Raw genomic sequence first — 72,089 nt, forward strand, 5'->3', positions numbered from 1 at the left:
AGGGAGGGGACCACAAAGGAGCCTGTGAGGGAAGCATCTTAAAGTCACTCTGCCTGAGGGGATCATAGTGACCACGGCAGGAGAGACAACACACAGTTCCTAGGGCTTCTCAGGAACACTTGGTTGAGGAGCTTACTAAAAGCCTGGACTTCCCACTATCGTGGAGAGAGGGATTTACACTGCTTATACTTCAGTATTAAAGGGAGAATGATCCCTCACGACTGGGAAGTCTGGTATAGGTGGTTTAACACAGGGCTTGCTACATGGTAACCTTTCAGTAATGGCAGCGTTTTATATTATATTTCTAAATTTTGCTAAAGACTAAAGTCTGCATTTGATGCTATATCCACCTTCTTCAAGCTATATCTGACCTGATGTATGATGGCCATAACTGCCTATTCACTGCAATGTTCCTAGTACAGCTGTTATGTCAGTAAGATGATTGTCAGGTTGAGTGAGCCTCAGAGATCAGATAGGGTAGCAGTGATCTTAGACTTTCTACCAGTTCTTCTCAATAGCATAACCTTGTATTAGTATCTTGAAATTTCAAAGAATCATTTTCTGTCTCTGTGAAATGGGAGATTAGTACTATAGTATCTACCACCTGTTTGGGCTTAAGAGCACATCTTGACATTAAATTAAAAGAGAGAGAAAATGAATAAATTAAAATGGGTAATACACCCTGAAATCTTGATCTGAAAGTCACTATTAATGGTAAAACCATTACAGTATTATCTTTCTCCAACATTTCTAGCAGATGCTTGGCTAAGGAAAAAAATGTCAATTTTCAGCATATTCTCAGAATATGGTTATAATTTATTATTTTTCACCATTCACACATTAATGTGTTGAAAAAACAGATCTAAGTTCAAAAGGAGGTTATTTCCCAAAATTAATATACACAGTAAATGAATAGAACACACATTCATACATACATACTTGTGTCAATTATTCATTTTAGCTAATTATTTTTTTGTTTCAGTGTTGTTGAACATTAGTCTGGACTTAGCATGGGTAGTGAAAAAGCAAATTAAATAAAGACTCAATTATAGTTACCAGAGGAGGAATATGGATCCTAAAGCCAGGAAGCTTGTTTGAGGAAGATTCAGGAAAGCCCCTGTGACATCAAACCCAAACATGGAGCTCTCCAGACAAAAGATTCGAATCTACCTCCTATTTTAATAATGAAACAGCTGCCAGGGTCGAGGACCCTCTAGGGGTCCTCATTTGTGATGGATAACTGAGTGGTGTTTGTTTTGTTTGGGAGAATAAATATTTGAAGGGAGTAATAGAAGAAGGTTATGCTGCTGTTATGATGTTATTGATACACAGGCTGACGCTATTATGGCAGACGCTATCAGGCTACATTATCTTTATGCCTTCAAGGTAACCTGAAGCAACTGTCTTTTTACTTGGCACTACCTTACACTGAAGCGTCTGCCCTGCTGAGGGACTGTAACCCAAGCCAACACATGCCTCACAGACAGCTTTCTTTAGCCACTGACAGCATCAAGGAAGGAAGAGCGTGAAATCGCCCCGCGACAGACGCTTCCCGAAGGGGAGTTGGCTGCTAAATGACTCCAAGGGAGGGTGGCACTGCCATCTCCTAATCTTCTATTTAGGAGTAACCACTAGAAAGCCCTTCTCTTCAGGCAAGGAAATAGTTACTATAAGGAAAGTGGAGGTGATGTGAACCCCTGGAAAGTTTTCCTGCTTTGAATTTTGCAATGTTTCCCTGCAGGTCATGTCCACATGGAAAGCAAGGCTCACCAAAAGACTGAAATCTCCATCTAGGAGGATGCATCCCTTTCCATGCTCAGCTCTGCTTGCTTGTTTTGGGAACACAAGGGAGAATGCACCCTTTGATCAGCCCAGCACAGCTGATACTCATTCCACCATCTATATTCAGCCCATGGCCAAAGCGAGCAGACATGCAAGTCACTCAAAAGGGGAAGAAGGAATTCCCGAGAAAAGGCGAGATTCTGGCATCCGTTCAGAGAAAAATGGCAGCACAAATCTGAATTCAAGTAACCACACTGTCAACCAGCCTGCTGAGACCCCTGAAGATTCTCCTGGGAACCCAGAAGATAAGTTGGACTGTGAGGCAGTTACTTTCCAGACTTCCATCCCCAGACCATCAATTATTGAAATGCCAGCGGTGAGTTTTCCCAATGCTATTATAGAAGGAACGGTGTTGGAGGAGTGTTCTTATCATTTGGTGGATGCCTTCAGGAAACAAACTTGTTTAATGTTAGTGAATAATATGTTGAGGGGAACTCTTATTGGTGAGAGGAAGCGTGTAAAGCCTTTTAAATTATCATAAGGACCTCAAAGGATGTAAAGGGAGGCAATGACAATAAGCACTGGGGCCTTAGCAATGGCCAAAACTGGCCTTTAATTAACTGCCCATGGTGCTTCGGAGTCAACAGTGTCTCAACAGGAGATTAGGGGTAAGGTAGTCTGGGAAAGCTTTTTTGTTTTGTTTTTCTTTTTTTTTAACTGGTACATGAGTTTATTTATATGAATATCTACAATATAAAAGATTTAATTATAGAATTAAGGAATTTCCCCTACTTAAAATGGTACCAAGGCAGTTTGGGAAAATTTGGAAATGATGATCATTGCATATATAGTAGTAAAGAAAGGAACCAACCTGTAAAACTATTCGTAATATGGGTGTTCCTGCAATAGTTTCCCAACTCAGGCACGAGAATGAAGCTATTAAAAAAAAAAAAAAAAGTGCTGCTCTCCAAAGGCATCATGTTGAGATATTTATTTATCTGTCTTCTTGTTGGGGACAATACCGAATTTTAATTGTTGACTATTCTGATTGGATTGAGCTATAGAGCCATGCTGAAGTTCTTGGTAATCTCAAGAGACAGGGTTTCTTGAATGCTGTTTTCCAGAGATACCTCTTGAGCATTTTTCGGTCATATTCCTGGCCAAGTAGCTTAGGACCAGACTTAAAAAACTGAGAAGTCTTTGTGGATCCATTACTAAGATACTCCAATTTTCAAAATTCACTGTTTTCCATCTAGTTTAACAAATCATATTTTGTCTGACTTGCTGACCAAGAGGCCTCATTAGTATTGAAAACTGCTAAACAGTGAAGATAAGGTTAACACATGTTTTTAAAACTAATTTCATTTGATATTCTACAGGCTTATCTTATATTACTGAAGCTTATCCCTATTGTCTAAATCTTTCTATTTTGAGATTGGACAGAGGATTTCACTCTGTTATAGCAAGAACTGTAGTGGTTTGGGGACACCTGGCTCTGTGGTTGAGCGAATACCCCTGGCTCAGGGCATGATCCTGCGGCCTCAGGATCAAGTCCCACATCAGGATCCTTGCCTGGAGCCTGCTTCTCCCTCTGCCTACATCTCTGCCTTTCTCTCTCTGTGTCTTTCATGAATAAATAAATAAAATCTTAAAAAAAAGCACTGTAGTGGTTTGGTTCTCCTCCCCACCCAGCATCACTAAATCAAAACCCAAAACAAGCAAACAAACAAAAGCAAAAACATGTATTATTCAATTTTCAGTTTGTATCCACGTCCAGATGAAGATATTGTTAGCGGTGTCATAGTAGGCTGAGTGGACATCCTGGCCGAGTTTTTATTTATTGCATCTTAAAAGACCCAATGATGTACTGGTTTAATGAGCTGGAAGGTTCTGTTGGGTAGAGATTCGAACATCCCAGGACCCACCCTATATTGCTAAATATAGCAGTGAATACAAAGGGTTGATTTGATTTTATCTTCCTATCTTAGTGGCATATGTGACACAGGGACTCAAAATAAATATGCATATTCAAATATAACCAATTAAACACAGTGAAGTAGCATCCATATTTATTGTCCACTAGTATGAGCAAGTCAGAGGTGACACAGGCCTTATGATGGAACCGACCCCAATGTAAGGTTAAATACAAGTGTCTCAAGACACACATAAGATAGGTCGAAGGAGGTTGGAAAAGTACACTGTAGTGGAGGTGGAATTTGAGATTGATTTAGAAGGAGGGTTAGGATTTTTATGGCAGTGATGAATGGGAGGACACTGCAATAAAAAAAAAATTGTATGAACAAAACCATGGATGTGGGGGAATGTAGCTTAGGGATATGTACATCAGATTGGCTAAATTGAAGAGATACCTGGAAGGGCAGATTGAAGCCAAAAGTGAGATGTCTTGAATGCTATGGTCAGAAGTGAACTTAGTAGGCAGTGTGGAAGCTTTGAGAATTTTGGGCAGAGAAGTGTCATGCTTAGGATTTCATAAGTACGATGGGTTAGAGTTGAGAAGACTTGGAGTTGAGGTCATTGTAATGATCTAGGCTTGAGGATACTGTAAAAAAGAACAGCAGGGAGGTGAAGTGGGAGGACCAAAGAAGAAAGGACCACAAGGGATAACAAATGCAGTAGTTGTATGGGTTTCAGACCGCGTGAGGAGGGAAGTGAGACCAAACTGGGAGTGATGAAATGAAAACATTATAAAACTAATGCCAGGCTGTATGGGAAAAGTGGGTCCTGTGGGGGTGGTATATGGGCATCCTATTATAGTTCAAATGGAGAAAGCGAATATTTACAGAGCATTTGCCATATGTCAGCCATTCTTCTAAGTGCTTTATAGGGAGCATCCCGTGGACCTTGGTTACAGTGAGGTGCATATTCTTATGATTTCCTGACACTTAGAGAAGGTAAGACACTTGCCTAAGGTCACAGAGGGAGGAAGTGGTAGAGCCAGGATTGAAACTCAGCTCCTTATTATTGCTTGTATGGTGTTTGAGGATTTACAATCAAATATTCACACATGATCTCACTTCATATGCAATCAAATTAAATTTGTGTGTGTATGTGTATGTATTTATATGTAAATGTATCTGTGTATATAACCATCATCATTATTATTTGCTTTTTATTAATTTGCTTAACCTCTTAAAAATCTTAGACTAATGGTATTAACATTATGGAAAGGGACATTTTCCACTTCGCATCCTGCTGATGACAAGACTTGTTGATGACATGGTGGGGTTGTTTTGAGATACTCTGATTAAAAGTGTCATGGGACTGCCCAGAATTTTCATTATCTATAATTTTGGTAGTGATGTGTTTCCCCTCCACAGATGAATGAGCTTCTTTTATTACAGCCTTGCCTGGAGGCAAAAATATTTCCCCGTTAATGCACTGATCCTCATTATTTAAACTGGCTTGGTAGAGACAACAAATAATACTCTTTTTTAGAACTCAGCCTTACAATATAACCATAGCTAAGAAATGGGGACAAGTCCTCCTCTCTATTTTTAGTTACCTAGTTCAGACAAGAGGGTGATTCTTTAAAATCTGAAGCAACATCTGGTCTGAGAGGAAAAGCTCAAGATAGAGAGGCCAAGTGAAATAGTTAAAAAAAGGTTTTTGTTTGTATAAATGTATGTGCACATATCTGTATTTACGAAGTGATACCAATTAGTCTTCAACCTTTTTGTGGCCATCTCTTCCTTGTTCCAGGCCTGAAATCAAGGTGATAATAACCCTAACACTGGAATGTTTTACAACTCCTGCTATCTTCTGATTGTACTTTTTTTTTTTAATTAGTGGTCTTGCAATTGAAGTGTCTAATAATTACTGGGATTGTAGAGTCAATGAAACACAGCAGTGTGCTATTTATTTTTCTGGCTAAGAGTTATTGTGTTCTTATGTGCCAGGACAGCCCTAGCCCTAAGGAAAAAGACTGAAGATACAGTTTGTGACGTTGCTTCCATTCCAGTGAGAGAGAGTAAACTGTTGGTGTCAATGCAATATGAGAATCATTATGTCTCAACAATGGACATCCAGAAGAGCACATGGAAGAAGCTCCTATCTTAGCCTTGGGAAGACTAGAATATATGGAGGCGAAGGGTTTCTACCTTATTCTTTTAAAATTGGCTTCTTAGTTGAATGGTGCTATTTTTCGCACTCTTCCTTCACAATGTTGGCAGCGTAAGAAAGACATGGTTTCCACATGAACTAGCTTCAGAGGAGTTTGGTAGTTTCAGAGACTTTCTACAGCAGTGGTTAATTTTTTATCCAGTTCTTACTCTATAAAGTTGCCTGCCTGACACAGGAAGAGAAAGTAACTGTGGGTTGGGAAATCATTCCTGGGTATTTTTTTTAAGATTTATTTATTTGAGAGAGAGAGAGAGAGACTGCACATGCACAGGTGCGAACTGAGGGGGGAGCAAGGGGAGAAGGAGAGAGAGAATCTCATGCAGACTCCTCGCTAAGCACAGAGCCTGACGCAGGACTCCATCCCTGAAATCATGACCTGAGTCAAAACCAAGAGCTGGACGCTCAAGTGACTGAGCCACCCAGGTGGCCCATTCCTGGGTATTTTTGACTAAAAGTTCGTTTTCTAAAAAGGAAGGGAAAACAAGGCCTATCTTGCAGTTGACAACTGCATTGCTTTTTATAATAGGCCATTTTTTGCTATTAGACAGAGAAGTGGTAACCAAGACTTCCCTAGAGTCTACGCTTGACTGTCACTGCTTTTTAGGGTCTGAGTAGTACCAGTTTTGTCAGTCATCCTTCTGTAAGATGTAGTTCCTTGATACTCATACTTACAAGAGCCTGATGTATAAATCAGAACAACTGTTTAGTTGTCAGCCTTGAAATTGTCAGGGTAGGGCTTACTAAGCCACGTATTTTTGTCACAGGAAAATTATACATAAAGAGAAATGATAACCAGAAAACTGGTTGGAGAGTAAAGATTCAGATGGGGTACTTGGGTGGCTAAGCAGCAAAGTGTCTGCCTTCAGATCAGGCTGTGATCGCAGGGTCTTAGGTTGAGTCCTGCATTGGGCTCCCTGCTCAGTGGGGAGCCTGCTTCTCCCTCTGCCCTTCTCTCTCTCTGTCTCACATGAATAAATAAAATCTTAAAATATGATTCAGAGGAAGGAGGGAGGCTACATTTTTAATTGTAGTAAAATATATAACATAGAATGTATAATTTTAGTTATTTAAAAATATACAGTTCTGTGGCATTAGGTATGTCCATAATAATGTGCACCTGTCACTATCATCCATCTCCAGAACTCTTCATCTTCTGCAACTCAGACTCTATATTCATAAAACAGTAACTCCCTATTCACTATTCACCCTTCTCCTAATCCCCTGGCAACCACCATTCTACTTTCTGTCTCTATAAATTTAATGATTCTCAGTACCTTGTATAAGTGGAATCACACTTTTGCATCCAGCTTAAATCACTCAGCATAATGTCCTCAAGGTTCATCCATGTGGAAACATGTATCAGCATATCCTTCCTTGTTAAAGCTGAATAATATTCCATCATATGTATATGCCACATTTTGTTTACACATTCATCTGTCAATGGGGTTTATGTCATTTCCACCTTCTGGCAACTGAGAATAATGCTATTATGAACATGGGTTTACAAATATCTCTTCAAGACTCTGTTTTCAATATACCCAGAAATGGAGTTGCCCTATCATATGGTAATTCTGTCTTTAATTTTTCAAGGAACTGACATACAGTGTTTTACAGTGGTTGTACCACATATTCCTACCAGCAATGCGTAAGGGCTCCAAGTTCTCCACATTCATGCCACGACTTGTTTCTAAAGCTTTTGTTCATTTGTTTTGATAATAGTTATTGCAATGAGAATAAGGTGATATCTTATTGTGGTTTTGATTTTCATTTCCCTAATGATTAGTGATGTTGAGCATCTTTTCATGTGTTTATTGGCTGTTTATGATCTTTGGAGAAATGCCTATTCAAGGCCTTTGCCTATTTTTAAAATGGAGTTATTTTTTGTTGTTGAATTAGTGTCCTTTGATGTACAAAAATTTTGACAAAATCCAATTTATCTATGTTTTCTTTTGTTTCCTGTGCTTTTGTTGTCACATTCAAGAAATCACTGCCAAATCTAATACCATCAAGTTTTTTCTCTATGTATTCCTCTAAGAGTTTAATAGTTTTAGCACTTATGTTCAGGTCTTAATTCATTATGAGTTAATTTTTGTATGTGATGCAAAGTAAAGGTCCAAATGCATTCTTTTGCATGTGGATGTCTGATATTTCCAACACCATTTGTTGAAAAGACTGTCCTTTCCACAGTGAATGGCCTTGGTACCCTTGTGAAAAATCATTTCACCATATATGTGATGGTTTATTTCTGGGCTCTTTTATTACATTTCATTGGTTTATTTGTTTGTTTTAATGCCAGTAGCACACTGTTTTGATTTCTGTAGCTTTGTAGTAGGTTTTGAAACTAGTAAGCATGAGACATCCAAGTTTGTTCTTCTTTTTCAAGATTGTTTTGGCTATTTGGGGTCCCTTGAATTCCATATGAATTTCAAGATGGATTTTTTTTCTATTTCTCCAAAAAAAATTGTTTGCATTATGTTAGGATTTGCAGTGAATCTTTAGATTTCTTTGGATAGTATTGACATTTTAACAATATTAGGTCTTCTAATCCATGAATACAGTTTATCTTCCTACTTATTTGTGACTTCTTTAATTACTTCCAGCAATGTTTTATAGTTTTCAGTATAAAAGTTCTTTGTTTCAGGCTGTTTATCTCCAATTTTGATTCTATTGTAAATAAAATTGTTTTCTTAATTTCCTTTTCAGATTGTTCACTGTTGGTGTATAGAAATGCAAATGATTTTTGTCCATGTGTTTTGTGTCTTGCAATTTTGTTGAATTTATTTATTACTTATAATGGTGTGCGTGTGTGTGTCTGTGTGTGATCTTTATGGCTTTTACATATAAGAATATATTATCTGTGAACATGGATAATTTTACTTCTTCCTTTCCAATTTGGATGCCTTTATTTCTATTTCTTCTCTAATTGCTTTGGCTGGAACCTCCAATGCTATTCAACAATACTTAGTTGGATAGAAAGGCAAAAGTTAACATTCTTGTCTTGTACCTGATCTTAGAGGATAAACTTTCAGTCTTTCACCATGGTATATGGTGCTACCTTTGAGTACAGTGTGAGGTGGTTTTTTTTTGTTTTGTTTTGTTTTTTTCAGTGTGAGTTTTTTATATATGGACTTTATTGTGTTGAAGTACTTTCCTTCTCTTCCTACTCTATTGTGTATTTTTATCATGAAAGAATGTTAAATTTGGTCAGTGCTTTTTCTGCATCAATAGATCTAATCATTTTTTCCTTTACTCTGTTAATTTGATGTGTTATGGTGATTGATAGTTTGTGTATTGAACTATCCTCACATTCCAGGAATAAATCCCACTTGGTCATCATGTAATCTTAACATGTGGTGGCATTCTGCTTTCTAGGATTTTGTTGAGTTTTGCATCAATAGTCCTCAGGGATATTGGTCTCTAGTTTTCCTGTTACATCTTTGTCTAACTTGGGTGTCAGAGTAATGCTGGCCACTCAGAATGATTTAGGAAGTGTTCCCATTTGTTTTGGAAGAGTTTGAGAAGGATTAGTATTAATTCTTTACATGTTTAGTAGAATTCACTAGTGAAGCCATCTGGTCCAAGGCTTTTCTTTGTTGGGAGGTTTTGGTTACTGATTTAATCTCATTACTAGTTATAGGTCTATTCAGATTTTCTATTTCCTCACGATTTATTCTTGATGAAGAAGAGCTACTTTGACAGCTTTACTGAAGTATAGTATTTATAATCATGATTATTCATTATTGAGCACTATTAATGCACTAGGCATGGTGCTAAGTGCCTTACTTGGATTAGCTAATTTGGTCCTTCTATCCTTTTACAATGTTAGTTCCTGATAATCTCAATCACCCCTCTGCTCAAAACCTTTCAATGGCTCCCCAGTTTCCTAATCTTAAAAGTCAGGTCTTCACAGGGGCCCGTCAGTCCTATACAAAGTATCCCCCATGACTTCTCAGAACTTATCTCTTACTGTTCTTACTGATGGGGAAACTAGGACACAGTGGAGGTAAGCATCTGAGTAATTTCCACTCTAAGGGTAATCCTTTCAGCAGACCAGGAAGTTCACTTCAACCAGTCAAAGCATGACTTCCTTGGGCAGTGTAGAACTCATGCTACCAATAACCTAATAGCTACTTATTCTGCTGTCCTTGTCTAGACTCCATACCCATCCTTCCTCTTTTCATGGCACAGTCTTTGTTGAGACCTGGGGTGGTTTAATTAATTGGATTTCAGCTTCCTTTGTTAGAATCAGATTCCAGCCATGTTCTGTCAGGGCTACATCAAGGCTGTGCTAATTGGAATTTGGTGTTGGAGAGACTCCCGGGTACATACTAACAGAAAAGCTCTTGGAGGTATTTGCCTCTATAGGCAACTGATTTCATTCAACAAATTTATTTTTATTTTCAGTATCTTAAAGTTGTCTTGAAGTTGAGCCTTGAGAGTACTATCTGTGGAGGGCAGTACTACTTAGGAGCATATTGTAAACTTGTGTGTAAACATCTATCACCCCTCATCTCACTCTTAACTCTGCCTCCTCCCTTGTATAAGCATCATGGAGAGCAATGCTGCTAGGCTGCATTTCCATTTTCTGATACAAACCAGTTTGCCTGAATTTATTTAGAATGACATCTTTCCTTCCTTTTCTTATGGGCCTAAATAGAAGAGAACAGAATTTCAGGCTACCTATAAAAACAAATATCCTATTAAGGAAGCTTTCTGCTAGATAGGTGGTTTGATATAAAGATTTTTTAATAAAGATTTTGTTTATTTATTTTAAAGAGAGACAAGAGACCGAGAGAGCACAGTGTGAGGGAGAGGGAGAAACAGGCTCCCCACTGAGCAGGGAGCCCAACACGGGGCCTGATCCCAGGACCCTGGGATCACAACCCAAGCCAAAGGCAGAGGCTCAACCAACTGAGCCACCCAGACACCCCTTGATATAAAGATGTTTTTAAGGAAAAAAAACCCTTATAAATCCATGAAAATATTAGTTTTCTAGTCCCCTTTCATGCTCCCTATTTCTGAACAAGGGGATATGAACTGGGGGGAATCCCATCCCATTCCTCTTAAGTCCTAATAACTTCTTATGTTAGGTTTATACTTTCAAAAGATGTTAAATATAGTGGCATGAGACTGCATGATATACCCAGTGTACTTAGGAATTTTCCAATCCAGATATTCAGTTGCATCCCAACTGGAAAAGAGATCGCTTTCTGGCTTCTCTTGGAATGAAATGAATTAATTATCCTCATAAAACCAAGAAAATTTACATTGTACAGATTTGACTATTGGAGACTGTCCATAAAAGACTATAGAGGATGGTAAAAAATGTAAAATTTTCAGAAAATTTAGAGTGGAAGGGCATATATATTCCAAGCTAAGAAATAAAAATTGAGTGTATAATTTCATGAAATGTTAAAGCATCATTTTCAAGTGAGGTTACTCTAGCATTTACAATTTAGATAAGAATAATAAATATTATCTAAGTAGGTGTTGATATGTTGGAGAGAGAGAGAAGTACAAAAGGAAGAGGTCAGCCCATTTTTGAGCAGCCTCTATTTCTAGCTCATCAGAGAGAATCTGGCAATCTGCCCATGACCTAGTTGATCCTTTGCCCTCATTTTCACAGGTGGTTAATGAAAGAGCAAGGTTTACTTTGTTTGTAATCAGTGGCCTGGAGTGTCTAACCAAACAGTCACCAAGAAGATTCCAATTCATTGACTGGACCCATTTTTCTCCAAATACTTGCATCTGTAGAGTTGGAATTTCCATTCTCTTGATTACATAACATGCAGTTTTACTTCAGTTAAAAAAAAAATTCCACTATTCTACTCACTGGGTATGCTGGAAACTAAAATTTCTTATGCTCCAAGACCCACAGGGGCTGGCTGAATGAATATGCTATATTAATCATGGTAAGTTAGAGGGTTGTTGTTTTTTTTCCTCAGCCAAGGACATGTGTTAACCTGATCTGAACTGCCTTTAGTTTTACACTCACAGTTCCTCATTTCCAAAAAGGCACAGGACTGCTATGGGAAGTGTTTACGATTTTGTTATGGGAAGCTAGTCTGTGGGTATCTCATGTTCAGTTAAACAGAAAATGACAACTCAGGCAACTGTCAGAACCTAAATACATAGGCATGATTTGGTTGTCCACAGAAAATGAGAAACTTCCCCTCAAATAAGCCACCTCCATGAAGAGAATCCGTTTCTGTAACTTTAAGGCATTGAATCTCAAAAAGATGTACCATACATTATTTATTACTAATGGTAATTAATGTACTGCAATCTGCAGATTGTAAACTAACTTTAAATATTTCGTTTTTTACATAGAACAATGCATAGTCTTCTAAAAATTCAAATGTGATATACATACACTTGTAATTAGAGCTAATTCAAAGTTGTATCATTTAAAAAAAAATCACTCATATGTGTTCAAGTAATCTTCACCAAAGACAGCAAGAATACATAATGGGTAAAATGCTCTCTCTCTCTTTTTTTCTTTTTTTGTATATTTTTTTTATTGGGAGTTCGATTTGCCAACATATAGCATAACATCCAGTGCTCATCCTATCAAGTGCCCCCCCCTCAGTGCCTGTCACCCAGTCACCACATCCCCCCGCCCACCTCCCTTTCCACTACCCTAGTTCGTTTCCCAGAGTTAGGAGTCTCCCATGTTCTGTCACCCTCACTGATATTTCCCACTCATTTTCTCTCCTTTCCCCTTTATTCCCTTTCACTATTTTTTATATTCCCCATATGAATGAGACCATATAATGTTTGTCTTCTCCAGTTGACTTACTTCACTCAGCATTATACCCTCCAGTTCCATCCACGTTGAAGCAAATGGTGGGTATTTGTCATTTCTGATGGCTGAGTAATATTCCATTGTATACATAGACCACATCTACTTTATCCATTCATCTGTTGATGGACACCGAGGCTCCTTCCACAGTTTGGCTATTGTGGACATTGCTGCTAGAAACATTGGGGAGCAGATGTCTTGGTTTTTCACTGCATCTGTATCTTTGGGGTAAATCCCCAGCAGTGCAATTGCTGGGTCATAGGGTAGCTCTATTTTTAACTCTTTGAGGAACCTCCACACAGTTTTCCAGAGTGGCTGCACCAGTTCACATTCCCACCAACAGTACAAGAGGGTTCCCCTTTCTCCGCATCCTCTCCAATATTTGTTGTTTCCTGTCTTGTTAATTTTCCCCATTCTCACTGGTGTGAGGTGTTATCTCATTGTGGTTTTGATTTGTATTTCCCTGATGGCAAGTGATGCGGAGCATTTTCTCATGTGCTTGTTGGCCATGTCTATGTCTTCTTTGGTGAAATTTCTGTTCATGTCTCTTGCCCATTTCAGGATTGGATTGTTTATTTTTCTGCTGTTGAGTTTTAATAAGTTCTTTATAGATCTTGGATACTAGCCCTTTATCTGATATGTCATTTGCAAATATCTTCTCCCATTCTGTAGGTTGTCTTTTAGTTTTGTTGACTGTTTCTTTTGCTGTGCAGAAGCTTTTTATCTTGATTAAGTCCTAAGAGTTCATTTTTGCTTTTGTTTCCCTTGCCTTCATAGATGTATCTTGCAAGAAGTTGCTGTGGCCAAATTCAAAAAGGGTGTTGCCTGTGTTTTCCTCTAGGATTTTGATGGATTCTTGTCTCACATTTAGATCTTTCATCCATTTTGAGTTTCTCTTTGTGTATGGTGTAAGAGAATGGTCTAGTTTCTTTTTTTTTTCTTTTTAAGATTTTATGCATTTATTCATGAGACACACACACACACACACACACACACAGACAGAGAGAGAGAGAGAGAGAGAGGCAGAGACACAGGCAGAGGGATAAGCAGGCTCCATGCAGGGAGCCTGATCCCAGGACCCCAGGATCACCACCTGAGCCAATGGCAGACGCTCAACCGCTGAGCCACCCAGGTGTCTCTGGTTGGGTTACATTCTTCTGCATGTGGTTGTCCAATTTTCCCAGCACCATTTATTGAAGAGACTGTCCTTTTTCCAGTGGATAAAATCTTCCCTCTTTATCGAATATTAGTTGACCATGGAATTGAGGGCCCATTTCTGGGTTCTCTATTCTGTTCCATTATCTATGTGTCTGTTTTTGTGCCAGTACCATACTGTCTCGATAATCACAGCTTTGTGGTACAACTTGAAATCCGGCATTGTGATGACTCCGGCTCTGGTCTTCTCTTTCAGTATTCCCCTGGCTAGTCAGGGTCTTGTCTGATTCCACACAAATCTTAAGATTATTTGTTCCAACTCTCTGAAGAAAGTCCATGGTATTTTGACAGGGATTGCATTAAATAGCCAATGGGTATATGAAAAGATGTTCAGTACTACAAATCATCCAGGAAATGCAAATCAGAAGCACAATGACACATCACTTCACATGTTAGGATGGCTATTATAAAAATGTGAGAAGGTAAGTGTTGGCAAGGATGTAGAGAAAAGGTAACACTTAAAACTTACACACTGTTGATGGGAATGTCAATTAGTACAGCCATTAAGGAAAACAGTATGGTGGTTTCTCAGAAAATCAAAAATAGAAGAACCGTATAATCCATATAGTCTTACTTCTAGTCTACATAACCAAAGGAAATAAAATCACTTTCTTGAAGAGACATTTTATACTCTCATGGTCATTGTGGCCCTATTCATAGTAGACAAGACATGGAAACACTCTAAGTGTTTGTCAGTGGATGAATGAATAAATAAAATGTGATTATACACACACACACAGTGGAATAGAACACAATGGAATCCTGTCGTTTGTGACAGCATGGGTAAACCTGGAGGACATATGTTAAGTGAAATAAGCCAGACACAGAAAAACAAATACTGTATGATCTCACTAATATGTGAAAGCCAAAAATGTTGCCCTTATAGTAACACAGTGATTGTTGCCAAGGGCCGGGGATGGTGGCAGGAAAAGGGTGCAAACTTCCAGTTATAGGGGAATAAATTCTGGAGACCTAATGTACAGTATGATGATTACTAATAGTAGTCATATTGTCAATAACAACATATTGTATGCCTGAAATTTGCTGACAGTAGATCTCAAGTGTTCTTACCACAAAAAGAGGTAATGATATGAGATAAAGGATATGTTAATTAACTAGGTAATCATTTCACAATGTATACCTATATCAAAACTTCACATTTTATGCCTGAAACATACACAATTTTTATTTGTCAATCATTCTTCAATACAGCTGGAAAACATCACTCTCACTGATCTGCTTTCTGGCATAGTAATTCAAGGGGGATGTTAGAGAACCTCAGGGTGCTGATTGTGAATAGTGGGTGTGAGAAAGTCATGCAGTAGAAGCCGAATAAAGGGAGGGTGGGATGCTATTTAAGGAAGCCTTGAATGGGAGCAGCCATGTATATACCCTGAACCAGTTAAGAAGTCCTCTTCTAATCTGGGAACTCTTTTCCTTTTTGACTGAGCTGGGTGTTGCAGCAGAGACACACATGAGGCAGTGATGGAAGAAAAAGACCAACTGATTAGACTCTGGTACGGAGTAAGGCAGTGGCTTGCCCAGAAGGCTCTCATTCTTGGTCCCTATCCTAGGATTCTGGGAGATCTGTCTACAGGAAAGATTGTTCTTTTGACTGAGTTTCTGCCAGGACTCATCTGACCTGAATGCATTAACACTTGAGTCTCTGCAGGGAGAAGTAACTTGGTGTAGTGGTGTTGTTGTTGCAAGTTATCCAGTAAACATTGGTGTCCTCCAACTATACGAGGCAGGTAGGGGCTGAATGCATACCCACTCACAACTTGATCCCCAGTGAGACATTGCAATAAAGAAAGCCTCACATGAATTCTTTCACAGGTACAAGTGTTGGCAAGCGGGCCAAAAAGGGCATATTCCCTGACCCTATATGCTGGAAGAGGTTCCCCAGCCTCTAGTCTTTGACACAGTGGCCCCTTGCATGACTAAAATGATGTATAGGAATGCAACAACATTCTATTGGCAAAACCAACAAACCATCTATTCAGACAGGGGATGAAGGTGCCCTCTGCTCATGAGAATCCAGGGCAAAGTGGAGTTCAAGATCCAGGATGCTAGTATAAAGGAGTTGGATTTCTGATCTCACCACATTCTTAAACATTTCATTTTGCAAAGACAGAAATGCAGATCAGTTACTACTTTGAATACCAATCACTTCACAAGTGAAAAATGATTTCTAAAATCTCTTACCCTGTTTAGTGGATCCTGTTGTTGAGATTTAGCTAAACCTCATTTGAAGCACTTGGTATAGGTGCCTATGGATACAGACTCCTGATTAGAGTCTTTCAAAAACTAACCACCTCTAAGCGTCAGCTCTAAAACTTGGTTTGCTTTCAAGAAAGAACAAGGAAAAATGTGCTCAAACTTGGCCTTTGGATGTTGCTGGGTGTGGATGGGATGCTTGATATTGCTATAACCATCTTGTGAGCAGGAGAGGACAAAGCTATAAATAAAAGCAAATCATCTAGAGATGGCAAAGCAGGAAGGCAAGAAAGCACCTGGGTTGAGGATGCCATGGAGCTACTTCAAGTGCATATATACTATGCATATACTACAGATACTATAGTAAGGGTATAGATACTCAAAGTATGTATGCTAAGGCTATTTTAAAATAATAGCAAACTGTTCAGCAAGGGTAATTGGACCTACCTATCCTTGGGAAATCTCCAGGTGGACTGACAACCATCTCAAATTCAATGTTTGCAAGAAAGAACTATCTTCCCCCCTTAACCTCCTCCACATATTGCTCAGGACACTTTTAGCTGCAAGAGACAAAAACCCTACTTAAATTTAACAACATGGAAGTGTATTATTTCATTTAAAAACAAGCCTCAGGGTGGGGTGACTTCAGAGTTGACTGATTCAGCAGTTCAATGAAGCCACTGAGCGTCTAGATTCTTCTGTCTCTCTGCTCAGTCATCCATAACACTGGTTTCACCCTACAAGTGCTTCCCTTTGTGGTGATACAATAACTACCATATTATACAGCTGGGCCACGTGCTTCCTCCCTCCCCCATTATCCTCCATACACTTTGGATATATCCTGCTCATTCTCCTACTGCTCTTCCCTTCTCTGTCCCCACTTTCTGACACCATCCCCAACACTCTGTTCCCGGTTGGTGCTCTGTCCTGGGCTAGCCTGGCACTTGGTGTTTACCTCAATTAAAGCACTTATTAAACTGTACCAAGTTTATGTGTCTGACTCTCCACTAGGCTGTGAAGAACTTTAGGGCAGGCGCTGTATCCTCTTTTCTTTTTATCTATTATACATAGCACCTATAACAGTACTTGGCACATAGAAGATGAATCAATAAAATCAAAATTAGAGGAGAGTTTTATGTTACATGAGCCTTCACATATTTTTATCATGAGAACCTTGTTTAGTGTGGCCTGTATATTTGTGACACATTTGTCATTTTAAAAATTGGTGGAAATAATTTTAAGACTACACCAGGGAGTAGGGCCTAAGAGAATGTATCTCTCTGAAGAGTGAGCTGTTTATTACTCAGGTTAGAGACAACAGACCCAGACAAATTTATTTTGAAGTGAACTCGGCCAGAAGTCTCCTTTCAACTGTCCTTATACTCTATTTTTGGGACCACGTTATGCAAAGAATGGGCCACTTTATGCTTGTTTTCCTATTTGCACAATGAGGATAATGAGAGCTTTTATAATTCCAGTACCAGATTGGAAAGAATGACTATTTATACAGAACTTTAAGCATTACAGAAGGAAATATAGGATATTAATAACACAAGTAATGATACCATTAAAATGGGAGCAGAAGAGAACAAAGGGATACATTCACCTCACTACTCTGTGTGACTTTAATAGCATGTGGAGAAGTATAGAAATAATACTGTTCACATTAATAAGACACCAAGCTGTACAAAAGACATTGCTAAGAATGGCCTAATTTTTTTTTCTATTCTGGCTTTACAATGCTTTTGGCTAAAAAAAAAAAAAAAAATATATATATATATATATATATATATATATATATATTTAATTATATTTTTTATTATATATATTATATTATATTATATAAATATATAATATATATATATATATTTTAAACCTTATTAGTTAAACTGGTTTAAGTATCAAGCACAGGATTTTGTACTTAATGGTTAAGTTTCTAAATCTGAAATAAAAGCTCATGATTTACATGTTACTGTTAGAGAGTATTAAAGGAGAAAAGAAGTAATTCGATTTAACAAGGAACAAATAATTTCAAATAAAATGTTCAACAGGTTATTTCTTCCGTGCTTTCAGTAATCAGGGTGAGAGCTAACTTTGAAGCTTTAAAGTCTTTATTCGATCCTCAATTCAACAGATCTTAATGAGGACCTGACACACATCGTGTTAGGTGCTAGGCATGACATGAAGATCCAAGTGCTTGGCTTGCCTTTGTGTTGCTTGCTATTAGCACAGGAGTCAGGCAAATCCACAGCTATGGAATGAGGTGATAAATGCCAAAATGGCATTAATATTTATTTCTATGGCTTATTGGTAAAAGCATTTATACAGTTAGACACACTTTTTTCTTTCCCATCCAATGGAATTTCCATAAACCTTAATTTGATCATATATCAGTTTCTCATAATTACAGTCTCTTATTTTTCCCATTTTGCTCTCTCCTCACTCCCTGTTCCACACTGTCCTTTATTATTCTTGTTTCCTTTTCTCTTGACTCATAATTACATTTCAGCATTTCTGCTGTCACAGAGAATCTCTATCTCTAAGGTCACGTATTCGTTCATTCATTCACATTTGTTGTGCCAGGGACTCTTTCAATTCTGGGGGGGAAATGAGTAACTTATTTCCTTCTCTTAAGGGGCTTACTGTCTGGCTGACAGAGATAGAAATAACCCCTAAGAGCAGAGGTGCCATGATAGAAATCTGGAGCATTAAGAAGGTAGGCAGTGACTCAATGCGACAAGAGCAGGGTCTCAAAGCTGAGAAGGTATTCACCAGGTGAAAAAGACAGAGGCATTTTCAGCAGCAGGTGACCAAGAACCTGATTCCGATTGGCTTAAACAGAAGGATATGTCTTATTCCATAGAAGTAGATGTCCAGAGGTCAGCTGCCTTCATAGTTGCTGAAAGAAGTAAAGGGGGATGCCTGGGTGGGTTGGCCTTGGCTCAGGGAGTGATCCCAGGTCTGGGGATTGAATCCCACACCAGGCTCCCTGTGAGGAGCCTGCTTCTCCCTTTGTCTGTGTCTCTGCCTCTCTCTCAGTGTCTCTCATGAATTAAAAAAAATAAGAAGAAATGAAGGGACAGAATGGTGTAAAGACAGTGTATCCTGATGCCACAAGCTGACTCTTAAGCAGACCCTCTCTAACTGTCACAGCCCAGTTAATACTCTGGGGCATATTAATCTATCGCAAAATAGATAGATTTTTTTCCAGTGAAACTTGTATTTAAAAGTTAAGGGAGACAGGAATCCATCAAGATCCTAGAGGAAAACACAGGCAGCAGCCTCTTTTATCTCCGCTGTAGCAACTTCTTGCTAGACATGTCTTCAGAGGCAAGAGAAACAAAAGCAAAAACGAATTACTGGGACTTCATCAGGATAAAAATCATTTGCACAGCAAAGGAAACAATCAATAAAACTAAAAGGCAACCTATGGAATGGGCGAAGATATTTGCAAATGATATATCAGATAAAAGGCAAGTATCCAAAATCTATAAAGAACTTATCAAACTCAACACCCAAAAAACAAAAAATACAGTCAAGAAACAGGCAGAAGACATGAACAGACATTTCTCCAAAGAAGACACACAAATGGCCAACAGACATGAGAAAAAATGCTCAACATCACTTGGCATCAGGGAAACACAAATCTAAACCACAATGAGATACCATTTCACACCAGGCAGAATGATGAATTAACAATTCAGGAAACAAAAGATGTTGGCTATGATGTAGAGAAAGGTTAACCCTCTTGCACTATTGGTGGGAATGCAAACTGGTGCAGTCACTCTGGAAAACAATACGGAGGTTCCTCAAAAATTAAAAATGAAACTACCCTTTGACCCAGCAATTGCACTACTAGGTACTTACCCAAAGGATACAAAAATAATGGTTTGTAGGGGCACCTTTACCCCAATGTTTATAGCAGCAATATCCACAATAGCTAAAATATGGAAAGAATCCAGATGTCTATTAACAGATGAATGGGTAAAGAAGATATGGTATACACACACATACACATAACCACAATGGAGTATTACTGAGCCATCAAAAAGGATGAAATCTTGCCATTTGCAACACATGGATGGAACTAGAGAGTATTAAGCTAATAAGTCAGAGAAAGACAAATACTATATGATTTCACTCATATGTGGAATTTAAGAAACAAAACAGATGAACAGAGGGGAAGGGAAGGAAAAATAAGTTGAAAATAGAGAGGGAGGAAAGCCATAAGAGACTCCTAACTATAAGAAACAAACTGTGAGTGTTAGAGGGGAGGTGGGTGGTGGGATGGGGTAGTTGGGTGATGGGCATTAAGGAGGGCATTTGTAATGAGCACTGGGTATTATATGCAACTGATGAATCACTAAACTCTACCCCCAAAACTAATAATACACTATCTGTTAATTAAATTGGATTTAAATTAAAAATTTTAAACATTTTAAAAAAGAAGTTAAGGGAAATGAGACAAATACAGAGAATGTTGAACTGAATGAGCACAGATTTTCTTTTTTAATCCATTTGCTGGCACTATTTGTTGTTTTTCTCCAACTAACCTGAGAATGCATGTTAGCAGCTGCAGCATCCCAGCCCAGACTTCTGGCTTCAAATGAAAGTTTTTGCATCGGTCAATTCCTCAGGGATCAGCCTGCTAACATATCCTACAGATGGGGACCCCAAATTCAGCACCTAGGGCAAACTGTGTGTCACTCCACTCCTACTCCTTGCAGACACTCTAAGAGAGGCACAATCACTAACCTATCTCCTAAATGCCTGCTCAGCTTCTGGCCTCTGAAACAAGATATCTTGTCCCAGGTTAGTTTTAAATCCATGTTTGCTTGAGATATTCACTATCTAGTCATTCTGGCCAGTTCTTCAACTTAAGAGTTTCTGTACGTTTCATGCTTTTGGGTGGTACCACCTCTCTTGCTTGATCATCTGAATTATATTCATTTTCTCCAGAGGCCAAAAGTGAAACCCTTCTTCTCAAGTTTCTGAGGCTCCTTGTTGAATGACCTCCTAGGTTATTTATTCCTAAGGGATCTTCCAATGTGTGGCTCACTTTCAGGACACAGATGGTGACAAGTCCCAAATTAAGGTTGACAGCTCGCCCAAGCACAGCATTAGCATTGTTACCACTCTGTTTTTCTATTGTTTTATATAGATAGTTCCCAAACCAGACATAATTCCCATCCATTCACTTCTTTTCCTAGCAAATAGTTAAGCACATAAAATGTGATTAGGCACTGTAATTTTCAGCTAAAAGCATCATTTCTGATCCAGAAAGATGCACTGTTTCCATTTTGCAGACAGAATGCTATGGCTAAACTGGGTTAAATAACTCTGGGTTAAATCACAGAGAATTTTTAAAAATATTTTTATTTATTTATTTGACAGAGAGAGTGAGAGAGCACAAGCAGGGGGAACAGCAGAGGAAGAGGAGAAGCAGACTCCCTGCTGAGCAGGGAGCCCGATGTGGGGCTAGATCCCAGGACCCTGGGATCATGACCTGAGCTGAAGGCAGATGCTTAACCTACTGAGCCACCCAGGCACCCTGCGAATTTTGTTTTAATGCCAAAGAATCTTACATCTTTACTAGTGATGTGTACATGTCTTCTTTATGAAATCTTCTTTGAGAATTTGAGCCCTTTATAATCATCTTTATCAAAATCCAATGGTAGATAGCATCTTCTTTATATCTGCTAGCATTCAGTTCTACACTGAGTCATATTATTCATTTTGCTTTTCAAAGGTTCATCTTTGTCCCTGACTAGAAAATAAGCTCTTTGAAGACAAGCCCATAGCTCCTATGGCCTGGCATAGCATGGGGTACACAACAAATGCTTAATATAGACAACAAAAAGTGATGGACACATGACTTGAGTTTGGACTGTACTGACACATTAATCAACTGATTTTATAGGGATAATATAAGTAATTTAAAACTCTCTGTGCAATCTTTTTCCCTCTTAAGGGAGCCTCCCATAAATTCATGCTCTATGTGATTAATAATAAAATTATAACAACAACGAAGGAACCAGATGGTTTTGTGTACAGAATAAGGAAAAGAAGGATGGGTGAGCTTTATCCTTCCTTCTATGTAACTAGTTCCAAATTATTTCAACTAGAGAGCTTGTTGTTTTTCCTTTATCTATGGACATTATCAGGAAAAAGGCTGCCTGTTTTAAGAAAGTCTCAATGGTAAAATATTTTCTCTGGTTGTGGAAAATTTTCTCTGTGGTTTCCACTCTATCACACGGCATTTTTGAGGTCTTATTTATACATCACTGTCTCCCTCAGTCACTGAATAGTGGTTTCTTACATCCCAAGGATTCTCTCTCAATTTCTTGATCTTCAACAGGGCAATGTTAGGTTTGTCCTATCTGGCTTATTGAATAATGTATATAATTCAGGGCTCTCCAGAGAAACAGAACCAAGATATATGTGTGTGTGTGTGTGTGTGTGTGTGTGCATGCACATGTACATGCATGAGCACAAATACATATATGTTGGGTATATTTATGTATTTATATCTAAATACCTATCTACTCATCTATGTATGTTATCTATTTATGTATCACTCTTTCTCATGTGTCCATTGATCATCTATACATAGAGAAAAATTTTAAGAAATCAGCTCACAAAGGTGTGGGAACCTACAAGTCTAAAACCCACAGGACAGGGGATCCCTGGGTGGCTCAGTGGTTTAGCACATGCCTTTGGCCCAGGGTGTGATCCTGGAGTCCCAGGACAGAGTCCCACATCAGGCTCCCTGCATGGGGCCTGCTTCTCCCTCTGCCTGTGTCTCTGCCTCTCTCTCTGTGTGTCTCTCATGAATAAATAAATAAAATCTTTTTAAAAAATTAATTAAAAAATAATAATAATAAAAAAATAAAATCCACAGGACAGACCAGCAGGCTAGAAACAGGCAGGACTTGCTGCAGGCTTGAGGCAGAATGTCCTTTTCTTCCAGGAAACCTCAGTCTTTGCTCTTAAGGCCTTTAAGTAATTGGAAGAGGCCTGCTCACCCTACCAAGGGTAATCTCCTTTACTTAAAGTCAGCTGATTGTAGATATCAAGGGTATCTACAAAATATCTATGCAGCAATACCTGGATTAGTGTTTGATTAAAGGCCTAGGTACAGTCTTAATCAAGATGACACATAAGACTATCACAAAGAGTTTGATAAGGAGAAAAACATCATGGTGGCGCCTGGTTGGCTCAGTCAGTAAAAGTCGGCCTTCCACTCAGGTCATGATGCCAAGATCCGGGGATGGAGCCCGCATTCGGCTTCCTGCTCAGGGGGGAGTCTGCTTCTCTCTTTGCCCTCCATCTTTCTCCCCACCTCCTGCTCTGTATCTCTTTCAAATAAATAAATTTAAAAAAGAAAGAAAGAGAAAGAAAGAAAGAAAGAAAGAAAGAAAGAAAGAAAGAAAGAAAGAAAGAGAAAGAAAGAAAACTTCATGGAATGGATGGAAAAGAAATCGATGGAATCCTTTCTGGAGAAAGCAGGAATTGATACCACCTCACACCAGTGATACCACCTCACACCAGTGAGAATGGGGAAAATTAACAAGGCAGGAAACAACAAATGTTGGAGAGGATGCGGAGAAAAGGGAACCCTCTTACACTGTTGGTGGGAATGTGAACTGGTGCAGCCACTCTGGAAAACTGTGTGGAGGTTCCTCAAAGAGTTAAAAATAGACCTGCCCTACGACCCAGCAATTGCACTGTTGGGGATTTACCCCAAAGATTCAGATGCAATGAAACGTCGGGACACCTGCACCCCGATGTTTCTAGCAGCAATGGCCACAATAGCCAAACTGTGGAAGGAGCCTCGGTGTCCATCGAAAGATGAATGGATAAAGAAGATGTGGTTTATGTATACAATGGAATATTACTCAGCAATTAGAAACGACAAATACCCACCATTTGCTTCAACGTGGATGGAACTGGAGGGTATTATGCTGAGCGAAATAAGTCAATCGGAGAAGGACAAACAGTGTATGTTCTCATTCATTTGGGGAATATGAATAATAGTGAAAGGGAATATAAAGGAAGGGAAAATAAATGTTGGGAAATATCAGGAAGGGAGACAGAACATAAAGACTCCTAACTCGGGGAAACGAACTAGGGGTGGTGGAAGGGGAGGAGGGCGGGTGTTGGAGGGGAATGGGTGACGGGCACTGAGGTGGACACTTGATGGGATGAGCACTGGGTGCTTTTCTGTATGTTGGTAAATTGAACACCAATAAAAATTAATTAAAAAAAAAAAAAAAAAGAAAGCAGGAATTGATTGGTCATATTTCCATTGAGGAAAATGCTGTAGTGCTGTGACTACAGAGCCTTTGCTTTGGGGATCTTGAATTTCTTTTAATTCCACTGCTGGTAATTTTACTCTCCTAGACTCGACAATGGCCTTTTAACTAGTGTCACCTGTTCTTGCTCAAAAGAGATTTCTCTGGGACCGCTAAATCATTTTATGCTTACTTTAGACCATGGTTGGTGTTAAATGCTCTTTAGAAGTGTCAGGTCAAATGCTCCTTAGAAGTGTCAGGTTGTCAAACCTATATATTTGCTGACTTTGTTCAGATGGTCAGTTTCCAAGTTTCTATCCCTCTGAAATATGCTTTCCCCTGACAGTGAAAAGGTTGACTGATAAATTAAAATATCATAAAACAGGTCTTAACTCAAGACCTGGCCCTGGCAAGCACGGGTGACCTCAGGCTTGTTTACTTACTACATTGTGTCATTAGGAATTTTTTTTTTAAGATTTTATTTATTCATAGAGATGCAGAGAGAGAGAGAGAGAGAGGCAGAGACACAGGCAGAGGGAGAAGCAGGCTCCATGCAGAGAGCCCGACGTGGGACTCGATCCAGGGTCTCCAGATCACGCCCTGGGGTGCAGGCGGCACTAAACCGCTGCACCACCGGGGCTGCCCTGTCATTAGGAATTTAATCCAACCTTTGGTGTTAAGAAATATTTTCCATTTTTTTCCAGATCTGCATTTCATCTTTGACTGAATACCTTTCAAAGGAAAGAAGTTCATAATTTTCAGTATATGATGGATTTCTATAAGGAAAATAAAATAACCCACATGGTTGAAGACACGTAGATGTGCTGTATCTGGCATGGTACATTTGCATCTTAGTGGAAGAAATCCCAACTCAAATGACTAAAGAAAGTACAGCTTTTATTACTGAAAAGCCTGGAGTCAGGGCAGGCTTTGCTCAAAGGTGTACCAAAGACCAACTCTTTGTGTGTCACCTCTCTGCTTTTCACAGTGTCATTTTGTTTTAAAGGCTAGCTCCCCCAGTCACCACATGGCCACCAGGGCTTCAAGCTTTCCCATCCTCATTTAGCTGGAGGAGAGAGAGAGGCAGAGAGGAAACAGTATTTCTTTTCCATCAGAACAAGTCTTGGACTTTTGTTACCATGATATACAAAGAAGGAGATGGAACTACTCTACTTGGCTTGACAAGTTAGATCCTACCTCTGGGGCTGGATGTGAGGCCATCCTATTCACAACATATTGCTGTTTATCAGTGCAGGGGCACAATGAATTCAGGGGAGGCTCAATGTCTAAAACATATACATTTCAGAAATTACTTGGATTCACTTTCCCTTTAAAATATTTGATATGAAAAAATTTATTAGTTGAATTCAAGGTACCTGAAATTTTATATGGGTGAGGAGAATGTTGAACATTTGGAAAACAGCTAACAAAATACTTTCTTTGTTATCAAAATGGAAAAGTTGAATGTACTTTTTTCTTGTTTGAGAAGCAATAAAATGTTCTCCTTATCACTGAAGAGTATATGTGAAGTAAAAAAATTGGAATAAACTAAAAAGTCAGTCATTTAAATACTTAACCTTATCCCTTCATCCCGTTGCTTTCCTCTGATTTTTCTTCCATCCATCCACACAATAACTATAACATGGATGTGAGGAAACTAAAAAAGCATTCTATTTTACCTTTAGTAAGTACTGAATAATTACAATGGCTCTCTATGATAAATGCATAAGTTCCTTCTATGTGTTGTGAATCTTCCTAAGCATCAACAAGTCTGAGGAAGATCTGCCCACAGTTAAGGTGTGGGCATCAGGAGGAAGAACTTACATTGTAATGGGATTTTATTTTATTTTAAAAATTTTTATTTATTTATTCATGAGAGACACAGAGAGAAGGCATAGAGAAAAGTAGGCTCCCTGCGGGAAGCCTGATGCAGGACTGGATCCCGGAACCCCAGGATCATGCCCTGAGCCAAAGGCAGACACCCAACCGTTGAGCCACCCAGGTGTCCCTGTAATGGGATTTTAAACTCCCATTCCCAACTTCTAGTTTCTGTCACCATCCTCAATTGTAGCAAATAGCAGAACTTGATTGTTGTCCGTGTGCATGTGTTTGTGTATGTGTGTATGTATTTGTGTGCATGCATGCAGACATCTATTACCATTCTTTTCATTGCTACCCTTTCGATAATGTCATAAGTAGGTTTTGAATAAGAGTCAGCTTTGTACTTTGGAAGCACTCATACTTTATTAAAATTATACTTGGACTGATAAAAATTGCCTGCTCTTAAAATTTTCTTTTATATTATATTGTTTGAATGGCTAAGTTTTCATAAGCCTTATCCATCCCATCTTAGAATCGTCAACAGACGATTGTACTGTCACACACAAGGAGGTACCCCAACACATGATGAGGTTATACAATATGGCACAAATCTAGTTCCACTGGAGTTAGATGTTTATCTCCTATATCAAACTCTTATTACTAACAATGCAAGGTTTACTAGATGCTATGTGTCTCAGGATCTGCACTTGTCCCTGGAGAGGAGGTAAAACTCATCTCTGAAATTTTTGTAAGTGGAATGGGACAGGGAAATCTTGGAGTGTAAAGCTGGGTCTATTCCAGGCTCTCTGTTCCTTCCAGGGACACAGGGTCAGGGTGGTTTAGAGGGCCACCTTTGAAGAGACGAGTGAGGAGCCAAAGGAAAGAAACTCTGACGTCATGGAGATTTGATGAGCAGTAAGTTCAGTCCCTTTTTCCAGGCATCACTTTCCAGGCTGCAGCAAAAACAGGAAGGAAGGATGCCCTCTCAGACCAGAGTGAATGGGTCTGTGTCTGCAGGAGTCAACTGCATTAGCAGATGGGATATCGGGAAACCTGCAGCCTGGGAATGACATCAACCTGAAATGGAAAAACCCACCATGGCCCTGTAAATATTAAAATAGGAAGACTGGTGGGTATTTAAAAAAAAAAAAACATTTGGAACCCAGAGCTAGAGATGAGGTGGATTAAATCTCTCTTCTAATTCCTTTCACTGTTTTTGTAACCTCTTTCTCTTACCAACCACTGGGGAAAAGCTTCTGGTCTTAGTAACAAGTCTTTACCTTCTTTGGAGGTGGAGGTAGGAGCATAGGGCAGGTAGACTTCAGTCTAAATATGTTATAAACTTCTCTGAAGAACCTGACCCTTCCTTGCCCTCTTGTCCCTGCAGCTCTCAGAGCCAAAGGCTAGGGCATATGGATACCCAGAGACAACTCTGGGGGGTAATTGGGAATGGTCTATAGAACTATCAATGTTCTAGGACTTTCCATATTTTCAAAGGGTTAGCATATCAGGTCACTCCACTTGGTTTTCTTCCCTTAAGAACTACTCAATGCTTAATATCCCAGTCTTGCAGACTTTCTTTTTCACTAGTGGTTTCTCAGTCTTGACTGGTAAGCTCAAAAAGAGATGCAGAAGACAAATTGTCAAAAAGAGATGCAGAAGACAAATTGCTCAGCCCCTTGCAGGACAAGGGCCATGTATCAGAAATTACATAAAAACTGAATGGTTTCCCATAATGTCCTCTAGTTTTAATTGCAAAGAGTTTCTTTAAAAATCCTCATTTATGGATTTGCTTTGGAACATTCTCTTGGGAAGACTTGGGGGTGGAGGAGTCTCTGTGTTTAGATTCAACCTTTCCCCAGAGATCATAATGAGGAAGTAAGGGAGCAGATGTGCACATCCCATCTGCCCAGCTGAGGCCTGTCATCTTCCTCATTCTCATTACCTAGCGGATGTCCAACAGTTTGGGGCCCATCCCTTAGCAGATGTGCTGACACAGAAATAATGCATTAGGCAGATTTGTTCCTAATATTTGCAGGACTGGAGTAAAAATAAAAACAAGTCTGAGGCCAAGTTCCCTTTTTGTGCCACTCCTGATTCTGTCTTGTACCTTCAGGGGTCACTATCACATGCATTTGTACTTCTCAGCCTGCAGGTTCCAATGCTGTCCCATCCTTCCCCCAAAGAGTTACCCTCTGAACCCTCTTCCTGACTGGAAATACACACATCTGCTATTTGGTCCTTCAGTACTACAGACTTGAGGAAGAAAGTTTTCCACCTAGGATGGTCTAGTCAGGGAATTCCTGGGTCCCAAGAACCTGCAGCATGATCTAGAAGGGGAGAGGTGCTAAGTGGGCACATCTCTTGGCCTAGGACTCCTTGAGTAGAATTCTCTAGAGCAAAGTGCTACTGGCAGAGACCCTGGATGCCTGGGTCTAAGGGCTGGATTCAGGGTCCTCTGCATGCAATGATTCCTCCCGTAACACATTCAGTTTCATGATATCCCTGGGACAATAACAGCAAAAGTCATATTCTGTGTTTGTACTTTTCTTAGACTTGAGTGTTGTCATCTTTGATAGTTTTAGAGTGCTTTAAAAGTGCTCTTCCAGGGAATTCTATTTTTTATGGAATTTTAAATTTTTTATGCTTTTCCATTCTGATTCAGTTCCCTTGGTTTGCACTGTTGGTTCACAGCCTTGGGAGCTCCCCAAACGACATCCAAAACTGGTCTCCATACATGGAGGGCAAGGAGAGACTAAAGAAAGAAGCAGACCTCTCCAGATTGGCAGTTGGCCATTTTAATAAGCAAAGGAGCTTATGTACATGGCTTGTCTTGATGGCCACAAGAAGAATAAATCTCCCACCCATGAACTAGCACCTTTAGAGTTTATATAAAGGCCTTAATTGGGGTTCAGTTGCATATACAGTCAAGATAATCTAAATAACACATTGCTCATTGCTCTCTCAAGGTTGTATCCTTGAAGTGGCTCCTAGTGCAGCAACAGTGCGAAGAATGCACATTCCAAAGATAGGGGAGGGTTGAGGAGCCTCTGATTGCCCACGTCCAGTTCTTAGGTCAGCTTATGGTCATATCCTCTTGATGATCTCCTCCAACATCTCAGATGTCCTATATTCCAAGATGTGGCTCAGGGGAGTAGTTTTCAGGGGAGGATGCATTTAGAAGACATTTGTGAATGAGAACCATTTAAATTCCATAAGAAAGGCCTTGGAGATGCTACCAATGGATTTTCATATTAGCTTTGCCTTCAAATTGTTCTCCTGGCCCCCGGTGGCTTTTCCTAGATTGTTCTCCTTATTTGAGCTATTGACTCATCTTTCTTTCTGAGTTCCCAAGTACCTTGGCTCTTCAGGATGATCACTGTGGTGCCTCACCCATAACTGGCTTCCATGACTGGCTTCCATAATGGGATTAGACTTTTCTTTTTCCAAGCTGTCTTCTTCCTTATCTTAGATTTAATTCCCTAAAGGTCTACTACTGTGGATGTGTCAGTGGCTGTTAATGATTCCTCCCACAACACATGGGGCATTGTCATACGTAGTTTTGGAACTACGCATTGTTTCAAAGACATTACTGCTACTGATTTTAGGCACTGCAGTGTATTGATACAGAGTATATTACTGGAGAGGGTGGGCCCTTGGTACCTCTGCTCCCTGGGATGTTAGAAGCCCATGGTGAGGGATCCCTGGGTGGCTCAGTGGTTTAGCACCTGCCTTTGGCCTAGGGCGGGATCCTGGGGTCCCAGGATCAGGTACCGCGTTGGGCTCCCGGCATGAAGCCTGCTTCTCCCTCCTCCTGTGTCTCTGCCTCTCTCACTCTCTCTCATAAATAAATAAATAAATAAATAAATAAATAAATAAATACTTAAAAAAAAAAGCCCATGGTGATAAATTACCCAGATAAATATTGGTATATTGTAACTGCTATCCTTCTGACTCATTTCACATCTCTATAAAGACCTCACTAAGACTAGGATATGAACTTTGGTCATGCCTCAGTTCTAATAAGGCCACTACATTATTCATTTTTCCAGGGAGTGAGGGTGCTAGTGCCAGGGAAAATTATTGTATGATGAAGTATGTTTTTTACTTACTTAACAGACTAGCTCACAATCTAGTTTTGATCGACAGAGTAGATTTTAACCAGGAAGAAATGAGGCACTAGTATCTCAGAAGTCAGGTTGATTGAAGGGGGAAGAGGGGATTGGCAGAGGAATGTCAAAACACAAGGATCTCATTGAGATGTGCTGAGTAAACAGTGCATTAGATCATGTGAGCAGGGAAAGACTTCACTCACCAGCCACACTGAAGTGTCACTCAGGTGACAAGTCCTCAGACAAACTGGCTTCCAAGAGGCTGACAGATCACATGGTCTGTCTGGGCTTTTGTTTCTTCTTAAATGGCATTGTTCCCTGGCTCACAAATATAGCCATTCTACCTCAGCGATTCATTCTTCCCAGAAAGGCTGGCTGGAACCAAACTCCAGCTCTCTTGTAGCCTTTAACAGGTCTCATCTGGCCCTAAACTCTAGGCATGCCACGGAATACACAGGCTCTGACTCTACAACAAGCATTCAGGATTTTTTTCTTTTTTAAAGAAAGGTTACTCCAGATCCCAAAGGTATAATCAGATCTATTCTTAACCTTGCTTTGAGGAAGGACAGGGGTAAAATTCAGGCCAGCTGGCACTTGAGCAAGCAGGTTATGCAGTCCCACTTGGTCCTGCTAAGACTTTGATGCCCCTGGAATTTTACCTGGTCTTCTTTTGCATTGTATCTTGGTTAAATGCTACTCTACCTTTGAAACCTGTGGGATCAGACTCTAGATGTTACTACTTGCACCACTGCTGTTGTAGCCCTGGAATGCAAATTTTGCCTAATGGCCACCGTTTTCAGTTCCATCTATCTAAAGTGCAAGCTTCCCATTCAAAGTCTTGGAGAAGACGGTCCATTTCATTGCAGGAAGTCAGACTAGAGCCTTTGCCACAGCTACAAGAGATGGATAGTGAGTTGCTGGTATCTTCAGCATCAAGAGTGTGAGGTAGGCTCTGCCTCCCACTAAGAGTCAGAAATTCTCCAGACATGGGAGGAAGGTTCAGATACTGGGTGGCCAAAAAGAATAACAGATGTCCACTACCCTTTGTCAGATCTTGTCTTGACCCCCATGTACTTATTCCCAGCTTGAAGACATTCATTCATCCAACATACATTTATCAAGCACTTGTTAGGAAGCAGGCACTGTATCTACTTTTTATGGGTAGGGATGGGGAATATATAGGTAAATGAGAATGATGTTCTTCTCAAGTAGCCCCCTATCTAGTTGGGAAGGCAGACAAAACTGAAAATAAGAAAAGAACAATAGGTGTTTGATATAAGTAAGCACTGGGGTACCTAATCAGAGGATCTGACACATAAATGAAATCTTGAAAGACAGGTGGAACTGCCAGGGCAAAGGTGGGTGAGGGTGTTTCAGAAAAAAAAAATTTCACTACAGCTGCATATGGTGACATGGAGGAGCCTGGTGGGGCATAGGGGTGGAGTGACAGGCAGAACAGATCATGAAGCTTTGCATGCCTTACTGAGGAGTTTGCATTTTAGACTGAAGATCATAGAGAATTACTGGGGAATTTTAAGGAAACATCACTTTATCATGGGAAATTAGTTGCCAGTTAAGGAGACCACTTAGGAAGTTCCTATAAAAACTGAGGGAATAAATAATGATAGATTCATGAATGATATAATTAAGGAGATGCTTTGGAGAGAGAATTGATAGGACTTGATAACTGATTAAATGTGGTATTTATAAGAGAAGGAGAAGTTATAGATGATTTGCAGCTTAATGGGCTGGGCAATTGTGGGGAAAGTGATGTTACAGATTTGGGAGGGAGAGGATGTGTCTGAATTTGGACATGTTGAGTTTGAGGTGCCTATGAGGCACTAGAGTAAAGATGGCTAAGGAGGCAAAGGAATGTGTAGATCTAAACTTTAGGAGGGTAGGTTAAACCAGAGATAGAGTTTGGAAACTGTTATTGTCTTGGGCATTGTTGAAGTCATAGAGCAGCTGGATCAGTAGGGAGAATCTGAGCAGATGGATGAAGGAGGTCCAAGGATACCACATGGGCATGGACCACAGCATTTCAAGAACAGAGTAAAGAGACCCTGTGAAGAACTGGAGAGGGGTCAAACTAACAGAGGAAGAAAGAAAACCAGAAGAGTATGAAAGCCAAAGGAAGAGACACTTTTAAGTGGGAGGGAGTAGAAAGGTCAAGAGACAGAGGACTAAAAACTGTACAATTGGTTTCGGTAAAAGACATCTTTAGTGACCTTCAAGAAAGTTGTTTCACTGCAAGAACTACAATGAATGTAGGAGAGGAGGATGATTAAACAGTGGAGATGAGAAATGTAGACTATTCTCCAGTAAATTTGATTATGAAAGAGAAAGAGATAGAGATTGAGAGAGAGAGAATGCAGGAGCTAAGGAGTTATATAAAATCCAGGGAGGAATTGCTAAAATTTGGCCAATGAACCAATCCAGCATTATATTACCTGGCCAAATGCTCATCTCTGAATGCATGTAGTATACTGTTCCTCTTCATTTTCTCTCTCATGATTCAGCCAAGGGTGAAAGGAGAAACAACACATCCAGCATTTTAAAAATATTTAGTGAGCACCTACCATATTCCAGGCACTGTTTTAGGTTCAGCAATGAACAAAATCGATAGTAGCTGCTATTTTCATTAAATCAAGGTGGTCTCAGGGGGAGTGTAATAAGTAAGTAAATTATATAGTATGTTAGTGATAAAGTGCTAAGGAATAAAAGAAAAATCAGGTAAGGGTGACTGGGAGTACCTATTGGGCAACATGCGTTTGACATGTTATACAGTCTGGTCAGAGTAGGCTTCACTGAGAAGTGACATTTGAGCAAAACCCTGAAAGTGAGTCAAGTCCAGGAAAACTTCTTAACTGTCCCTGGACAGGTAGCAGAAATCAAAGAATGGAAGATCACAGTGCCAGTGGTTCTACTGACTCAAGAAGACCACCACTGACACAGGTGCTCCTTTTCATTCCCAAGTCTCAGCAGCAATGTATCTTTATTCAACTAATATGTTTTGGGCAGTGATTTTTATGTCTTTAAATTTTTGTTTTTAAGGGAAATTAGTGAAATATCCTTTTCAATGGAAATTTTATTTGAAACACCAATACATAAAATATACAAAAACAGCCATTCTGGGATTCAAAGCTCCCCTTGTTGCCCAATCAGTCTCCCTGGGAAACTGCATCACAGTGCTAGGTCTCTAAATCTGAGGAGCTTCTATTCAGGTCAAGCCTCTCCTTGTTGATTAAACTATGTCTTTATTCAAAGACACCCTTCCCACGTTACTCAATCCTTATGGTGCATATATCTTTGTATTTCATGGACTCAGTTCTTTTTTTGGGGGGAAAGAGAAGAGCTCTTGGTGGGCTTTTTAACCTATCTCTCTAAACATAAACATCAGTTTATTAAACTAAAGTCATTAACAAAAAAGAAGAGATCATTTTGGTTGCCTACAGGGAGAGTTCTTAATTACAACCAAGATCAATAATGTACTTTATTAGCATTACCTGATGTCAAAACACACATTGAGCCTGGTGCTGAAATCCAGGTTCTTTTCATTGTCCAAGCTTCTTTGGAGAAACAGTTAAAACATTGCTCATAGATGATTCTGTAGCACCTGTTAGGTCATACAAAACTTATTCAGAAAGTTGGGCAGTTACGTGTGGAAAGAAGAAGGGAGGAAGAATAATATCAACTTGTCATAAGAAAAGAACTAACAGTGCTGGGATCTGGGTTTAAAGAAACTAGTGGGCTTTCAGGAATTATATTTAAAGGGGACTCTTCTCATGGAGTCTGTGTTTGGAGGCAGAGGGTACCCCCTGGTTTTTCTGGAGATAAAGAGATTGACATCTTTCTCCATTTCAGTTTGCTTTTCCTAACAGACTTTTTTTTGTCTGTTGTAGGCTAGTGTGGCAATCAAACTGGATGCTGTCTTGCCTAAAACACAGAGCTCCTCTCCTCCTTTGTTCCCTCCTGCCCTCTAGGGGTGGGGCAGACAATCGTCTCTTACAAGCTCACTCTCCTTCCACCTCCAGATCAGGGCCTGGTGGAGGCATCACTACTCTGACACTGTAAGCCTCCTCCATTTCTTGATATCTGGCTTTTGCCTTGTTCCTTGGGACTGTCTTGACAGTTTCTTCAATACTTTGGCTCCCATCTTGCTCTTTCCATTCTCCATTCTCTAGTTCAGAGTCTCACCCCTGACTGGGCACCCTGGTTCTGGCTGGCATATTGTCTGCATTTCTCTAATCACCAAAGTCATGGGGAAACTGACCATAGTGCTGCCTGTTGTTGGGAAATCGTCACATCCCATGCTGCCTGCTGTTGGGGTACAATTGAGTCTTGTCACAGTTTTCTCATGTCATTTCCCGGCCACTAAACCAGATTCATCTCAAGACCTCTTAGAATTTTTTTTCTTTAGAGAGAGAAAGAAAGAGCAAGCCAGGGTGGGGAGGGGGAGAGGGAGAGAATCTTAAACAGGCTCCAAGCTCAGTATAAAGCCCAACGCAGAGCCTGACATGGGACTCCCATCTCATGACTCTGAGATCATGACCTGAGCCAAAGTCAAGAGCCAGACATTTAATCAAGTGAACCACCCAGGCACCCCTTAGAGCTTTTTAAAATCACAAGTGACAGAAAACTAACCTAAGCTTGCTTAAGCTAAAAAGAAGATGTATTGACTTGTAGCTTATTTTTTACAGCAATTTTAGGTTTTCAAAGCAGAAAGTAAAGAGTCTCCATATACCATCTCTTACACCATCTATCCCCTGAGTAGTTTTCTCTATTATTAATATCTTATATTAGTATGGTACATTTATAACAACTGATGAGCCAATATTGATACAATAACTAAGTCCATAGTTTATCTTAGGGTTCATTCTCTGTACAGTATATTCTGTGGGTTTTGACAAATATACAATGGGACATATCCACCAATATAATGTCACACAGAATATTTTCACTGCACTAAAAATGCCCTGTGCTACACCTATTCATACCTTCCTTTCTCCCCCCGACTTGAGCCCTTTTATAGTTTTGCCCTTTCCAAAATGTGATATAGTTGGAATAATACAGGATATAAGCTTTTAGCCGATTCATATTAGCTTCTTTCAATTAACAATATGCACTTAAGTTTCCTCCATGACTTTTTGTGACTCCATGGCTTATTTATTTTATATCTGAAAAATAGTCCATTGAATAGATGTACCATAGTTCATTTATCCATTTATCTATTAAAGAAAATTTTGTTTGTTTCCAATTTGGGGCAATTATGAATAAAACTGCCATAGACATTCATGTGCAGGTTTTTGTGTGAACATTTTTTTAACTCATTTGGGTAAATGAACAAAATTACTAGATTGAACAGTAAGATTACGTTCAGCTTTTTAAGAAACAACCAAATTGTCCTACAAGATGGCTAGCTGTACCAGTTTGCATTCCCAGCAATGAGTGTGTTTTTGTTGCTCCTCATCTTTGTCAGCATTTGCTGGTGTCAGTGTTTTGGATTTTGGCTAGTTAGTTGAATAGTCTAAAAGACAGACTAACTTTAGGCCTAGCTGGATGTCAAACAATGTTATCAAGACTCTGCCTTTTTCTTTTCATCTCTCAGCTTTCCTTTCCACTAGGCCAGTCCTATTTTCTTGCAGGGATTTACCTTGTGGTATCTCTCAATAACTTTGCATTACATACTTAAGATTCCAAGTCCAGCATAAGGAGGATAGTTCTTTCCTAGTCATTCTAGAAAAAGTCCTATAACTTGAATCATGTATCCCTGAAATAATCCCTGTGGCCAGAAGAATGCAATCTTTTTCTTTTATTCATTCATATTGAGCACCTACTATGTGGCAGGCACTGTTCTAAGCACTGAAGATGTTTGATCAGGTCCAAGTCACATATTTCAGGATTAAAATCTATCCTTTATCCAAATCATATGAGTTAGGAGCTGAGGAGGTCAGGTTGCCCAAGGTGCTATTGCCAGAAGAAAGCTGGCTGGATCATGAATGCTAGGCAGGCAAACTGCTAAGTATACCATTCCCAGTGGGTGATTATAGTTCTTTGCCCTGACTCATTCCACTTTCTCCAAATCTGATAGTTACGTGGCTCCTTTCTGGCCAAATCCTGAGGTAGGTAGGACACTATGGCAGATTGATACTTTTGCCATTGAAAGGGGGAAGCTGTTTCCCCTCCCCCCCTTTTAAATATTTTATTTATTTATTTATTTATTTATTTATTTATTCATTCATTCATTCATTCATTCATTCATTCATTCAGGAGAGACAGAGAGAAGCAGAGACACAGGCAGAGGGAAAAGCAGATTCCCTGTGGGAGCCCAATGTGGGACTTGATCCCAGGACCCTGGGATCATGACCTGAGCCAAAGGCAGATGCTCCACGCACTGGGCCACTCAGGTGCCCCTTCCTCTCCCTTTGAATCTGGATTCCTCTGTGATTACTTTAATAGGTATAATAGTAACATTCTACTTTAGGGTATGGCTTCTAAGAGTACTAGCAGGTTTGTCTTGGTCTTTTGGAAGCTACCTGCCATGTTAGAAGTACAAATAATGACACCACCATGCTGGAGGAAGTCTAAGCCATACAAAGGGGCCCAAGTAGATGAGAAGCTATACGGAGAGAGACTCCAGACATATGGGTAAGAAGGCCATTTTGGAAGGGTATCCACTAGCCCCAGTCACCCCCAGCTGATGCATGTGGGTCAGGGCTAAAGAGCCCATTCTAAGCCCTTTCCAAATTTGTGACTCCACAATTGTGAGCAAAATAAATAGTTGCTTTAAGCCATGAGCTTTGGGGTTGCTTGTTACACAGCAATAATATCCAGAATAGACAGCAACTAGTATAACAATACGATCAACTGAAACTTAGCACACCAACCCATTCAGTCCCAAACATTTGCTAGTTTTAATGTTCGGACAGTCAGCAGTCACTAGTCCTACAGGCAGTCCTTTGGGTGCTACTGACCTAATTTTGTATTTTTGTATCTAACCTCCTTTTTTCAAATGGTGTGTGACATGCTTCAGGCTACCCAGAAATAGGCTACCACTGGGAATCCTAAGGGAATGTTTTGAAGCTGAAAGGGTCCTGAGAGACCATCTCATTTTATAGATAAGATCTGAGCAGACTAAGGAGGTTAAGGGGTGTGGCTGTGGTCAAGAGAAATAGCCTAGCCTGGAATCCAAGAAAACCATCACATCACTTTCTAGTTAACAATCAATTCTCTGTACAAATGCATGAGCTCAGTGGTAGTGTGGATAACTTTGTCTTTCCCTAACTCTGCCTCCCAACAAACTCACTATTCTCACTGTTTTATCTCATCTAATTTAAGACTGTTTTCAAACAACGTGGGCTCTGGAGTCAGATGTAGATTCAGGTCCAGATTCAGCCACTTATTACCTCTGTAATAAGTTAATTACATTTCCTGTGTTTCTGCTTCTTCAGCTGCAGAATGGGGAAAACTTCTTCCCTGTCATTCTATATTTGTATGTGTAAATATTATTAATTTCCAGTGAGGTTTTATGTGTAAACTGTTTCTCATAATACTAGCACATGATAAATGTTCCACAGTGGTGGCACTAGCTGCTGCTGAATGTCAGGAGAATTAAGCTTCCAGAGATAAAGCTTTTGTCCATGAACAAGTCATGTTCCAAGACGTTAGGCAAGTTTTACAACATCACTATCAATCCATGGTGTAAATTACATTTTCAGATGGAGAAAAAAGATAAGCTAAGGCAATGAACTGGTACCTAGTCTAAGTAAAGCCAATGAGCTAGTTGGAGAGAGCAGAAATCCACAGGGATGGACTGGCCTACTGGCCTGGGGAGCATTTCCAGAGAAGTCTCTTGGTTGGGGAAGATAAATTTATCTTAGAACATTTCCCTGTGGAAATAAAATACTTTCTTTTCTGATGAAAGGAAGTGCTTTCCTTCATTCTCATGTCCTCTTTCCTCTCTCTCCTATTTTCCTCAGATCATCCTGACTCCAACTCTGTAATATACGAAAAAAGAAACCAACCATAGGAGCCAAACAAAAGGGCCTACTGTAAAGCAGAGATGAATGGAGTCTCTCTGTTTTTTCTCAAGAGTTCTGACAAGATCTCTGGCTCCATCGTGCTCTGGGAACTCCTCGGGAATTGCTTTACTGCCTCCTTTATTTCTCCTTTCCTTATTCCTTTGTCCTACTGTGAGTTCAAAGAACTTTATTCTCTTCACTCTCTCTCAGGAAGTGACATCTTTCCCAGGCTGTCAGCAAAGCTACCTGGTGCTGCCTTCCTATTTGAGGGCTGGGGGATGACATTATCAAGGCTCCGATGGATTCCTCTGCAGACTTAAGTTACAACATTCACCCTGTATTCTACTGCCAACATTTCCTATTGCATTCATTTAAAATCTATTTTTAGTTTATCATTTCAACATTACAGCATTAACTACCCTGAAATAATACTGCATGCCGGCGAGTGAAAATAAATCCCAGAAAGAGTTACTCCTGGCTGGAGTTAAAATAAATTTTTGGAAATTATCAGTTAATGATTTATGATGCTTGTACTTAGTAAGGTTTTTAGTATATCTTGGACTTAGAAAATAGCACTGATTTATAGAGCCAGTGAAGGAGAACTGAGTGATAATTGGGCTTGGGGTTTTTATTTTACAGCCAACTTACTGTACTTATATAAAGTATTGTTCAGTTTAGTGGAATAGGAAGAATATACAAATGGATAGTCTTAATCGTGAGTCTATAGGAAAGCTCTCCCAAACAGTTTGGCTTGTCCCTTAGACTGAGTGGGAGTGGGGAGTGGGACTACTCATATCACTGGAGAGCTGAAAATAGGTTGACAAATTTATGGCAAGAAATTATTTCTTTTAATTTCCAGAAGCAACACAGTAGAACATGAATTTTGTACTCTATCATTCATTCATTTAACTATTACCATCTCTTTGCCGTTTCTTTATCCTTCCATTAATTTATCAAACTATTCAACAAATATTTATTGACTAGCGCCAAGTACTGACCACATAAAATACGTTTTTATAGGAAGATTCAATCATGCTACTGAACCACTAGCAGAGCAAGAAAGTCCCAATACTTACTTCTTCAGCTATTTTGGCCTCTATTTCTGATTCAGATGTCAATATAATCTGGATATAAATATTCTTTGGCTGTGTCAAGATTCCACCCCCCTCCCAGTCTCCTCTAAATCATATTTTCTTCCCACATAGCTTCTTCCTTTTACTTTCCAGCCTGGATTCTGGGGTATAACATATCTGGCATTCTCCTGCCAACACCCTCAACATCTTCATTTCCTGCCATCTACCTGGCAGACCCACAACTTGAATTATCCATTTTCTCCAGCTCTACATGTTTCTTTTTTTTTTTTAAGATTTTATTTATTCATGAGAGACACACAGAGAGAGAGAGCGGCAGAGACACAGGCAGAGGGAGAAGCAGGCTCCCTTCCAGGAGCCCCATGTGGGACTTGATCCAGGGACTCCAGGACCATGTCCTGGGCCGAAGGCAGGTGCTAAACCACTGAGCCACCCAGGGATCCACAGGGATGTGAGTTTCTAAGAACCGCTGAAGGAAGTGACAATTGGACCATAACTGTCAATGAAGTAACACATTCATTCTATAAAGCACTAGCATGTAATAAATAAGGCAGATGAATTCCTTGTTCCTGTGGAGCACACATTCTTATGGAGAGACAAACAATAAAAAACAGAATAAAAATAGGATAGCCATAATTTCCCTACAGAGAACTATATTACATTACTGTAAAATCTAGTGACCAAATGGCTATACCAAATTCAGGGTTCAGAGAAGGCCTCTCAGATGTAGTGACTTTTGGGTTGAAATCTGAATGAACAGAAGGAGTCAATCATGCAAAGATCAGAGGACTAGTACTCTTAGCTATGGAATAGAATTGATACCAATGCCCTGGGAATGAGCTTTGTGTACTCAAAAAGAAAGTTCAGAGGCAGCTGGAACACCATGCACAAGAGATAAAGTTTCAGAGGTAGGTAGTGGCCAGATGAAAAAACAGGGGTGTGTAACTCAGGAAAAGAGTTTATAGACTTTATTGGAAATTTGGGGGAAAAAAGGTTTTAGGCAAATGAATGATATGATCTGACTTTTCTAAAACCTTAGCTGCTATGCAGAGAAGGAATTAAGGACAAAAGTAATGGGGTAAAAGGTAAGATAAGAGTTGTATCTGGAGCTTGAACAATTAGATAGGTAGCGGTAGTATTTATGATATGGGGAAATTCAAGAAAGATAACTTTTAAGGGGAAATATCAAGGATCTCTTATGACAGCAGTTCTACTTCTATGAAAATATCCAATAGAAATGAATGCTTATAGCTACTAAGAGACATATGAGAATGTTCACAGCAGCTTTATTAATAATAATCCAAATGGTAGTTAAACTAAATGGCCATCAACAGGAGTATGTATAAATATATTGTGATATATTCAAACATAGAATGCACAATAAAAACAGCAATGAAAAAGATTATACAACTTATATATATATACAACAACCTGAAAGAATCCCATAGACATGTTGAGTGAAAGAAGCCAGACCCAATTTATAAGAAGTTCAAGAACAGGCAAATTTAATCAATGCTTATAGGAATCATAAAAGTGATTACTTCTGGAGAGGTAGAAAGAGGTACTGACTAGGGAGAAGTGTGAAGGAATATTCTGGTCTGATGGAAATATCTGAATCCAGGTAGTGGCTCTACAGGGGCATAATTCATCAAGTTACACACTTGATTTGTATAACTATATAAACTACACTTCATTTTAAAACATACTCTTTTTGGGCCATGTTAAGTTTAAGATACTCATTAGGCATCCAAAGATGTCAAGTAATCAACTGGATGTAGAAGTCTGTATTCCAGTAAGATGGCAGGGTTGGAAACAGAGATTCCAGTAAAGTTAACTTTAATGAGGTATAATTTATATATGGTAAGAGTCACCCATTTTAAGTGTACAATTTAATGATTTATTTTAATATTTTTAAATTTAAATTCAATTTGCCACCACCCAGTGCTCATCCCATCAAGTGCCCTCCTCAAGTGCCTGTCACCCAGTTACCCCATTCCCCCACTTACCCTCCCCATCTGCAACACTTTGTTTTGCAGTTATGAGTCTCTAATGGTTTGTCTTTCTCTCTAAAGTTTACCCAAGTTGCATAACCGCAGTCCAGTTTTAGAACACTTCCATAACCATAGTAAGATCCCTCATGCCCATTTACATTAACCTATGTTCCCACTGTTAGCCTCAGGCAACCACTAATCTATTTATGTATTTGTCTTTTCTGGACATTTCCATATAATATGTGGTCTTCTGTGTCTGGCATCTTTCACTTAGCATGATATTTTTGAAGTTCACTAATGTAACATATAACAATAATATCAATACTTAATTCTTTTTTTATTGTTGAATAGTATTCCATTGCATTGAAATGCCACATTGTTTATCCATTCAACAGTTTATAGACATTTGTTTCTACTTTTTGGCTCTTATGAATAATGCTGCTATGAACATTCACATACAAATCTTTATATGAATGTATGTTTTCATTTCTTTTGGGTTGATGATACCTATGAGTGGAATTGCTGGATAAAATAAACTTACATTTAACTTTTCAGGAAACTGTCAAGCTGTTTTTCAAAGTAGTTGCACCATTTTTTATTCACACCAGTAATGTATGAGCATTCCAACTTCTTCCAATGCCAATACTTGTTAATGTACATCTTTTTTTTTTATTACAGTTATCCTTCCTAATGGGTATAGGCTGGTATCTCATTGTGGTTTTAATTTGTACTTTCATAATGATCAGTGATATATTGCACATGTCTTCACAGAAAATAAAGATTTGAGGATTGTGAGCACAGAAATATTATTAAATATTAAAAATGTTAAGATACTAAAAATCACAGAGCTGAATGAGATCACCCAAGAAGTGTGTAACTAGAGAAGAGAAAGTGGCAAGGACAGAGCAATGAATTCCCCAACATGTTAAGGGTCAGGTAGAGGAGAATACCAAAAGTCACTGAAAAGGAATGACTGAAGAATCTAGAGGACAATTTCCTTAGCCTTCTAAAAGGTCTCCAGTCTTTCAGTGCATTCTTCCTACACCACTGAATTATTCCTTGTGAAATATAAATCTGACCATATCTGTCTCTCCTTAAAAATCAACATCAAATTCCTTAGTATGGCAATGTAAGGTTTCCCACCATCTGGTCACACATCTACAGCTCTATCTCTTGCTACACACACACACAAACATTCTAGGCTACAGTACCAACCACTAAACCACACCCAAGAGTATTTTGCTCCTTTGTGCTTTTTTGGTTTTGCACATATACGTCCTTCTGGTGGGGCCTATCCTGTTCATTGTCATCTTGTTCCATTCCTCACACTTAACATAGTTACTGGCAAATGGTTTGCACTCAGAAATATTTAATAACTAGTTTAACAGACTTAACATTGAATAAAAATAGTGAATGTGGGTACAGGACTTGCATTCTAATTTTAAAATTTTCTTGGATTTTAAAAAATTTTACTATCAGTAAAATTTTTCCTACTTCTTTGTTCTTTAAAACTAACACTTAAAAAAAACTAACACTTAAAATGATGCATACAGTATTTTTCATTTAGAAAGTAAGTTAAAATGATTTCTTGGTCATTTATGATCAGTTTAATTTTATTTATTTATTTTTAAAGAGTATTTATTTATTTATTTATTTATTTATTTATTCATGACAGACTCAGAGAGAGAGAGAGAGAGAGAGGCAGAGACACAGGCAGAGGGAGAAGCAGGCTGCATGCAGGGAGCCCGACGTGGGACTTGATTCCGGGTCTCCAGGATCACACCCTGGGCCGAAGGCAGCACTAAACCGCTAGGCCTAGGCCACCGGGGCTGCCCTACGATCAGTTTTAAACTCATATTTCTGGTAAGAATGAGGATGAAACCGAAAGATATGAGGATCATAAAGTAGACTGTGGACAAGTGGAAAGAGCAGAGGGTTTGGGAGTTATGAGACCTGCATTTTTGTTCCATTATGCCTCTCTCCTGACATGTGAACGTGGCCTGATCACTTTCCTTTTATGGGCTCATTTTCTTCATTTGAAAGCTGGAGAATGAACTTGATATCTCAGGTCTCTTTCAGTTGTCCATTTTAAGGCTGGCTATCATAATATACTTTAGAGGAACACATGTGCTTTGCCAAGGAGACGTTTTTGAGGACTTCCATCTTGGGTCTCTGCTCCCTCTCCATACTGCTCCACCTCTGGGCATAACTAAAACCTCTTGAGGTATATTTTATTACATTTAAACTATAATCATGCCTATTTTTCTCCTAGCCTTCCTATAACAATAAAATATGGTAATATGTATAATAGTACTTTGGGAAATTATAGAGTAATATGCAAATAGATGTTAGCATTACTACATTTCTAAGGAAGGAATTCTAGAATCCTATTAAGCTAGATATTCACAGATCTGTGGAAGTTGAATATGAATGGCATTTCAGTCCATGCCCTGGTTCAGAGAAGCTTGGCAGATCATTAGACACCCTTTTGCTTTAAATCCTTTGTAAAGAAGTCTTCCCAATCTTCTTTCCCTGAATAATGTACTACAGTGTCTTACTCCCTTGCAATTGGGGGAATTCCTCCTATAATCATTCATAGGCACATGGTCTTTTGCCCAAAATTTTCTTGCTAATTTTTTAATGCTTCATTTCTCTTAAATGGATTAAGAATTCAAGTTATTTCTTCTTTACTGAGTGGACAGACATCCTGAGGAGCCATCTAACCAGTTATCACCCTGCTTGTAGTCAAGGCCACTCCTACATAGCTCCAAGAGATGGGTATCTGGCCCCATCATGGAAGGTCACTGGATTTGGGGGGATAAGAATTCCACTTATTTTTCCAGGCAGCATGCACGACAGTTTAGAATGACCAAACACTGAAATACAACCCAATTTTGCAATACAAGCCTTGAGACAGCAGGTGGGCGACATCTTGCTGGACACTAGCCTACATGACAGCCTATGTTGGCTGGCTCAGGACTAAGCTGACTTGGCAGGTTAGGCTAGGACAGATGGGCTTCCATGTGCCACAGGGGGAGATGATGTATATTAATTTGTTTTCTTTGAGGATTTGTAAAACTGTACTCACTGCATTTCACTGCTAAGGTACCAGAAAATGAACTATTTAAAAGCACAGAACTGTAAGGAAATGCCAAGAGCAGTGGTAAATCTACAGACTCAAAATGTTGCTCAGCTTTGAGCAATGAAGATGTGTCCTAAGCTTTGGTGAATAAGCCCTGCTAATTCTTCATAATCATCTTTATAATCATTTAGTAGATGCTTCTAATTCCCTATTAATTCAGTAGGGCCAATGTAACAATAGTTTCTGTCTGACAATGTTAGTGTCTCTGAGTGCTCTGGAAACTCTGCATCTTGCCTTTCAATTCACTTTCCCTCACTGTTTAATAAGCAATAAAACAATGGATCTTTGACTATGTATAGCAGGACATTTATTCTTCCTGTTATCTTAACGTCTTAATTTCATTACAAATTAAATTGTTTCCAGTGAAGAAGACTCTATTGAACTAAGTTTAAGTGTGTGTCTAGAATAAATCTAGTCCCAAATTTATGTGGATGTGGCTAGCAGTCCATTTATTTGAGTCAATGGCTCAAGTAATGACATCATCGGTTTAGCACCAGTTGTCCTTACCAAAGTTCTCTATAAACACCAGGTGACCAGAAACTTCTGGGACTATGATAGTTAATTTTATGCGTCAACTTGACTTGATTAGGGGATGTCCCAGTACCTCGTTAAACATTATTTCTGAGTATGTCTGTGGGGGTATTTGTAGATGAGATTAGCAGTTGAATCAATGGATTTAGTAGATTATTGCTCTCCCCAGTTTGGGTGAACATTATCCAATCTGTTGAAGGCCCAAACAGAACAAAAAGTCAGAGGAAGGAAGAATTTTCCCCCTTTTTTTGCCTCACTGCATAAGCTGGGACATCTCATCCTCTGCTATTGGGTGAAGATTTCAATCAATCTTGGGTCTCAGGCCTTCAAGACTCAGACTAAATTACACCATTTGCTTTCCTGTGTCTCCAGCTTACAGATGACAGATTGTGGCACTTCTCAGCCTACATAATTGTATGAATCAATTCCTCAAAATAAATTTCCCTTTATATCCTATTGATTTTATCTCTAGCAAATCCTGATTAATATAGGGACATCCACTGAAATTAATTCCAAACGGTGTATGCAGTTAATATAATCAAATTAGACAACTACCGAAGAAGAAAATGTTGACAAGCAGTGTGGTTTTCTGGAAAGAACATGAACTCCGGAGCCAGAAAGGCTTGGAGTCGAATCTTGACTTGGCTACTTGCTCTTTGATGTTGGGTAAGTTGCACAGTCTCTCTGAGCCACAGTTTTCTCATGGTTAAATACCTCTCAAAGTGTAAGATAAGTGATCTAATAGAAGCTGAATTTACCAGTTTGCCTTATCATTCACATGAACAAACTTTCTCCACTGTTATATGTATCTACTCTAATATTTCAAGAGCCCCATGATATATTCATTGCTAGTGTAAATTTCCTGGTCACAACAGGAAATTAGTATTGTTGACAGGCTGTTGTCACTATACCTTTTTATTCAGGAACTAGTTTGTCATCGTGTGTAAAACAATACTATCTTGGTGAATATCATTTTTGCATAACATATATTTTTACTTAACTTTAGTCAGGTTTGTATGAAATTTGACAGCATTTTATTAACAAAATAAATCAGAGATTTTTTCATGAGGCTGATAAAGTTGAGAGAAAATGTGATGTCCACTGACAAAACTAAAGTAGATATATTAGGTGGCCTCTGAGGCTATTTTATCTCAAAAAGTTGGGTGAAGCTAACTACATGTACTATAGCTTATACAGTACTATAGCTTAATGTGAAAGAAGTTGGCATAATGGTTGCCATTAGTTAGAATACTATATGCAATTTCAGTAATTCATTCTACTTCTGAATATCTAAAATTGTATATTATACAAAACACATTAAATATCAGATTTACTGGGCACCTGGGTAGCTCAGTCAGTTAAGCAAGCATCAGAGTCTTCTTGATTTTGGCTCAGGTCATGATCTCAGGATCATGAGATCGAGCCCCACATGGGAGTCTGTGCTGGGAATGGAGCGTGCTTAAGATTCTCCCTCTCTTTCTCTCCCTCCCTATCTCCCTGCCCACTGTGTGTTCACTCTTTCTCCCCCTCAAAAAAAAAAAAAGAGTAAGTATCAGATTTGCTCCTAATATTATGAAATGTTATATAAAACATTAAATATTCTAATATTATCAGTAGTATACATGCCTTCAAAATATTTGTACTTTATACACAGTATATGTTTCTATTAGCAAGAATTATAATTTGGATTAAGCATGTCAATTATAATATAAATATCAAGTGTATTCTACTTTCATATTTACAATACTTTACATGTGCATAGCACTTTACAGTTTAGAGATACTTTCACATATATTTGCTTCTCAAAACAACTCTCTAAAATAGTCCAGGCAGGTGTTATTATTCCCATTTTGAAGATAAGGCCATTTATTAAGGCTCTAGCAAGTTTAATAACATCTAGTAAATGGCAAAGCCATCACTGACAACAGCTCTTGGACTCCTGGTGCAATCAATATTTTCCCACTACACAGCACTGCCTGTCTGACAAGTTGATTAACTGTCCATCTTTGGGAGAGACTGGTTTATATAATGAAGAAATAGGTTTGCCTCATTTCCTTGCTCTTGCTCATGGGTATTCAGGATGTAGTCAATAACCCCTGAACAGTGATGTCTGTGTGGAGAGCTAGCTGTTGTAAGAAAATGAACATAGAAAATCAATAGTAGGATTGAGGTGGTATAGACAGGGTAGTTATTGTTAGGTCTTCATATAATTTACCATAGTAACTGGGGAATTTTTGAGAGTGGAATGTGTCATTATTAATAATTACATTGGGATAGCAGGAGTAAATTGGTAATGTTCCAGGGAAGCCAGATGTTTGGTAATCTTTGATATAATAGTATACAGGGAAGCAATGTGGTAAAAACAGAGGAGTATATGAGTTGAGAAATAAAATGTTTTTGGTAAAATTAATTGACTTAATTCCTCTGTCCTACTAGGTTGAGAGCCCCATAAGGATAGGCATCCTCTGTCTTATTTTTTTGGTGCCTGACATCTAGTAAGTGCTCAATAAATAAATGAACTGATTGGTATTTGGATACTATTAGCCTCGGTTTGGATTTCCTCTTGGGTACTTGCAAGTGAGCATGGTAAAAAAAAAAAAAAAAAAAAAAAAAAAAAAGCTGTAGGTGAATATAAGTAGTGTTACATGATGACTAGATACTTTAAAAGCATTTGTATCCTCCTCAGCTGACTGCTTTGCAAACTTGTCTGTGATTCAGAATTTTGCAAATAAATCACCATGCAGTGAAAGGAAAATATGATCCCCAACCCAATATCCTAGTCTATATAGATACATCAGGATGGTGAAGCTGTTGAAAAAGAAATATATTTCGTAAGGCCCTCAGTGATGGATAGCTCACATAAATTACCCCTGCTGGACCAGCTGGGCTTTCACATCTTTTGGAATTGATATCCTGGGGGTGGTTCTCCTCTCCTTTCTCCTTCATCTCTATTTACTGTGCTCTGTCTTTATATTTCTCACTGGTTTACTTTCACGTTATGACTTCTACCACTGGCAGTTAAAAAGAAAATACACACACATACACACACATATAGGCACACACTAAAAACCACATCATCAAAGAAATAAATAACCAAAAAAAGGGAAAGATAATTGTTGATTATTCTTTAAGAAAGTTGGTACACTGAGTGATTTTTGATCAATAGAAAACTTTGCTTAAAAAAAAAAAAGTGCAAATGCAATTGATCTTAAAGATTTAAATAAATAACCCAGCCCATGGCTTTGGGCTCAGATCTCAGACCACCCAGCAGCTCACAAAGTGTCGTGTTGGCTGGACATTTACTTTTTGGGTTATTCAGTAAGGCTTCCTTGCTCCATAATTATAGGAGGATAAAGTGTGGCAGTGGAATTGCTTCTCGGCCTTTTGGCTAAGATCAAGTGTGGCAGTGGATAAGCAAGAAGGGCTGGGAGAGAGGGAGGGAGGAAGGGAGAGAGAATGATGATAGAGGTTGCCCATGCTTAGCCCAGCCCTCTTTACTTTGGAATTTAAAGAGTTTGCTAGAGGGTATTTCATCTTCTTAAATCTGCTTAGAGCTTTTAAATGTACCCAAAACTTGCTGTAATCACTTTCTAAACGTTTTGCTTAAAACTAGGAAGTGAGGTGGGCTGCTAAAGCATGGAAATTTAGCTAAGCATTTCAGTGTCTATTTTAGTGTAGGTTTTCCCCAGAAGCCTCAAGAAGAGAGTGGGGAAGTGATTCAAGGAAAGGAAGCCTAACACTAAATTAGCCACCACAGAGGACAACTGGAGTTTAATACTGCAGAGACTCTGAGAAGTTTGTAAAACACATGCCTCAGCATAATCCCATTGAGGATTAAGGGAACTGGGGTATTTACACACCAACACCCAAGAGTCATCAGTTAAGAGCTGCTAATGAGAGGTGCTAATTTCCAGGTACCTATGGTGTGCTGACTCTTATGTTACAGTATTTAGTCCTAGAAAAAGCGCCACGGCACGGAGATGCAGCTACTGGCAGTTGGAAGTCCAGGTTGGAACAAACTGTCATAGTTAAGAGACATGGCTCTGGCAGTGACCAAAGCCCAAAGCATGATGGTGCTATCTCTAAAATAATACATATCTGTTTCTGAAGATCAGAGAACGATCAGAGTGTTAAAAACCCTTTTATATAGGAAGGCACAAGATATGCAGCTAATAATTTGGGAAGCCTGAAAGAGTCATTTAAGCTGCACTGGCCCTTTTGGGCAGTACCTGCTGTGTAGGTTCAAGCCATTTGCAAAAAGTTGTACAGATTTCTAGCTGCCATGCAGGTAAACATGATTTCTAGGGGAAATGACTACTGTCATTAATTATGGAATATTACCCAAAAAATGTACCCCTCAAAGATCTAACAAACAATGTCTTTTCAGTTTGGTTCTATGTTATCCTACGCTGTGGTTTCATTCCTTTCTTCCTTTAAGGTGCAGACATCCAATCCAATCCTGTTATACTTTCCTACTCAGCTCTAAGGCAGTACGCAAAGCAAACCATTGTACCTGGTTTGTAACAGGAGATGCCTCCCACTGAACATTTTTCTGTGTTCACTTCCCCCAAGATTTGACTTGGAGCTGTTATGGAATGAATGTTTCTGTCCCCTCAAAATTCATGTGTTGAAATCTTAACTTCCAATATGATAGTATTAGGAGGTGGAGTCTTTGGGAGGTAATTAACTAATTAGAGTAGAGCCCTCGTGAGGGGATTAGTGCTTTTATAAAAAGAGACATGAGAAAACTTTCCCTCTCCACCTACCCCCATTCCCCAACCCAGATCCCAACTGTGTAAGAATACAATGACAAAATGGCCACCCACAAACCAGGAAGCGGTCTTCACCAGACACTGGTCTATGAGCATGTTGATTTTGGACTTCCCAGTCTCCAGAACTGTGAGAAATAAGTATTTGTTGTTTAAGCCACCCCATCCGTGGTATATTCGTTATGGTAGCCCAAACTGATTGAGAGCAGTGATTGAATATGAAATCCAGAGTAAAAGATATTCTGTGGTCATAAACCTTGCATTTTAAGGAGTGAATCTCAATCTCTCCTTCTCCACCTGTTCTGCCTTACTGTCTTCTTTAAGTGACTCCCTAAGTATCTCAAATTTCAAGTAAAGATTCTAGCCTCTAGGAAGCCCAACCAAGCTTCATTACCCAGCTCAGTGAGACTGGCTCTGCAGGGAGCTAGGATGTTGCTTAGGGCCTGACAACCTCTACTCTTTCTGTGAGGCTTATGGGTTTACAAACACAAAGGCCCATACAAAGGCATATGGCCTTCAGGTGCTACTTCTATTCCCTCTGTGGAGCTGGGTTTATTTTTACGGAAATCTAAATCATATGTTTCTGTTTCACTTACACCAAATTTATAGCAATGTTGTTTCCTTGCAATCCTTTGAAGTTATCAGAACCTTATACATGGATTCCACAAATGTTTATTTTTGTGATTTCATTCTCAAACTCACTTTAGAAATGTCCATGCTTCATTTTCTCAAGCAAGTGACCCTGGAATGGGAGAGACTGGAGTCCCTCTGTTTAAGGCCCAAGGATGGACTTCTCTACTTTTCAGATGAGTTTCTGTCATCCTGGGTCCTTCTTTAGTCTTTTCCCTATCTTTATTAGTACTGGGCTTCCTGGGAATTTGTGTGAAGACCATGTGAGGGCTGATTTTTCCTTCTGAGAGGATTCTGGTCTAAGCTTCCCATCCTAGAGAATACTCTTCTCCTGAAAATGGAATGTGAGCACATGCTCCAGACAGTTTTAGAGTTGATCCAAATTATCCATTGGAGCTGGCATTCTGTCACTCTAGGAGGTGAACTATCTGACTATATGGGATAGCTGCAAAACTAGGCTCTAGGTAGCTAGAAACTAAAATTAGGTCTCTATGAGCCCCTGGAGGCTAAGGACCATATCTTACTAACCTTTATGTTCTCCTATGTCCACACACTGCCTGGCATATTGTAAGCATTTGATATTTAAAGAATGAACTGATGACTACTCAGTAGGTAAGAGAAATCCACATAAACATATATGACTAAAAATAAAAACAAACAAACATATATGACTATAAATACATATTCATGCATGTGCTTATGCATGTTAATCTCAACATGTTCCAATAAGCCCAGGTTCTAAAATAAATCAGGTTCTCCCTCTCCCTCCCTCCCTCTCTATTCAGGAAAAAAGACTTTCTCCCCATATAAATGCTACTATGGTCTGAATATTTGTCTCCTCACCAAATTCATATATTGACAACTTGATGCCCAAGGATCTTTGAGAAAATATTAGGTCATGCAGGTGGAGCCCTCCTGAATAGGATTAGTGCCCTTATAAAAGACACCCCAGAGAACTAACTAGATCCTTCCACCATATAAAGACAAAGCAAGGAGTCTGACTTGGAAGAGGGCCCTCATCTGACCATGCTGGCACCCTGTTCTCAGACTTCCAGCCTCCAGAGTTGAGAGAAGTAAATTCCTGCTGTTTATAAGTTGCTCAGTCTGTGGTATTTTGTTACAGTAGTCTAAATGAACTAAGACAAATGCTCACTTGTAAAACAACCCTGATTATATAAATACTCAGGATTTATAAAAGTGAGAGAATTAGGGTAATGCTAGCCTCTGAAACAAATATTCAACTTTCAGAAGTTTAAGACGATAGAGTTTTATTTCTCACTCCTATAACAGTACTGATAGAAGAGGTCAGCAGAGCAGCCCACAGTTGTTCAGGGATCAAGGGTGATGGAGGTTTTGCCATCTTTAACTCTTTGGAGGTTAACTATATTCCATCCAAGAAGTAAGAATATGGAGAGCTCCACAAAATTTTATGAGCAGCCCAAGAAGTGGCGTCACTTCTGTGGACACTCCATTAGTGAACTCAGTTACATGGTGGCACCCAGCTGTGTGAAATGTGGTACCTGGCTGGGTAGCTACCTTCCAGTGGTAAGTCCACCTTGGGAAAGGGAGCAGTGTTTTGGGGAATAACTATCTGTCTCTTCGAGAAAAGCCAAGAAAAGTTCAGTGCTCAAATTTCCAGAAAGGGTGGTAAGGTAAGTACCTACCTTCAGAGTTAAGAAAATCTAAGATCAACCCCAGGGTCAGCCCACCCTCCCCTCCCCAACACTCCCAGCCTTGCACACACTGCAGCAGCAGTACGTTTGTGGAAGGAACTGCTCCCTCCGGGACATGGAAAGTGGCTCATGCTTTTGCTGTTTATGAGAAGAAATGTCTATACAGCACATCACTTTCTTTTTATTTTAGGAAAACGTTTTTATTTTTAAACTCATGAAAATGCTGAGGATAAAGTAAAAATGGTATAGGCCTGAATTTTGAAAATGACTTTGAATGATACTATGTCCAAGACCTCTAAACCCACAGACTCAGATATAGCTGAATATTCAGTAAATACTAACTGGAAGTGGTGGCTGTCGTGATGATTATTAGACTATAACAGACTTCCTCTCAGCCTCCTAAATGACTTATTCTTCATATACAATGTTAAATAATCTGTGGAATGTGAAATAGAGACATGAAGCTCATACATGGCTAAGTTTGGTAATAGTAATAATAATAGGAGCTGACTTTTACTGTGTATTTGCCAAGTGTCAGGCACTAAATTAAATACTTAACACAGATACATGTCTCTTCATAAGTTAGGTATTCAGGATCATTTTACAGATGGGGAAATTAAGGTACAGAGAGATTAAGTAATTTGTTCCGGGCTACACAGCTAAGAAAGCATGACCCCAATCCCACAAATGACTGAGACAAGCAAACTAATGCCAATTGCTGTGGGATAACAGGAAGAAAAGGCTCAAGCAACAACAGACTCGTGGCATTAATAAAATAGAGATTTTGTTTTACTGCAGTATTTTATTCTTTGCTTACATTTTTAAGTTTAGTACCGTGTATGCTTTATACATTATAGAACATCCTAAATACTTATTCTAAGTAACTTAACTGCTTTGTTCGAACTGAGGGAATAAGCTAGTTAGTAAGAAGAGATCAAATGTGGTAGCTATTTGCTGTCATTTCCGTGGAACTAAAAGAATAAATTCATTTAGGGTAATAGAGGCTAAAAGATCTATGGGTTAGGGCAAGACACAAAAGTGTATTCCTTTAATAAAACATTAAAAAAAAAACTAGGAATAGGAGGGAACTTTATCAACTTGATAAAGAGCATATGAAAAATTCACAGCTAACATCATACTTAATAGTGAATGACTGAAGGCTCCTGCTCTACTATCAGGGAAAAAACCAAGATGTCTGTCTACTCTTGCCACTTCTATTAAACATGATGCTGGGTCAGCCTGGGTGGCTCAGCAGTTTAGCACCACTTTCAACCCAGGGCGTGATCCTGGAGACTTAGGATCGAGTCCCATGTCAGGCTCCATGCAGGGAGTTTCTCCTTCTGTCTGTGTCTCTGCCTCTCTCTGTCTCCTGTCTCTATGTCTCTCATGAATAAATAAAATCTTTAAAAAAAACATGATGCTGGTGGTTCTTTTTTTTTAAATAAAGATTTTATTTATTTATTTATTCATGAAAGACACACAGAGAGAGGCATAGGGCAAGGGAGAAGCGGGCTCCGTATGGGGAGCCTCATATGGAACTCAATCCCAGGACCCCAGGATCATGACCTGAGCCAAAGACAGATGCTCAACCACTAAGCCACCCAGATGCCCAGATACTGGTGGGTCTAATCAGGGCAATTAAGCCAGAAAAAGAAATAAAAAGCATCCAGGCTGGAAAGGAAGAAGTGAAATTTTCTCTATTTGCATATAACATGATATCATATATAGAAAAATCTAATAATCCACTAAAAAACTATTGAAACTAGTGAACAAGTTTGACAAGGTTGTAGGTTAAGATACATATATAAAAATAAATTGTGTTTCTATATACTAGCAATAAACACTCCAAAAATGAAACTAAGAAAATAATTCCATTTATTAGAGCATCAAAAAAATACTTAGCAATAAATTAAACAAAATAAGCACAAAAATTGTACACCGAAAACTATAAAATATCATTGAAAAAAATTTAAAAAGACCTAAATAAACAGAAAGACAGCCATTTTAATGGATTGGGAGACTTATTAAGATGGAAACACTTCAGAGGAAGACACAGACATGGCCAACAAGCACATGAGAAAATGCTCTGCATTACTGGCAATCATGGAAACACAAATCAAAACCACAATAAGATACCACCTCACACCAGTGAGAATGGTGAAAATTAACAAGACAGGAAACAACAAATATTGGAGAGGATATGGAGAAAGGGAAACCCTCTTGCACTGTTGGTAGGAACGTGAACTGGTGTAGCCGTCTGGAAAACTGTGTGGAGGTTCCTCAAAGAGTTAAAAATAGAACTGCCCTACGACCCAGCAATTGCACTGCTGGGGGTTTATTTACCCCAAAGATACAGATGCAGTGAAACGGCAGGACACCTGCACCCCAATGTTTGTAGCAGCAATGTCCACAATAGCCAAACTATGGAAGGAGCCTCGGTGTCCATCAAAAGATGAATGGATAAAGTAGATGTGGTCTATGTATACAATGGAATATTACTCAGCCATTAGAAACAACGAATACCCACCATTTGCTTCAACATGGATGGAACTGAAGGGTATGATGCTGAGTGAAGTAAGTCAATTTGAGAAGGACAAACATTATATGGTCTCATTCATTTGGGGAATATAAAAAATAATGAAAGGGAATAAAGGGAAAATGAGAGAAAATGAGTGGGGAATATCAGTGAGGGAGACAGAACATGGGAGACTCCTAACTCTGGGAAACGAACAAGGGGTGGTGGACGGGAGGTGGGCAGGGGATTGGGGTGACTGGGTGACAGGCACTGAGGGGGGCACTTGATGGGATGAGCACTGGGTGTTATGCTATATGTTGGCAAATCGAACTCCAATAAAAAAAATATATATATGCTAAATGTTGTCAAATCGAACTCCAATAAATATATATATATATATATTTAAAATACTTCCTATAGTGGTTTATGGATTCAATACAATTCAAAATTCCAGCCATCTTTTTTGCAGAAATTGACAAACTGATCTTAAAGTTTAAGGGAACCACAATAACCAAAAACAGTTTTTTCCATTCCTTGTAACTTTATTTTTTGTTCTGACAATGACCTTCAACATAATTTTTTGTCTTTTTTTTCAAAAAATTTTAAAAAATTATCAGGAGTAGGTTTCAGGAGTAGAATTTTAGTGATTCATCACTTACACACAACACCCAGTGCTCAACAGAACAAGTGCCCTCCTTAATACCTATCACTCATGTAGCTCATCCCCTGCCTACCGCCCCTCCATCAATCCTGTTTGTTCTCAATTATTAGGAGTCTCTTATGGTTTGCTTCCCTCTCTTTCTTTCTTTTCTTTCTTTTCTTTCCTTTCTTTTCTTTCTTTCTTTCTTCTTTCTTTTTCTTTTTTTTCTTTTTTCTCTTCTTTTTTAGATTTTATTTATTTGAAAGAGAGAGTGAGTGGGCGAGCAGAAGCAGTGGGAGGGGCAGAGGAAGAGGGAGAAGAAGACTCCTGCCTGAGCAAGGAAGCCTGATATGGGGCACGATCCCAGGACCCCAAGATCATACCCTGAGCTGAAGGCAGATCTTAACTGCTGAGCCACCCAGGCACCCCTCATTTGTTTTGTTTCTTAAATTCCACATGTGAATGAAATCATATGGTCTTTTTCTGACTTACCTCACTTAGCATGATATACCCTAGCTCTATCCATGTCGTTGCAAATGGCAAGATTTCATTCTTTTTAACGGTTGAGTAATATCTATCTATCTATCTATCTATCTATCTATCTATCTATCTATCTATCTTCTTCATCATCATCTTCTTTATCCATTCATTAGTTGATGAAAAGTTGGGCTCTTTCAATAATTTGACTATTGTTAATAATGCTGCTATACACATCAAGGTGCATGTGTCTCATCTGAATCAGTATTTTGTATCCCTTGGGTAAACACCTACTAATATAATTGCTGGGTCATAGGGTAGTTCTATTTTTAACTTTTTAAGGAAACTCCATACAGTTTTTCACAGTGACTATAATCTTTTTATAAAAAAGAATATAGCTGGAGAGCTTACACTTCCTGTTTTTATTTTATTTGAGTATAGTTGACACACAATGTCACATTAGTTACACATGAGTACAACATAGTGATTCAACAAATTTATACATTATGCTATGTTCATCACAAGTGTAGCTACCATCTCTCCTGATATATCACTATTACAATATCATTGACTATATTTCTTATGCTCTGCCCTTTATTCTTGTGACTTAACTGAAAGCCTGTTATTCTCTCTCCCCTTCACCTGTTTTGCCTAACCCCCCAACCACCCCACTCCACCCCACCCCCAGCAACTATGAGTTTGTTCTCTGTATTTATAAGTCTGATTCTACATTGTTTATTTATACATTTGTTGTTCTTATTGGTTTAATCTAGACTCCACTTATGAGTGAAATCATATAGTGTTTGTCTTTCTCAGTGTGACTTATTTCATTTAGCATAATACCCTCTAGGTCCATCCATGTTGTCTCAAATGGCACAATCTCATCCTTTTATGGCTGTGTAATATTCGATTGCATATTTGTACCACATCTTATTTATTCATCTATTTGTGGACACATAGATTGTTTCCCATATCTTGGCTATTGCAAATAATGCTACAATAAACTGGAATTATTTGATCATATGGTAATGCTATTTCTAATTTTTTGAGGAACCTCCATACTGTTTTCCACAGTGGCTGCACCAATTTGCATTCCTACCAACAGTGTACAAGGGTTCCTCTTTCTTCACATCCTCTCCAACACTTGTTGTTTCACGTCTTTTTTATTTTAGCCATTCTGACAGGCTTAAGGTAATATCTCATCGTGGTTGTGACTTGCATTTCTTTGGTGATTAGTGATGTTAAGCGTCTCTACATGTGTCAGTTGGCTATCCGCATATCTTCCTTAGAAAAATGTCTATTCAGGCCCTCTGGCCATTTTTTAATTAGACTGTTTTTTTTTCCAGTGTTGAGTTGTATAAGTTCTTTAAAAAAAAAAAAAAGATTTTATTTATTCATGAGAGACAGAGACAGAGCGAGACAGAGACACAGGCAGAGGGAGAAGCAGGCTCCATGCAGGGAGCCTGACATGGGACTCGATTCCAGGTCTCCAGGATCAGGCCCTGGGCTGAAGGCGGCACTTAACTGCTGAGCCACCCGGGCTGCCCATAAGTTCTCAATATAGTTTGGATATTAACCTCTTATTGGATATATCATTTGCAAGTATCTTCTCCCAATCAGTAGGTTGTCCTTTTGTTTGACTGATAGTTTTCTTTGCTGTGCAAAAGTTTTTCATTTGATGTAGTCCCAACAGTTTATTTTTGCTTTTGTTTCCCTTACCCTAGGAGAAATATCTAGAAAAATGTTGCTATAGCCAATGTCATAGAAATTACTGCCTATGTTCTCTTCTAGGACGTTTATAGTTTCAGGTCTTACATTTAAGTCTTTAATCAATTTGTTTATTTTTGTGTATGGAGTTAAAAGATGGTCCAGTTTCATTCTTTTATAAATAGCTGTCCTATTTTCCCCAGTACCACTTATTGAAGAGACTGTTTTTTCTCCAATTTATACTCTTGCCTCCTTTATCATAGCATAGTTGTGGGTTTACTTCTGGGTTCTCTTTTCTGTTCCACTGATCTTTGTGTCTGTTTTTGTGCCAGCACCTTACTGTTTTGCTTACTACAACTTTGTGGTATATCTTGAAACTGGAATTGTGATGCCTCCAACTTTGTTCTTTCTCAAGATTCCTTTGGCCATTCAGTTTCCATATAAATTTTAGGATTATTTGTTCTACTGCTAGTATTTTTATAAGGATTGCACTGAATCAGCTTTGTGCAGTGACAGTATCATAGCCAATGAAGTTTATCCACGGCACAATTATTGCTATAAGTATTGCACTGAATCTGTAGATTGCTTTGGGTAATATGGACATTTTAACAATATTAATTCTAATCCACGAGCATGAAATATCTTTCCATTTGTGCTACCTTCAATTTCTTTCATCAATATTTTATACATTTTGAAGTGCAGATATTTCACTTCTTTGGTTAAATTTATTTCTAGGTACTTCATTCTTTTTGGTGCAATTATAAATAGTGTTGTTTTCCTAATTTCTCTTTCTGCTTGTTATTGGTGTATAGAAATATTACCAATTTCTGAGTATTAACTTTATATACTGCAACTGTACTGAATTCACTTATTACTTATAGTTGGTTTTTTTGGTGGTCTTTGGTGGGATTTTCTACATACAGTATCATGTCATCTGGAAATAGTGACATTTTCATTTCTTCTTTACCAATATGGATGCTTCTTTCTTTTCCTTGTCTGATTGCGATGGCGAGAACTTCTAGTATTATGTTGAATAAAAGTGCCAAGAGTGGACATCCTTGCCATATTCCTGATCTTAAGGAAAAGCTCTGAGTTTTCCCCATTGAGTATGATGTTAGCTGAGGACTTTTCACTTATAACCTTTATTATGTTGAGATATGTTCCCTCTAACCCCACTTTGTTGAGTTTTTATCATGAATGGATATTGAATTTTATCAAATGTTTTTTCTGCATCTATTGAAATGATCATTAGATTTTTATCCTTTGTTTTGTTAATGTGGTATATCACATTGATCGATTTGCAAATATTGACCCATTCTGCAACCCCAGAATAAATTCCGCTTGATCATGGTGATTGATCTTTTTTTTTTTTGATCTTTTTTAATGTATTGTTGAATTTGGTTTGCTAATATTTTGTTGAGGACTTTTGCATCTATGTTCATTAGGGATATTGGCCTATAGCTTTTTTTGTAGTGTCTTTGTTTAGTTTTCATATCAGAGTAATATTGGATTTATAGAATGTATTTGGAAGCTGTGCTTCCTCTTCTATTTTTTTTGGAATAGTTTGAGAATAGGTATTAACTCTCCTTTAAATGTTTGGTAGAATTCACCAGTGAATCTGCCTGGTCCTGGACTTTTATTTTTTGGTAGCTTTTTGGTTATCAATTCAATTTTGTTACTTATAATCAGTCTATATAGATTTTCTATTTCTTCCTGGTTCAGTTTTGGAAGACTGTATGTTTCTAGGAACTTACTCATTCCTTCTAGGTTGTCTAATTTGTTGACATAAAATTTTTCATAGTATTCTCTTATAATTTTCTGTGTTTCTCTGGTGTTATTTCTCCTCTCATTTCTGGTTTTGTTTACTTAGGTCTCTCTCTCTCTCTCTCTCTCTCTCTCCTTCCTTCCTTCCTTCTCTTTCTTTTCTTTCTTTCTTTCTTTCTTTCTTTCTTTCTTTCTTTCTTTTCTTTCTTCTTTCTTTTCTTTCTTTCTTTCTTTCTTTCTTTCTTTCTTTCTTTCTTTCTTTCTTTCTTTCTTTCTTTCTTTCTTTCTTTTATGAGTGTGGTTACCAATTTTCTCTTTTCAAAGAACTGGCTCTTAGTTTCACTGATGTTTTTACTTTTTTTAAAGTCTGTATGTCATTTACATCTGCTCTGCTCTTTATTATTATCTTTCTTCTACTCACCTTGGGCTTTGTTCTTTTCCTAGTTCCTTTAGGTATAAGGTTAGATTGTTTATTTGAGATTTTTCCTGTTTCTTGAGTCAGGCCTGTATCGCTATATATTTCCCTCTTAGAACTGCTTTTGTTGTGTCTCAAAGATTTCAGACCATCATGTTTTCATTTTTATTTGTCTCCAACTATTTTTTTAAATTTCTTTGAGTGTTTTCTTGACCCACTGGTTTAGTATCATGTTGTTTAGTCTCCATGTATTTGTTTTTTTTCTTGTGATTTATTTCTAGTTGTATACCCTTGATATATATCATGATTCCAATCTTCTTAAATTTATTGAGGCTTTTTTTTTTTGTGGCCTAATATGTGATCTGGAGAATGTTCCATGTACCTTTGAAAAGAATGTATATTTTGTTGGTTTTGGATGGAATGTTTTGTATGTATATGTTATGTCCATCTGGTCCAATGTGTTATGCAAATATGTCATTTCCTCGTTGATTTTCTGCCTGGATGATCTATCCATTAATATAAGTGAGATATAAAGGCTCCTACTATTATTGTACATTACCATCAATTTCTCTTTTTATGTCTATTCATATTTGCTTTCTGTATTTAGGTGCTCTAGTGTAGGGTCATAGATATTTATAATTGTTATATTCTCTTGTTGAACTGATCCCTTTATCATTATGTAATGCCCTATTTTCTCTTGTTACAGTCTTTGTTTTAAAGTCCATTTTGGGGACACCTGGGTGGCTCAGCAGTTGAGTGTCTGCCTTTGGCTTAGGGTGTGATCCTGGGGTCCCTGGGGGGAGCCTGCTTCTCCCCCAACCTGTGTCTCTGCCTCTGTTTGTCTCTCCTGAATAAAATCTTTAAATAACAATAATAATAATAAAATAAAAGTCCATTTTGTCAGGGGCATGTGGGTTGATTAAGTGTTCAACTCTTGGTTTCAGCTCAGGTCATGATCATAGTCGTGGGATTGAGGCCCACATTGGGCTCTGCGCAGAGTCAATTTCAGATTCTTTCTCGGTCCCCTCTGCCCCTCCATACTCGTGCACGCATGCTCTCTCTCTTAAAAAATTTTAAGTCTATTTTGTCAGATATAAGTATTGATACCTTGGCTTTTTTCCTCCTCCATTTGTATGATAAATGTTTTTCCATCCCTTCACTTTCAGTCTATATGTGTCATGAGGTCTGAGGGGAGTCTCTTGTAGGCAGCAGATAGACGGGTTTTGCTTTTTATCTACTGTTATCTTATATCTTTTGATTGGAGCATTTAGGCCATTTATATCCAAAGTAATTATCGATAGATGTGTACTTATTGCCATTTTGTTATTGTTTTATGGTTGTTTTTTGTATTCTTCTTTGTTATTTTCTTCTCTTGCTCTCTTTCTTTGTGATTGATGAGCTTCTGTAGTTTTATGTTTGAGTTTCTTTTTTTGTGTATCTGTCATAAGTTTTGGGTTTGTGGTTACCATGAATAACCATCCTAAGTAAATAGAGTCTGCATTAATTTGATGGTCATTTTTTTCCTTTTCTTCAAGAATTTTTTCTTTTCCTTTTTCCTCTTCTTTTTCTCTTCCTCTTCCACATTTTATGTACCTGTTGTCATATGTTACATCTTTTTAGTCATAACTTTCTTATGTCTAATTATGACCAGTTTTTTCCACTTAAAAAAGTGCCTTTAACATTTCTTGTAAGGTTGGTTTAGTGGTGATAAACTCATTTATCTTTTGTTTGTCTGGGAAACTATCTCTCCTTCAAATCTGAATGTTAACTTTGCTGGGTAGAGTATTCTTGGTTGTAAGTTTTTGCCTTTCAGCACTTTGAATATATTATGCTACTTTCTTCTGGCTTGCAAAGTTTCTGCTAAACAATCAACTGATAGCTTTATAGACTTTCCCTTCTAGGTAGTTACCTACAAGGTATTCTTGTTTCTTTCTTGCTGCTTTTAAGATTCTATCTGTACCTTTTGACATTTTAATTATTATGTGTCACAGTGTGGACCTCCTTGGGTTTATCTGGTCTGAAACTCAATGCTTCTTAGACTTGGATGTGTATTTCCTTTCCTAGATTAAGATGGTTTTGGTTATTACTTCTTCAAGTAAGTTTTCTACCCATTTTTCTCTCTCTTCTTCTTCTGGGGCCCCTATGAAATGAATGTTTATTCATTTGATATTGTCCAAGAGATCCCTTAACCTATCTTCTTTTGAAAAAATTCTTTTCTTATTTTGCTGTTCTGCTTGGGTACAATCCAATACCCTATCTTCCAGATAGCTGATATGGTCTGCTGTTAATTCCCTCTACGTGTTTTTTTGTTTGTTTGTTTTATTTCTGTTACTGTATTCTTAAATGTTGATTGGTTTTTATATTTTCTATCCCTCTATTGAAGGTATTACTGAGCTCTTCCACTCTTTTCTCCAGCCTGTGATTTAAGATCATTACTTTATCAGACGTATTGTTTTTTTTTTTTTTTAATGAGATGTATTGTTAATCTCCATTTCAGTTAGTTCTTTTTCTAAAGTTTTTCTTGTTCTTTCTTTTGGAGCATACTCATGTCTCCCCATTTTGCTTGACCTTCTGTGCTTATTTCTATAGATTAAGCAGAATAGCTACTTCTCCTAAACTTCAAAGAATTGTCTTATGTTTGGTTGTCCCCTCTGTAGACTGTGTGTACTTAGTGACTTTTGCTGGCTGGCTGGAGCTGTGACTGTCATGAGCTGAGGGTTTTGTGCTTTCCACATTATGCATTCCCTGTCAGGGCAGCTAAAAGTGAGTTGGAAAAATAAAATAAAATAAAATAAAAGTGAGTTGGATGCAAGCCAGGGTATCCCAGGGTTCTAAGCACAGAGAGCACCCTAGCAAGGCAGCTGAAGCTGAAATAGGTGCCATCCAGGATGTTCCAGGGTACTCTGTGCAGGGGGTGCCTTGATGGGATGGCTGGAGCTGATGTGTATGTGGGCCAGGAAGTTCCTGAGCTCTCTGCACAGACAGTGCCCTAGCAGAATAGCTGAAACTAAAGTGGATGCAAGACAGTGAAATCCAGGACTCTATATATAGAGAGGGCACCTAGGCAGTATAGTTGAAGCAGAAGTGGATATAAATAAGGATATTCCTAGACTCTCCACATTGAGAGTGCCCCGAAGGGGCTGCTGAAGCTGAGGTGGGGTTCAGACCAGGATGTCCTAGGGCACTCTGCACAGGGAATGTCCTGGCAGGACAGCTAAAGCTAAAATAGGCATGGGCCAATGTGGTCCCTGGGATGTCCATGCAAAATGTACCCTGACAGGGCAGCTGGGGCTGAATTAAGTGCATGCCAGGGTTTCCTGGGCTTCCAACACCGAGGGTGACCTTGCAGGACAGCTGAAACTGACTGGGTGCAGGCTGGAGTATCCCAAGGTGTTCAGCATAACAGGTAGCCAGGCGGCTAGAGCTGAGGCCAGCATGGGAAGGAGGGGTCTGGGGCACTCCCCACAGAGGGTGCTCTTGTGAGGTGGCTAAAACCTATAGAAGCAGAGGCCTGGGGTTCCTGGGGCACTTTTCACAGGTGTCACCCTACAGGGTGGGTGGATCCAAAGGAGATTCCAACTGAGATGTTGTGGGGGTGCTCTGCACTGAGGGAATCCTAGCAAGCTGTCTAAAGCCAAAGTGAAAATAGTCCTGGAGTGTTCTTGGGTATTTTGTGTCTGCATCACCTTGGCACAAAGGCTTGGGCTGTAGTGAGCTCTAACCAGGGGTGTCCCAGTGACACTACTCTGTGACCATCTTGGTGGGACAATTAGGGCTGATCTGGGCTAAGGCCCCAGGGTTTACTGAGATGGCAGCTGGTTAGGATGCCCAGACCATGCACTGGCCTGTGCTTTCAAAGTGGAAGGGGAGTATAAACCATGCCCACTAACCCCTCCCACCTAGAGAGTAAGGGAGCCCAAAAAACATAGGTGGGGGAAGAGCAGAGAATGAATCTGAAAAGGCAAATGACTTGTGTGGTTCTCCAGAGCAAATTACTAACATTTTTGTATCTTTCATTCTCTATGAAATATTTATGTTATTGGAAAAATATTATTTTAGGTTCTCAAAAGGAAAATGCATCATTGAAGGCAAAGTATTATTATGTCATATTAGGACATTTATAAACACTTTTTTAATTTAAAAATATTTATCTCTTTCCTGATGATAATCTAACCAAGTACATCAGGATTCTTATTTCAGAGGCAAGAAACAATGGCCAAGAGAGAATGCATCCCTAGCTAAACTGAGGCCTAAGGCCCATGCCTGAGCATATGTCACTGGGGCAGGCTTTGTCCAGTGAACATCAAATCAGACGTCCAGGCACCCTGCTCTGATGCCATCATCTGATTGTGAAGACTCATACCTTCCCATCCCAGCTAAGTGCCATGGGACCCTGAGAAGACCTGAACTCTGGTCTTAGTTCTGCACAAACAAGTGTGATTTCAGGAATGTCACTTCATTTTTTTGAGTTTCTGTTTCCTCATCTGTAGAGCTGGGAAAGAAAGTTTCAATTTTTACCACCTCAAGGTTGTTGATCAAAAATAATAATAATTGCATCAAGTAAGGGAGGCATACACAAACCAAAGTTGGCATTATGACTGATGTAATTAATCTACCCCAATAATCCAAACCAACATCATCACAACTGTGATGTAAAACTGTGCTGTTTTACCGTGTCTCATATGCACTTCGTCTATTGAAGGGTGGATGGAGAACCAATTAAGCATATATTTACCAATGGGTGCTAGTCTGACTAGGGAACATTTGACTTAAGGATGGTTGGTAACTTCTTGCTACTCACCAAATCATGCCATTATTGACTCTGCTGTAAGGTTAGAGATTCAAACATTTTTTGGCAAAAGACCTCTGAAGAACTAACAACCAAAACATGACCTTCACTAGCTAAAAAATTTCACCCAAATCTTTATACCCATATATCAGAAGATTCTTTTATGGGCTCTAGGAAGACTTCTTATCATTATTCAGAAATGATAGAGCAGTGCATTCTAATTGTTTAGCTGCTGGTTAGTGAGGTTGTCCAGAGAGGGGTTTTGCTGTTTTTCAGAGTTCTGGTTTGGGTTTAGCCAAGACTTCAGAATAAACCACATCCTTTCTATTTTTCTCAAAGGCATAACAATATTAATAATTGGGTATCTACCATGTGCAAGTCACTTTACACGGTTTATTCTCAACTCCTTAAAACCAGGTAATGTGGCAATATCATACCCTTTTAGAGAGGAGGAAACTGAGGAGAGGTTAATTTGCTTGGGGGGGGGCAAGATTCAAACCCATGACCATCTGACATCAGAACCTTTGTTCTTTCCACCTCACCACATAACTGCCTAGCAAAACTGTGAGTCCTTGCATTACCATGAAGCCTTTCTAGCTTTCTCTCCCTGGGTCAGACTTAGTGACTCACTTCTAGCAAGCAGACTCTGATGAAAGGATCACCATGTTATTTCTGAAAGGCACTGCAACTTCCTACTTGCTCTCTCTCTTGGAGTATTTGCTCCAGGTGAAGCCAGCTGCCGTGTCATTAGGACACTCAAGTAGCTCTATGCAGAGGTCCACATGACAAGGAATTGAGCTCCCGGCCAATAGCCAGCAAGGAGCTGCCCTGTGAGAAACCCATCTTGGGAGTGACTGCAGCCCAGTCAAGCAAGCCCTTAGGTGACTGCAGTCCTAGCCATCTTGACCACAACCTCAGGACAGACCCCAAGCTAAAACCACTCAGCTAAGTGCTGGGTGACCTACAAACACTGTGAGATAATAAATGTTTAAAGCCATTACATTTAGGAGCAATTTGTGACATAGCCATAGGTAGTAACTAAAACAGCCTCCTAAATTGATCTTTTTCTTATGCTTTTCTATCCTACTGAACTTTCTCCTTCTGTTTTATTTCCTGAGAGATATCCTTGATTTTATCTTCTAGTCTCTTTTAATTTCAGCTGTCATATTTGTAATTTCTAAAGGTTCTTTCTTGAGCTCTGATTGTTCCCTCTCTGCATATCATCTGTTGTTTTAAAGATCTTTTCCTTTGTCTCTGAAGATGTTAATAATTTATTTCACCCCCTTTTTTTGTATTATCTCTGATTCTTCTGAGAACCCCCGCCCCCTTTTTCTCATTACTCTCTCAAGTTGTAAATTCTCCTCAAAAGTCTGCTGAGCCTTGCTGGTCCATTCGTATTTAAAAGAGAGCAGTTAAAGGGAGATCAGAAAAGAACATCTTTTAGTGAGATCTAGAGTTTGCCAATTAGTGATATCAGGATAATGGGTAGACCACCAGCTTTGTATTTTAAACACCCCAACATCAATAGTTGATGTTCCCTTCTCTGGGTTAGGTCTCTGAAGAAGGATCATCCAAACTCCTGCCTTAAGTATAACCTGGCTATCTGGTAAATGTAGTGGTTTGAAAATTTAAAATTTTTTTTTTAATTTTTATTTATTTATGATAGTCACAGAGAGAGAGAGAGAGAGAGAGAGAGAGAGAGAGGCAGAGACACAGGCAGAGGGAGAAGCAGGCTCCATGCACCGGGAGCCTGATGTGGGATTCGATCCCGGGTCTCCAGGATCGCGCCCTGGGCCAAAGGCAAGCGCCAAACCACTGCACCACCCAGGGATCCCAGTGGTTTGAAAATTTAACATAGCACTACACATATGAACCAAGAAATGTCATTTATTTTCCATCATTGATCTAATCCGACCTCCAACACTACTGTAGGAAGAAAATGAAAATTCTCTCAGTTTTTTCTGGATTAAGTAGTCCCATTCAGGTCAGTTTCTTAGAATAAATGTTCAGTTTCCAGGCTTCCTCCCTGAGTTTGAGTCTGAACTTCTGGCAAGAAGGGTGGATTGGCTGGTTTAAGGCTCTGGATGAATGTGCTGCTGTATACACCCTCATCGCCCTCTAATGAAGATTGGAGGGTTTGATTTGTCCTGGGCCTGATGTCTACTGAGCTGTGACAGTCTCTTATGGCCTTTAGGGCTGTCCTGTGGCTCCTATGACTAGTTTTCCTGGTACTAGCCATTTGCAATTTATCTTAAAGTCCCATCACTCTGTCACCTCTGTGTCCTGAGCCAAGGCCACCAGCCCACCAATCCTCTGGGCCCAAATTAAAGCACACGGACACCTGTAAAGTCCCTGGGCTAACAGAGACTGAGGGAGTCCAGCAATATGTCATTGGGGTACCCAAACAGCCCCCTCCTACCACCAATGCTGAGCCGGCAGCACTCCAGCTCCATGTGGCATGTGGCTGAATAAGAATCTTCCCCCAGATGCTTCCAGAAACCTCTAAGCCAGACAACCATGAACCCTGATGTTCTATACTTTCTGCTCAACCCATTTGACAAGCCCTGCATCAGAACATCGGTGCAGAATAGGGAAACCAGAGCACCCACATCTGCCTATCCCTGTCCTGCTCCCCTCTAGAGTTCCCTACACTCCTTCCCTTTTTTCCAGAAATGCCAAATGATTTGCATTACTTTTCCCTGTTCAAAGACTTCTCTGTGTCACAAATTTCCTCCAGCCCTAGGTGGCATTTCTTCCCTCCTCTCCTTGGGACCATGAAGGCAAATGGTTACAGGGACATTTTTTGCAGAGTGGTCCCCTGTAAAATATTTTCAAAATGTTTTTTGTGGGGCAGCCCGGTGGCTCAGTGGCTTAGCGCCACCTTCAGCCCAGGGCCTGATCCTGGAGACCCCGGATCGAGTCCCACATCGGGCTTCCTGCGTGGAGCCTGCTTCTCCCTCTGCCGGTGTCTCTGCATCTCTCTCTCTCTTTGTGTCTCTCATGAATAAATAAATAAAATCTTAAAAAAAATGTTTTTTTGTGTAACATAATTCATGCTGTAAAGAGAACATCCTTATAGATAAACCTTTGCTGACATTTATGGAATTGCAGGGCCAAGGGACAAGAACAATATAGAGGCTTTTGATGCATACTATCAACTGGGGAGACAGAGTAACTATTGATAATACCCTTTATCCTCCAATATGACAATCTAGTTAGTTTAAATTTAATCTGATTATCCAGAAGAGACCATGGATTTGATGAGATTCTAAACCTGTCTGTAGAGCAAATAGCAGCAGGGTGTCCACTGAGTCTCAGTAGCCAAGGCCAGGGCTGCTCCAGAAACCCAGTTTAGGAAAAGAAGTCCAAAGAAACAAGAAGCCCTAAAGTGAAAGGGGGGCACACTTCTAGTCTCAGTCACCACTAAGGAAATCTCTAAACTGCAGCCCAAAGCAAATAGGAATTTTGGGCTCATCTTCTAAAACAAAGCCCTTCCTAGGAACTTCTGAGAAAAAGAAAATTAGTATAAAAGCCACTTATCACCCGAGGCTCTGACCATTTTGTTCCTTAAACCTTTTTCCAGCAATAATTTGGAAATCATTAAGCCTCAGACTTACTGTACCAATGATCTTGACTTCCAGTCAGCCTCCCTTACTTCTGTGATTTCCTAAAAGTATAAATGTGTATTTCCTAAAAGTCCTAAAAGTATCGAAGTATGTGTATTTTTCTTAAGTGATGATGCTGGTCTGGAAAATCATATCTTCCTGACTTGGTAACTTGGAGGGATTTCTTGCTCTTTGGCAAGAAACTGGATTTAAGCCTAGTACTACTTTACAGTTAACTGATAAGCCAATACTGATACATTATGTTAACTAAAATCCATAGCTTTATATTAAGATTCACTCTGTGTTGTACATTCCATGAGTTTTAACAAATGCATAATGATGTGTACCCACTATTGTAGTATACAGAAGAGTTTTCTGTCCTAAAAATTCACTGTACTTGACCTATTTCTCCCTCCTTCTTTTGAAACCCTGGCAACCATGGATCTTTTTTACTATCTTCAGAGTTTTGCCTTTTCCAAAATATCATGAAGTGAAACATACAACATGTAACCTTTTCAAATTAGCTTCTTTCACTTAGTAATTTGCATTTAGGATTCCTCCACGTCATGGGGTGGTAGCTCATATCTTTTTTTTTAAGATTTTATTTATTTATTCATGAGAGACACAGGCAGAGGGAGAAGCAGGCTCCATGCAGGGAGCCTGACGTGGGACTCGATCCTGGGTCCCCAGGATCCGGCCCTGGGCCAAAGGCGGTGCTAAACCGCTGAGCCACCTGGGCTCCCCAGCTCATTTCTTTTTACACCTGGATAATATTCTGTTGTCTGGATGTGCCACAATTTGTTTACCCACTCATTTATTGAAATCTCTTGGTTGCTTCCAAGTTCTAGCAATTATGATTAAAAACACTGTAGACATTTATGTACAGGTTTCTAAGTGGACATGTTTCCAACTCATTTGTTTAAATGTTATGGAGTACAACTGCTGGATCAGGGGGTAAGAGTTTGTTCAGTTTTCTAAGAAACTGCCAAAACATCTTCCAAAATGGCTGTAACATTTTACATTCCCTCAAGTAATGAATGAGAGTTTCTGTTCCTCCACATCCCCACCAGCATTTGATGTTGTCAGTGTTTTGGGTTTTGGCCATTCTAATAGGTGTACAGTGGTATTGAACTATTGTTTTAATTTGCAATTCCCTGATAATATATGCTAATTATCTTTTCATGTGCTTATTTGCCATCTGGATATTTTCTTTGGAAAGGTTTCCATTCAGATCTTTAGTCTATTTTTAAATTGGCTTGTTTTCTTATTGTTGAGCTTTAAGAGAACTTTGTATATTCTGGATACCAGTCCTTTATCAGATATGTGTGTTGCAAGTATTTTCTCCCAGGCTATTGCTTGTCTTTTCATTCTCTTGAAGTATCTTTTTCAGACATTTTAAATTCCGATATAGTCCAACTTACCCATTTTTTTTTCAAACATACTGCCAGTGATGAGATCCAATGCCCAAAGAAAAGAGTAAATATGGCCTGGCTGCCTATTGGCTTCACCTCTGATCTGAAAGGCTGTTTCCCTGGGAAATTCAGCTCCATAGATCATGATATAGGTGGGAATCATCTATCATATCCTTTCTGCCTGAAATGCCCATGAAGTCATAAGAAAGGGAAATGGTCACCCTGATCTGGGTTCAAACTTTGTAAGGTGAAGAGACGGGGCAGTTATAAAAAGTGATGGCCAGATGGAAAATGGAAGGGAGAATGGGACACACTGTGCCTCAGCTGGAATGTCTGTCGGCCATGCCAGGGACTGAAGGCCTGTTATTCATAGCCATTAATATGTGCTGTGCTTTCCATAGCCTGGTCTGAATTTGTTTTTTGTTTTTTTTTTTCCTCATAAGCTTGCTGTCTCCTCCACAAGATGGGATTCACTGACAGCCTCATGAATTTTTTAAAAATCCAAAGTGTATTAATATCTCATTATTATGGTAAAGTGAGGGTAAGGAACCATGTTTAAGGATGGAAAAAGTAAAGTGATTTTAATGGAATGAAAAATGAAAAAGCAAAGTAAAACAAATATGTGGGCCTCTTACTTACAGCAGTAATGTAGCTCCTTAATCTATCCCAGCTGCCACAGCTTACAGACGAGAAGGGAGTTATTTGTCGTGGGAAACTGGAGTTCTGTGAGTTGCAATAGCAGCCCTTGAAAATCACAGCCCTGAGGGCAGAGCATTTTCCTCTGCAGTAATGGGCTCACTTCTCTTCAATCTCAGGGACGCTCTGCTGGTGATCATTGCTCTTTTTATCCTGGTTCCAAGTAAACATCTCCTATAAGTAACCTGGAAGCACAAACTCACTGAGCAGCTCCATGTGATGAGCACCTGACCCAGAAGTCCAGTCTTTCTATCCTTCAGGAGAATTGTGGGAACAATTAAGGGAAACAGATGAAAGGTAGCTCTGATAGCTTATGAACTCACTTATGAAGTGGTTGTGACAGGATCAGAACTAGACTGTTTAAAGTCATTTTTTCAAACTCTTCTATTTTTTTTTAAAGATTTTATTTATTTATTCATGAGAGACACACAGATAGAGAGGCAGAGACATAAGCAGAGGGAGAAGCAGGCCCCCATGCTGGGAGTCCCATATGGGACTCGATCCCAGGACCCCAGGATCACTCCCTGGGCCAAAGGCAGGCACTCAACCACTGAGCCACCCAAGCGTCCCTCAAGCTCTTTTATTGTGGCAAATTATAGCCAACTTAAAATCTACCATTTAAACCACCCTTAGGTGTATAGTTCAGTGCCATTAAGTGCAATCACATTGTTTTGCAACCATAGCTATCATCCACCTCCAGACCTTCTTCATCATCCTAAACTGAAACTCCTTACCCATTAAACATTATTTCCCCTCCCTCCTTAGTCCCTAGCAACCACGATTCTGCTCTCTGAATTTGGCTATTCTAGGTTCCTCACATAAAGAGAAATCATACAGTATTTGCCCTTCTGTTTGGCTTATTTCACTTAGCATAATGTCTTCAGAATTCATCAGTACCATATGCCAAAGTTTCATTTCTTTTTAAGAGTCTCATGCCGGGTGCTAGAATTTCATTTCTTTTTAATGCTGAGTAATATTCCATTGTATGTATATATCACATTTTATTTATTCACTTATCCATTGATGGACATTTGACTATTGTGATAATGCTGCTACAAACATGGGTGTACAAATAACTGTTTGAGTCCCTGCTTTCAATTCTTTTAGGTATATGCCTAAGAGTGGAATTTTTGGGGAATATAGTAATTCTACATTTGGTCTTTTGAGGACTCACCATATTGTTTTTTCAGAGTGACTGCACCATTTTACATTCTCACCAATAATGCACAAATGTTCAATTTCTTTACATTCAAATCAATGCTTTTTTTTTATTATGGCCATCCTAATGAATGTGAAGCAGTACCTCACTGTGGTTTGATTCGCATTTCTCTAATCATTTATGATGCTGAGCATCTTTTCATGTGTTTACTGGACATTTGTATATCTCTTTAGAGAAATATCTATTAAACAGCTTTGTCCATTTTTTTTGAAGATTTTATCTATTTATTCATGAGAGACACACACAGAGAGAGAGGCAGAGACATAGGCAGAGGGAGAAGCAGGCTCCATGCAGGGAGCCCGATGTGGGACTCGATCCGGAGTCTCCAGGATCATGCCCTGGGCCGAAGGCAGGCGCTAAACCGCTGAGCCACCCAAGGATCCCGTTTTGGGTTGTTTTTCGTTTTGCTGTTGTCATTGAGTTGTAGAACTTCTTTATATGTCCGGGATATTAAGCTCTGATGAGATATATGATTTGCAAATACTTTCTCCCATTCAAAGGGTTGTACTGTTTTGATTTTGCCTCAGATGTGTCCAGTTTAATTTTTAACCACCCAACTAGGCCAGGTGTCCCTTGTATTTTTTTCCTGATTTTGTCAGGGACCTGTCTCTAGGTAGAC

General features: G+C 39.1%; 1 long non-coding RNA gene across 1 annotated transcript; it reads left to right on the forward strand.

The window, feature by feature from the left end:
- Positions 1–1,557: 1,557 nt before the first annotated feature.
- Positions 1,558–42,040, forward strand: LOC140597919 (uncharacterized). Its single transcript, XR_011999956.1, has 2 exons — positions 1,558–2,158; positions 38,363–42,040. It is a non-coding gene; the product is annotated as an uncharacterized lncRNA (long non-coding RNA).
- Positions 42,041–72,089: the final 30,049 nt, after the last annotated feature.

Source organism: Vulpes vulpes, chromosome 2 (genome assembly GCF_048418805.1).
Source record: "Vulpes vulpes isolate BD-2025 chromosome 2, VulVul3, whole genome shotgun sequence".
Lineage (NCBI taxonomy): Eukaryota > Metazoa > Chordata > Mammalia > Carnivora > Canidae > Vulpes > Vulpes vulpes.